This window comes from Octopus bimaculoides, chromosome 4 (assembly GCF_046866305.1).
Source record: "Octopus bimaculoides isolate indiv1 chromosome 4, ASM4686630v1, whole genome shotgun sequence".
In the NCBI taxonomy this organism is placed as follows: Eukaryota; Metazoa; Mollusca; class Cephalopoda; order Octopoda; family Octopodidae; genus Octopus; species Octopus bimaculoides.
The window spans coordinates 4,733,865-4,792,576 of record NC_142931.1 but is presented as its reverse complement, the minus strand read 5'-3'; the positions used below and the strand labels follow the sequence as shown (position 1 = coordinate 4,792,576).

Genomic DNA, 58,712 nt, shown 5'->3' with positions numbered 1-58,712 from the left:
CACGCACAGCACATTTCCAAAGGTCTCAGTCAGTAGTCATCGCCTCGGTGAGGCCCAATGTACGAAGGTCTTGCCTCACCACCTCAGCCCAGGTCTTCCTGGGCCTACCTCTTCCACGGGTTCCCTCAACTGTTAGGGTGTGGCACTTTTTCACGCAGCTATCCTCCTCCATTCTCACCACATGTCCATACCAGCGCAATCGTCTCTCTTGCACGCCACAACTGATGCTTCTAATGTTCAGCTTTACTCTCAAGATACTTACACTCTGACGGGTATTCACATTGACATTACACATCCAACGGAGCATACTGGCTTCATTCCTTGCGAGCTTACGTATGTCCTCAGCAGTTACAGCCCATGTTTCACTGCCATGTAGCATGGTTGTTCGTACGCATGCGTCATACAGTCTGCCTTTTACTCTGAGTGAGAGTCCCTTTGTCGCCAGCAGGGGTAAGAGCTCTCTAAACTTTGCCCAGGCTATTCTTATTCTAGCAGCTACACTTTCAGCGCACCCACCCCCACTACTAACTTGGTCGCCCAGATAGCGGAAGCTATCGACTACCTCTAGTTTTTCACCCTGGAATGAGATAGAAGTTGTTTCCTGTTTGTTTGCAGTCTTTATTGCACCTGAACATCTGCCACAAACAAAAACTAACTTGCTAGTTAACCTGCCTTTGATGTTGCTGCACCTCTTATGTGTCCATAGCTTGCACCGGGTACATCTTATAGAGTTACTACCTACTCCTTTTCTACATACTGAGCAGGGCCATCTACCTGAAGGGGTTTGTGTTTTATCTACCTTCCTACTTATTAGGATTTTGGTTTTTGCTAGGTTGACTCTAAGGCCCTTCAATTCTAGACCTTGCTTCCACACCTGAAACTTCTCCTCTAGTTCTGATAGTGACTCCGCAATTAGGGCAAGGTCATCAGCATAGAGGAGCTCCCAGGGGCAACCTGTCTTGAACTCCTCTGTGATTGCCTGGAGGACTATGGTAAATAAGAGGGGGCTGAGGACGGAACCTTGGTGGACCCCTACCTCTACCCGGAATTCATTGCTGTACTCATTTCCAACCCTCACCTTACTGGCAGCATCTCTGTACATGGCTCGCACAGCTGTCACTAACCATTCTTCTATCCCAAGTTTCCTCATTGACCACCAGATAAGGGATCGGGGGACCCTGTCAAAGGCTTTCTCCATGTCAACGAAAGCCAGGTACAGAGGTTTATCCTTAGCTAGGTATTTCTCCTGCAACTGTCTCACTAGAAATAAGGCATCAGTAGTGCTTTTACCTGGCACGAACCCAAACTGCATCTCATCTAAATTGATTCGCTCCCTAATTAGTTGGGCTATGACCCTCTCTGTAACTTTCATAACCTGATCTAACAGCTTGATGCCTCTGTAATTATTTGTATCTAAAGCGTCACCTTTACCTTTGTAGCAGTTGACTATGATGCTGCTACACCAGTCATTGGGTATGACTCCTTCGTGTATCACCTGGTTCGTAATACGGGTGACTAGGCTATAGCCAACACTGCCAGATATTTTGAGCATCTCTGCAGTGATTCCTGATGGAATAAAAACACACGCACTGTATATTTGGTGTTAATTTGCTTCAGCTTTATATTACATTAATCTTAATCTTATTTCGGCCAGAGTTCTTTCGTCACACTTCTGTGACCTCATCAGTGGTCCTTTGTTTCCTTCTTTCTTATGTGTGTCTCACCTTGCTAACTATCAGCCATTTTGTATTTTGTATTCCTATTGTATGTGTCTACGCATGCGTGTCCTTCAATGTGTCTGTGTTTTTTGTAAGTGCATGTGTGTATGGGGAGTGTCTGTATCACCTATATTCTCTGTTAATACGTGTTCGTTTGTATTTGTTTTTATTTATTTATTTGTTCATGTGTGTGCTTTTGTTTTTGTTTTTTTTCTTGTTTTTTTTTGTGTTTAATTAAATGTTTAAACACATTGATGGCAGACCTCGTCAGAGTAATGCGAAATGTCTCCTGCATGTGCGACCCTACAGAATTAAAGAGACATATACAACATTTCGTCCACCGCATGCAGTTCTCAGGTTACAGCCATAAAGAAAGGATCAGGGTATACAAAGGAGCTATGAAGAAGTTTGAAACAATCAAACGCAACGATAGGAATGGGATTTGCCCACTCTATAGGAGCAAATCATGGAACACCATAGAAAGGACTAAGAAGAAAATAGGGAAGGCAAGCTCATGGTACGATAGCCACAAGTACCAGAGCGTCATGTTCGTCAACACCACCCCTAGAGGCGAACTGGCGTACCGCTTTAGAAGGGCCCTAGACAAACTTAAGCTAAGAATTAAGGTTGTTGAAAGGCCAGGCAACCCTATTAAATCCCTTATCAGTAGAACATACCCTTTCAGTAGAATCCCCTGCACTGATAGGAACTGTATCATATAGTAGATTTAGCCCACAAACGAACTGCAAAACCAGAAATGTGGTCTATAGTATAAGATGTACAGAGGGATGATGCAGAAATAAAACAATGACATATGTAGGCGAAACAGCAAGGAGCATAGGGGAGCGGGCAAACGAACATTGGAGGGAACTTAAGGAAGGGAAGAACTCATCAGTTCTGTACCAGCACGCTGAGCAAGAACATAGAGGCTCAATCAACAACATAGAAATTAAAATCTTATCTACACATAGCAGTGATGCAGCACTTAGACAAATTACTGAAGCTACACACATAATAGAAGAGAAACCTAGCCTGAATAGGAAACTAGAATGGAACACTAACACACACCACTAACAAACCACAAACCACAGCATGTGACAACATGTTACCCATAAACCAATAATAATATGAACAAAGTATAATACAATACATAGATAAACAAATAGAATTAAATACTACATGCGTTAACAAAATTTAATTAAACACAAAAAAAAAGAAAAAAAACACACACATGAACAAATAAATAAATAAAAACAAATACAAACGAACACGTATTAACAGAGAATATAGGTGATACAGACACTCCCCATACACACATGCACTTACAAAAGACACAGACACATTGAAGGACACGCATGCGTAGACACATACAATAGGAATACAAAATACAAAATGGCTGATAGTTAGCAAGGTGAGACACTGATGAGGTCACAGAAGTGTGACGAAAGAACTCTGGCCGAAATAAGATTAAGATTAATGTAATATAAAGCTGAAGCAAATTAACACCAAATATACAGTGCGTGTGTTTTTATTGGCTAAACTGGCAATATGACCATCCCCAAGTACAACAACATCTGTTTCAACACACGATTTCACATCAAAAATCTTGCAAAACAAATATGTATATATATATATATATATATATATATATATATATATATATATATATATAAATTTAAAGAATGGATTAAACGCATATTGAGTTTCTACCTCATAAACAGGAGTTACACCACGGTTATTTTCTGATCTTTGCTACCCCCGGTACCTATTAACCAATTTATTTTATCCGAGTTATTTTTTACTTGGAGAAAATAAATACATATAATTAAATATATATATATATATATATACAGAGAGAGAGAGAGAGAGAGAGATCATCATCATTTAACGTCCGTTTTCTATGCTGGCATGGGTTGGATGGTTTAACGTGAACTAGCAAACCAGAAGATTGTACCAAGCTCTGCAGTCTGCTCTGACATTGTTTCTACAGCTGGATGCCTTTCCTAACACCAACCATTTCATAGGTAGGTGTGTGGAGGGTGTTTTTTAGTGAAGCCTCTGCTGCAGTTTGGTCAGCGTGTGACTTACATATGACCCCTCAACCGAGGAGGAAAGAAGTACTGAGGGACAGAAATGGTGTCTCGCATTAGAAGAGAAACATGGCTACTTCTAGTGGAGCAGAGATAAGAGGAGAGAGAGAGAGAGAAAGAGAGAGATGAGAGAGAAAGAGAGAGAGAGAGAAAGAGAGAGAGAGAGAGAGAAAGAGAGAGAGAGAGAAATAGAGAGAGAGAGAAAGAGAGAGAGAGAGAAAGAGAGAGAGAGAGAAAGAGAGAGAGAGAGAGAAAGAGAGAGAGAGAGAAAGAGAGAGAGAGAGAAGACGTTGAAGGTGTGATGGGAAGGAGAAGGGGGCCATACAACCAATTTACAGGAAGTTGTATATAAGGAAAAGAGAGGGTGAGTGGGAGCTGGCAGAGGGGGATTGAGTGAGTGGGCACAGGTAGAGGGAGGGGATATTAGGAGTATATGTTGTGGGGAAGGGATTCAACAAAAATATGTAGGTAAGTCTGTGAGGGAGTATGGAGGGGGAGGGAATAAAGCAGTGGTGAGCATGGGTGGTGGAAGGGGTAGAGGTATTGAGGAGAGAGATGAGTTTTGATGGTGGGGTGGTGCTGGCCTGGGTATAAAAGACATGCTTTTATATCCTGGATTTTATTTAAATGGATGGGTCTTTTCAAGCCCAGCAAATCACCGAAAGTCATGGACCTTTGTCATCTCCTCTCTGACGCTCAACGTCTGAAGATCATTTCTCAGCACTTTGTCTTACATCTTCCTGGGTCTTTCTCTCCACATTCAGAGATCAGCTCTTCTTTAGGCAGATATCTTCAACCATACATATCACATGACCATACAAGTACAATTGTCATCATCATCATCATCATTTGATGCCCATGTTCCATGCAGCGTGTGGTTCGTTATAGCTCTGCACAGGTGAGGTAATCCTCTGGAGATAACAGGTGAAGTTAGAGTGAGATAAGAATCCTCTGTGAGCTGCCAGTTTCGCAGTGTTTCTCAGCGTAAGCGAGAAGGAAGAAAGAGAAAGAATGTCTTAATTCTCCTGCTTAAAGAGTCGTTGCCGACGAGAGTCTCGCCGTCGTCTTGCATATGGCAAATGGTTGCAGGAGAGATCTCGCTCAGTCTCGGACATGGTAATGGCTACCGGCGTGATCTCATACAAAATGGCACTGGCTTCTTGTGCCTTGCTACATATGCATCCTCCCAAAAAGAAGAACAACTCCACATCATTGGATGCAAACAGAGTCACAGATGTTACATCAGAATTTTCCTTCTAGAGACAGATGTCTACACAAACGCTAGGAGTCTCTGACTCCCAGCTATCAGATGGCCATTGACTCTACTGAGTTCATTCACTCTTTGACAGTCTTTGTTTTTTGTCCTGCAGGATGACCAACAGAAACCCCCTTCTGACCAAGCAAGCGCCATAATATTGCCAGTTTAGTCACGAACAAATTGTACTGGGTTTCATGTTACCAATACACACAAAGTACAATTACATTTCTAGCACACATCCTATTACTAACAACATCCTATTATTATTCATCTATAGACCTTGTTTTATCTTACTTGAACCACTCTATCTTTTCCTCCTCATTAACTCTCTCTCTCTCTCTCTCTGTTTGTATTTCTCTTTTGTCAATTATTCTTTCTTTTCTTCCTCTCTTTCTCTCTCTTTCTATCCTTGAACCCTTCTACAACGACTGAACCAATCCCAACATTCCTTTCTTTCATTCTCTTTTTTTTTTTTATTTATCTTTCAGGTTTGTAAAGTGAGAACAGTCTTGCTTCTGTTCAGGTTTGAACCAGCAATCGGTGAGTTTGTTACTTGTTGGATTCAGTTAAAAGACAATAATATATTCATATATATATATTATTTTATTTGTTTCACTCATTTGACTGTGGCCATGCTGGAACACTGCCTTTAGTAGAGCAAATCAACCCCAGGACTTATTCTTTGTAAGCCTAGTACTTATTCAATTGTTCTCTTTTGCCAAACCACTAAGTTACAGGGACATAAACACACCGACATCATTTGCCAAGCGATGATGGGGGACTAACAGACAGACACACACACACACACACACACACACACACATTCATAAATACATACATATATATAAATATTATAACATTAGGGAATGTCAAAATCCAAACTTACAAGGATATTTAATTTAGTAATACCAAATTGAATTTTATAATAAAAAATATATTAATTATTTAGAGAAGAATCACCAAAATGCAATTCAAAGAATGAAGTTAAATGTTTATTTTATGAATACTGTTAAACGTTCGAATTCATTTATTAATTAATAACATTATCTTTTTATATATATTCCTATCCTTAATCTACAGATAGCATTTCTTTACTAGAGGAATTATGCCTTTAACTTGACAGATAATTATTATTATTAAACCTTGACATTTTATGTATTGTACTAATAAGAGCATTCCTACTTGTACAGATATTTCTACTTTATTTCTATTTCATTTTATTTGTATTATTTAAATAGTAGGATACATTGTTAGAATTTATAAAGACCTGAAGAGTGACTTCATTCCGAGTAGAATTTATCTCGACCGATTTATTGTTTTATTGTGAATTGTACAGATTTTTTCTGCTATTATGTGGCCACGAAACACGCGTAGTCTACAATTCACTTTCTTTTTTATCAACTTACTAAACTGAATTAAATTTTTAGTCTCGTATTTTATAGATTTTTATGGATTATAAACTTTTCTTTTAGGTATAGATTTTTAAATTAGTATTTTGTAGAGTATGTTTTTCTTTATGATGTCTGATCTCCTTCATTGTTTGAATTGTATATCGGTGGTTCTTCTCTAAATTATTTATATATATATATATATATATATATATATATATATATATATTGGCACAATTCCTAATCAAACTTTGCTCCCCAACATCAAAAAAGTCACTGCAACTTAGAATCATGTCAATGATAAAATTCCTGATTTGAACCTTGTAAGTTGGGGGTGCATCTTATAGGCGAGGGCATCTTATAGTCAAGTATATATGTAGTTAGAAGCAGCGGTGGACTGGCCAGGTTACCAGCTTCCCTGATGGCAAGTGGGTCCCTGCACCATTAGAGTCCGTACATGTGGTCCCATGTTAGTATCTAAGGGGTCCATCCCTTCAAGTTTCAGAATTTTTTATTCACTCCTAGAAGAATGCACTAATTATTTCAGCCTGGCTGTGTTTGTAGACAATTGAAAAGAATACTTTTAACCAAAAAAAAAACAACTTAAATGATAGCATTGTAGTTGCGGGTGGGCTCCCTTAGTCTCCTGGCAACCAATATTTCTAGACCCAGTCCACCACTGGTTACAAGACATTTATTTGTCTCATCCATGAGTCAATTAGTGAATGTGTATATTTGTATGTTTACACAGCAAGTCCATTTGTGTGTATACTTGTATTTTCACAGTATCATCTAGACTATCAGATCTTGTTATACATCACTGGTCACAATACACTTTGCATTGGTTTTAGCTTTCAAATGACTCCCCACCCCCCACTGGCAAGATGAGCAGGTCAGCATTCCTCTGATTAGAAAGCTATTCCATCACAGGGTGGACCCATTTACAGTTGAGTGGCCTGGAACAACATGGAATGAAGATGTTTTGCTCAAGAACACAATACACTACCTTGGTCTGGGAATCAAACTCATGATCTTGCAATCAGGAGTGCAACACCCTAACCACCAGGCCATGCACCTTCACTTGTATTTTAGACACATGAACTATTTTTGTTGTGCCTTGGTAGGGCCATCATGCCAATAAGAAACACATACAGGCATTGATTCTGTTTCACTTCTTTTATTGTTGTTAGTCAATTAGTTAACCATTTAACCAGTTAACTAATTGGCTATTTGATTAATCGCTCAGTCAATCATTTAATCAATAAGTGAAGTTCATCAGAGTCCTTTCAGCACCATTCGCAACCTCATAAATGCCATGCTCTCACTTCTCCAGGTCAATCAGAAGTGAAATACAACCAGTGTATGTTTCTTACTGGCGTAGTGACCCTCCCAAGATACAACAAAATCTGCTTCGTGATTTCACATCAAAGATCCCGGAGATACAAAAACGATTTTTATTCATGTCATTTATGGTTGCAAGAAATATCTTTGTCTTTGGTCTTTGTATCAATAGTGAATGGTAATCTGAAGTATTCTATGACTGAATCCAAGTTGAAAAGACAAAAGAATCGACCGTTTTCTAAACATTCAGCATTGGTGGTGGATCAAGTTAGAGCTTGTTGATTCCCAAAGGAGTGTTTCCTCTATGTGTCCCACATTATTCCTACAGGATTTTCATTGTAAAGACCATGGAAAGCACTGTAACAATGATTAGGAACAAAGGGAAAAGACATACTAAACTGTTATTGTATATACATATGACATATGCATATTAGATACATACATATACCCACATATATATATATATATATATATATATATATATATATATATATATATATATATATATATATATATATATATATATATATATATACATACATACATACATACATACATACATACATACATACACACACATATATATGTCAATGTGAATACCCGTCAGAGTGTAAGTATCTTGAGAGAAAAGCTGAACATTAGAAGCATCAGTTGTGGCGTGCAAGAGAGACGATTGCGCTGGTATGGACATGTGGTGAGAATGGAGGAGGATAGCTGCGTGAAAAAGTGCCACACCCTAACAGTTGAGGGAACCCGTGGAAGAGGTAGGCCCAGGAAGACCTGGGCTGAGGTGGTGAGGCAAGACCTTCGTACATTGGGCCTCACCGAGGCGATGACTACGGACCGAGACCTTTGGAAATGGGCTGTGCGTGAGAAGACCCGGCAAGCCAAGTAAGATCGTTGCCAGTGCCCCTGGACTGGTTCTTGTGCGGGTGGCACATGAGATGCACCATTTTGAGCGTGGCCGTTGCCAGTACCGCCTGACTGGCTCCTGTAGGATTTTCGAGCGAGATCGTTGCCAGTGCCCCTGGACTGGCTTGTGCGGGTGGCACATAAAAGACACCATTTCGAGCGTGGCCGTTTTCGTGCGGGTGACACGTAAAAGCACCCACTACACTCTCTGAGTGGTTGGCGTTAGGAAGGGCATCCAGCTGTAGAAACTCTGCCAAATCAGACTGGAGCCTGGTGTTGCCATCCGGTTTCACCAGTCCTCAGTCAAATCGTCCAACCCATGCTAGCATGGAAAGCGGACGTTAAACGATGATGATGATGATGATGATGATGATGATATACATATATATGCCAGTACCGCCAGACTGGCCCCGTGCCGGTGGCACGTAAAAAGCACCCACTACACTCTCGGAGTGGTTGGCGTTAGGAAGGGCATCCAGCTGTAGAAACTCTGCCAGATCAGAGTTGGATGGTTTGGCAGGTTTAACAGGAGCTGACCAGCTCCAGTTGTCTGTTTTGATATGGTTTTTATGACCAGATGCCCTTCCTATTGCCAACCACTTTACAGAGTGTAGTTGGTGCTTTTATGCAGCACTGGCACAAGTGCTTTTTATGTGGTAACAGCACCTATGAGCCCACCAGATAAGGGGTGCTCAGCTGGAGAGGGTTGCAAGGTCATTTGACTGTAGCACGCGGAGCACTGCCTTAAAGTGTTTTTTAGTTGAAGAAATCAACCCCAGGAGTTATTCTTTGTAAGCATAGTACTTATTATATCGGTCACTTTTGCCAAACTGTTAAGTTACGGGGACATAAACATACCACCATCAGTTGTCAAGCAATGGTGGTGGGGACAAACACACACAAAGATATAGACACACACACATAAATACATATATATGTGTGTCTGTGTGAGTGTATGTATGTATATATATATATATATATATATATATATATATGTATACGATGGGCTTCTTTTCAGTTTCCATCTACCAAATCCACTCACAAGGCTTTGGCCAGCTTGAGGCTATAGTAGAAGACACTTGTACAAGGTGCTACGTAGTGAGACTGAACCCAGAACCATGTGGTTGGGAAGCAAACCTCTTACCGCACAGCCACTATGTCCACTTTCCATGCTGGCATGGGTTGGACATAATTTACGTACCTTAATATTTTGATATATAAAATTCTATAGACTTTATTTGATCCTTTTCCAGACTTACTTCAGTTCAACTTGAACCCTCTTCCTACCTTTGTTGTCTCCTTTTTGATATTGGTATTTTGTTTACCTTATACTTTCCTCAAAATTCACCGAATCTTTCTATATTTTATGAAAAATCTCCCAATACATTAATTTTAATAGGGCTATTAAATGAAGCAAAAATTGATTTAGAGGATGTATTTATCTACCAAAAGACATAATTCATAACAGACATCTGATATCACGCATAATCGCTGACAGGCAAGGTTCTGTGGTTTTTGGCTGAGAGAAAATCTCTTACAGATGTGTTGTGTTAAAGACACAGTATGTATGTGTTATACACACTGGAGGCAGATGATGAATGATCCTGGTAGCAATAAACAAGAACATCAGAAGTATTTTGGCTTTCTTGGGCCTTGCCAATGGTGTGAACCCATAGTTACATGTCTGAACAAAAGCTTTTGCCTCCAATATATAGGAAATAGTGAATAATGCTTTCACTGATATTGCAAATAGCCAATGGGCTGAAAAAATATTAATTGTATGCAATTGAAGCAGCATTTAATTAAAACAACCATCTATGTATTATACTTAATATGTTACCATCTCTTAATATAGGAACTTGTTATTTTCAGTCACAACGTGCCCCCCCCCCCCCCCCCCCATGCTCACTAGAGAAAGAATTACAAAATGAAATGGCAAATTGTTAAATGAATTGTCAAAATGTTTCAGATTCAGTGGAGAAATTTTGAAAACTGAATGAATGAATCTCAGTCAAGAGACCTAGAAATGACAATTTGCAAAACTAAGATGCAATTTATATCCTGTTATTCTAAAAGCATCAGGAAAAATGGCTCTGCTTAAGCCATTGCAGAAAGAAGCAGTGAATAAAATCAATAGTTGACATGCAGTGTAATGATGGGGGTAGGTGGAGGAAGAATCTTTGTGCAGAATGAAAGACCATTTTAAGTATATCATTTGAGGAGACAGTGTGTTACAATAGACCAAATATAATGGCTTATTGCTAAGATGGTTTGTTTGATGTAGTAAATACAATCTACTTCCATGGTAACTTAATTAATTATGAAAGATGATACAATAATACAACAGAATCTAGAGCATGGAGTCAGACAAAGAAATTAGAGGAATTATCGTTTTGCTTTTTTGCTTGTTTTTATTTTTGTAACAAAGAGATTAGCTTCCTATACAAAGAACAACAGTGCTGTGCTGCATAAACACATGAAAGTGGTACTGCCATGGTTTTTATTACTAGAGTACTATTCCCTCAATGTCTATAGAAATAATAAAACAGTGACCTAGCAGAATTGCTCACACACCAGACGAAATGCTTAGCAGCATTTCATCCATCTTTACATTCTGAGTTCAAATCCTGCAAAAGTCCACTCTGTCTTTCATCCTTTTGGGGTCAATAAAATAAGTACCAGCTGAACACTGAGATCGATGTAACCAACTTAGCACCTCTGCAAAAAATTGCTGGCCTTGTGCCAAAATTTAAAACCAATTTCTTTGGAAATAATTACATTCTACTTTGATGTTTGTAATATTATACACAGAATCATTTTCCAAGGAAATTCTATGTAATGGCCAATTAAAATACTTTATATAAAATGGTTTGTATCTTGCATTTGGCACCATGTTATGTCTGTGAACAGAACATTTCATTCTTAACCCTTTGCCTGTCCAAAGCATTTTCATAGATTTTTTCCTAAATATGTTAGGACAAAAGTAGAATGAAGGGTGTCTACTTCATTTTGAGAAGTCTCTGTATAAGTGTGAGTGTGCATGTGTATGTGTGTGAGTGTGTGTGAGTGTGTGTGTGTGTGTGTGTGTGTGTGTGTTTATCTCCTCCCCAACACTGTTTGACAACTGGTGTTGATGTGTTTGTGGCTCTGTAACTTAACAGTTTAGCAGAAGAGACTGATAGAATAAGTACCAGGCTTAATAAAGATTTATCCAAGGTGGTGCTCCAGCATGGCTGCAGTCTAAAGTAAAATATCAAAGATAGCATAAATACCAATTCCATCTCTACTGTAGCTGCTTCACTCAAAGGCAATGTTAGTTTTACGAGGTACATGGCAACTTCTCTGGTGCTAGTGCCATGAAAAATACATCCAATCCATGCTGTAAAGTGGCTGGCATTAGGAAGGGCATCCAGTCATTAGAAATTATGCCAAAGTAGGCAGTGGCGCACAATACAGTCCCTGGATTCATTAAGTCTTGTCAAACCATCCAACTCAAGCTAGAATAGAAATATGGATGTGAAATGATGGTAATGATAATGATGATGATGATGATGTCCCTGTACATTTTGATTTTAAACTCTGCTTGTTTTTCAGTTCCCTGTTGTTCAAAAAATGAATACCAGTCGTTTATTCTTTTCTAATCTAGGCACAAGGCCTGAAATTTTGGGGGAGGGGGGCAGTCAATTAGATCGACCCTGAAAGGAAGAAAAGCAAAGTTGACCTCGGTGGAATTTGAACTCAGAACGTAAACACAGATGAAATATCGCTAAGCATTTCGCCCAATGTGCTAATGATTCTTTTCTACTCTAGGCACAAGGTCCGAAATTTGGGGGGAGGGGGCCAGTTGATTTGATCGACCCCAGTATGCAACCGGTACTTAATTTATCGACCCCAAAAAGATGAAAGGCATAGTCAACCTTGGTGGAATTTGAACTCAGGACGTAAAGACAGACGAAATGCCACGAAGCATTTCACCCAGCGTGCTAACAATTCTGCCAGCTCACCGCCTTACCAGTAATTTATTGGAGAAAAAAACTGAAATGACATTGTGCTTTCCCTAAATATTTGTAATATTGTGCAACTGTAAAGAATGAATTTAGAGTTGAAACCTTTCCAAACATGTTAAGTTCCACACTTGTTTTCTCCAGTCCTTCTTGACATGAATTTATTGAAATAATGGCATTTTATCCCCCCACTATTTTAAGCTTCTTTTTAAATGAAAAGAACTGGAGTGTGATTTATGCATGGGGCAAAGCTAAAACTGTGACAGGAAAAAAATTATCTTCCAAGCTTGAACACCAAATTGGAGGTGTGATTTATACACAAGTGCACCTGATAAATGAGTAAATATGGTAATTAAACAATTAGGCTCACAGCATCAAGTTTTTTTTTTTGATTTTAAGAAAATATAGTGTCATAAAGAAATATAGTTACAAAACATAGCATAATTTAAAGGAAATATAGTTACATTCAGGCATACCTACACAACTTTGTTTCCTCATAACTTTCTGAAAAATTGAATTTTTTAAATAAAATTTTTACAATTATGCTTTAGATGGTATAGATTCCGTTTATATCAGAATTTGTTGGAAAAGATTTTTCCAGGAGTGGGAAAAGAAATTTCGGAAAATTCATAGGAGTCGGCTTTGTTTCCTCATAACTTTCAGAAAATTGGGTATTTTTTAAATGAAATTTTCCACAAATGTCTTTCAAGTTGTATAGATTACGATTATACCAGAATTTGATGTGGGAAAAAAAAAAAGAAAAAACGATGGGCATATACTCATAAATACTGACGCATAACAATTTTTTTTCGAAATTTCAAGTTTCATTCATATGTGATGTTTGTCAGTATGAATGTGTGCACGCCCAACAATTATTATTATTATCCTTTTAATATTAACTTCCGATATAATCGTAATCTACACACTCTGAAAGGTAATTGTTGAAAATTTCATAAAGGATACCCAGTTTTCTGAAAGTTATGAGGAAACAAAGGCAACACGTGTAAATTTTTCGAAACTTCTCTTCCAGGCCTCAGAAAACAATTTCCACAACAAATTCCGATATAATCGGAATTTATGCCATCTGAATAGAAAATTTTATATTAAAAATATCCATTTTTTTTTAAAGTTAAGAGGAAACAAAGTCGGCGGAGTGCACACTACATTTAATCATCTTACGTCCTTGCTTTTATCAGCAATTCTGCTTGTTGAATAAATAAGTCAGATAACTACTTTTATCTCAGTGACAACGAAATATCATCTTGTGCATACCACTCCCACTCATTATCGTCAACAATTGGCAGCTTGTCGTCTGTTACTTTTCAATGATGGTACGAGGCAGATATCTTTAAAGAATAACTTCTCTCTCATCAGCAATCTGCATCTTTTAGGTCGATCGTTCCGTGAGATACTATTCTCCCAGGTAATGTCTATACAAAACATTAATTATTTATAAAACCTTTAATAGTATCATTAAATTTATCTCAGTTTGAATATCTGATTTCTAGCAGCTTCTCAACTAATCTTAAGTTATATTATAGTTTCTGTTCATTAGCAATCTAATTTACATTTACACACACGCACACGCACTTATACGCACACACTCGCATGCATTCATTGCATACATACATACACGCGCGGCCGCACGCACACGCACACGCAAAGATAATCCTTTCTACTATAGGCACAAGGCCTGCAATTTTGGGAAGGGGAGTAGTCGATTACATTGACCCCATTACCTAACTGGTACTTGATTTATCGACCCCGAAAGGATGAAAGGTAAAGTCGACTTCGGGTGGAACACACAAAGATAATATTGAAAAATAGAGTAGGCTTTTTTTATTTTCAAATATTTGCGAATTGACACAATTTTCGTATATTTTTTCGTAAATATAAATAAACTATAACAAAAATGAAAATATATTAATGACGTGAATAGTCTTGAAATTTAGTGCCACTTTCTTCATCGGTAACATTTTTCTAGAATATTCAGAAGCTTTTCAAGTTTCACCTCTATCTAACACCTGAATTTAATATCTCTGGTATCAACATCCATTATAGGAGCCAACGAGTCTCTCTATAGAGTCATCATGTTAGAAACAACAGCTAAACCTTCCATAAAGGACATACTACCGTTTTAAAATAACGAAGGACACATTAGGTAATGTAATCTGAGATACACATGAAAAGACGGTATCGTCAGCTCTGACGTATATTTTGATCATGGTATTCTCGATCAGGACGGACCTAGGGTTAAACAATAATTACAATTACTCGTTATATTTGAAAGATAGAGAGATGATATATCATGGGTATGATAAACCGGGTTTTATTTTATAATTAAAAAGAAATTTATTAAAGCAGTCGTCACTAAGGAAAGGGTTATTATATTGCTGTTTAGATGTCTGCATTTACTACTAATTGGATTTAGTTTCGTATTTACTAATTGTCAACAGATGCGTTGTTTAACAACATTGTTGAGATAACAGGGTCGCTGGTATATGACCGGTAAGCAAACTCGAAAACATCTTTTCTTTTAGGTTTTTCAACGATGACGATTATTCTAATAGCACTGACATTATATATATATATATATATATATATATATATATATATATATATAGACACCACACATACTGTCACATTTGATTTATTGTTTTGTTGCATTTACTATTATTATTATTGCAACAATATTTAAATCTATTAAGTGAATTTATTTCATGTATCATTTACATAATAGCAGATCTTGATGTAGTAATTATTTTGTTTGTTGCTTTTATACGATGAATGCAACAATGTTTTTTAAACAAATATTGTCATTTCTTGTTTCGACTACAGATCTTAATATCTTTAAAAATTGACTCATTTAAAAAAATTTCTTACCTTAAAAATCAACCCATTTTTAACTCTGTCCTGAAAATAAAACTCATTTACCGTCTTTCCTTATCTAAAATTATCAGTATTTTTCGGTTCTAAGCCCCAAAATTTACTTCGGAAAACAAAGTCTTGACATTTAAAATTATTTATCCTTATCGAAAACGACTTCCTCCTTATTACGATAAAGGAAAACTCGTTTTAAATAGATAAAAAATAATAGTTTTAAATATTGTTGTGTATGTTCATTTTCTTCTTTTCTGCAAAAATAATTCTGATATTATGAAGCATTAATCCATTCATTGCATAAAAAAAAGATGTTTGTATACTGTTTACACGAATCTTAGTCATTTATAAAATATCAACAGTTTCCTTAATTCTTCTCTAAGAATGTTTTTCTGTTTTGTTTTTAATCCTTGCTAGGAAATATCAAAGTTGTGCATTAAAGATTATATATTTAATAATATATATTCATTTATGGGTAAATTAAAAAGTCCGAAGCTTTTTTTTTCTTAGTGAAACTCGTGCGGGTGTACTTCCCAGAATTTACTCATTTCTGTTTGTATTATTATTATTATTATTATGTAAATACGTATCCGATCAACAGCCGCACTCTGTGTCCATCGGATCTGTAATATCGTTGCCCTGTTAATGTTATTCTGATGTTTCATGCGTTTTGCATGCTTGTACGTAGTCAACAATACTCAAAACAGGGGTTGACAAACTTCTTGTATATCATGAAATCGTCGATAACTTATCGACCACATAGACACCTCCTGGGGTCAATAGTGATCACTTTGCCTACCCCTTAAGGTGATTATCACCAGTTAGATGTTAGTAAAAGTTTCATGATGGCGAATAACGTTGGAAAACCACGATGTTCCTTTATAACAGCCATTTGAAGGTTTGTATTTATTGTTATGAACACAACTGGTGACGACATCTAAAATCGTTAAGAAGTGAAAAACAAATATTTGACTAATAAGGTTTAACTGAAAACTGCTCATAGATAACCCTCGCTCGAAATTCATTGTGTTATGTGGCATTAAGAGAATTATCAAACCGAAAGATGTGTGTTAATTTTCTTTATTTTTTCTTTTCTTTTTTTTTAGAATGTCTATGTCAGGGATTCGATCATGGCTCAAGTCTTGGATGCCTGGGGATTCTACAAGGGGCCCACTTGAAAAAGACTGGCAGTTAGTTGTTACAGATTCCCTAATTTTGGAGTTGGAAACCCAACTAAGGGTGAGTAGGCTCACATTCTGCTCAACTACCTTTATGTTCTTTGATTAAAACTGACCATTTTGAAATGTTCACATCTAAATTAAAACCTTCCATCGCGTAAGAACCTATTAAATTTTATTCCAAGAATAACGAGCAGTAAATTAATATGTTAAATCTCTCCAATTTCTTGATTCATCATTACCATCATCATCATCATCACCATCGTTTAAGGTCCACTTTCCATGCTAGCATGGGTTGGACGATTTGACTGAGGACTGGCAAACCAGATGGCTGCACCAGGCTCCAATCTGATTTGGCAGAGTTTCTACAGCTGGATGCCCTTCCTAACGCCAACCACTCAGAGAGTGTAGTGGGTGCTTTTACATGCCACCGGCACGTAGGCCAGTCTAGCGGTACTGACAACGGCCACGCTCAAATGGTGTTTTTTATGTGCCACCTGTACAGGAGTCAGTCCGGCAGCACTGGCAACGACCTCGCTCGAATGTTTTGTTCACGTGCCAGTAAAGCAATGCTGGTAACGATCACACTCAAATGGTGCTTTTTATGTGCCACCGCCACGGAAGCCAGACAAGTTCATTATTTACACTGGACAGATACGTGTTCTCATCTTGTTTGTTGTTATAAGCCCTAAAATTCACGCTATATTTGCCCACGGGCATATTGCGTAATGATTAAGAGTGTGGGCTACTAATTCCAAGATTCTGAGTTCAATTCCAGGCAGCGTCTTGAATAAATAATAATAATAATAATAATAATAATAATATCAGCAAAAAAATACCTTAGGAATGAAAATCCAGGGTTGGGTTCAAAATTCTACCAGGACACCTGATGAAGGCTGGAGAGTAAATCAGCCAAAATGTTGTGATAACAACAAACTAGATGAGGACACATATCCGTCCAATGTAAATAATGTACAGAATTCTTCATCTCTAAAATATAGAACAATATGTTACAAGTTTATTCTACCATAAGATGTTTATATTCCATGTTAGTCGGAGGATGGATGGTTTGTAAATATCATCATCATCATCATCATCATCATCTGCTTTCCATGGGTTGAACAGTTTAACTGGGGACTGGCGAACCAGATGGCTGCACTAGGCTCCAATCTGATCTGGCAGAGTTTCTACAGCTGGATGCCCTTCCTAACGCCAACCACTCTGAGAGTGTAGTGGATGCTTTTATACATGCCACTGGCACGAGAATCAGTCAGGCGGTACTGGCAACGGCCACACTTAAGTGGTGTTTTTTACATGTCACCTGCATGGGAGCCAGTCCAGCAGCACTGGCAACGACCTCGCTCGATTGTTTTTTCACGTGCCAGTAAGGCAACGCTGGTAACGAACACGTTTGAATGGTGCTTTTTATGTGCCACAGGCACGGAAGCCAGTCAGCTGCTCTGGCAGTGATCCTGGTCGGATGGTGCTGTTAGCGCTCTACTGGCATGGGTGCCAGTCATCAGATTTGTGAATTTGATTTGATTTTGATTTCACTTGCCTTCGATTTCACAGGTCTTCGCAAGCAGAGTTTAGTGTCCAGTGAAGGAAAAGTACGCATAAGTGGGCTGGTTACACCCCTGGCATAGGCCACAGGTAATGGTCTCACTTGGCTTGCCGGATCTTTTCATGCACAGCATATTTCCAAAGGTCTTGGTCACTAGTCAATGCCTTGGTGAGGCCTAATGTTTGAAGGCCATGTTTCACCACCTTATCCCAGATCTTCCTAGGTCTACCTCTTCCACAGGTTCCCTCAACTGCTAGGGAGTAGCACTTTTTCACACAGCTATCCTCATCCATTCTCGCCACATGACCATACCAGCGCAGTCGTCTCTCTTATATATATATATATATATATATATATATATATATATATATATATATATATATATATATTTGTGTGTATTTGTATATGTAATGAATATTTGTGTTTATATTAACAGGATTTGGAACAACATTACTGGGAAATGGAGCAGGAAGAACGCAGACAACAAACAGGAGTTGATTACAGCTGGCTCGTTAGTAATGAAACTCGTACATATCAAATACCTCATGTTGAACGTATGCAACTTGTTAGTTTGTGCCAATTGGTTAAACCTGAAGAATGCAGTTGTATAATAAAGTCATTCCGTAATTGTCTGCTCCAAGAACCTCCACTTACTGAAGTCACAGCCTTATTCAAACTTTGCATTACACAGGTAAGACCCATGTATATGGCTGGGTGGCTAAAAAGCTTGCTTTGTTATCTTATGGTTTTAGGTTCGATCCTACTGTGAATCACCCTTGGGCACAGAAACCATATAAAAACCTACCACATCCCACACAAAGAAGTCAAGGGGATTGCAGTCAGGTGAGTCGGGAGGTCAAAGGGCAGGTGCTGTGTGATCGAAGACCCAGGCCTGGGTCTTCTGGCTGGTGTGACGGGACGCAGAGTCTTGCTTCCACACATACAGCCTCCCTGCAGCTACCTGCTTGATCCAAGGCTCCACCACCTCACTTAGAACATGGAAGTAGCCATTAGTGTTCAACCTGAGGCCCCGAGGGAAGAAGTTGGGTGGCATGACATTTATTCTAATAAATTCTTCATTATTTTCAAAATTAATTGATACATGGACAGTGTATTTCAACAGAACTTTGGTAACAAAAGGGTTAACGAAAGCAAACTCTCCAATTGGCAGATCTGATCTTGAAATTATATGAAAGAAATAATATTTATTATGGAGATGTACTTGCATAGCAAGTGACTCGATCTGAGATTGTGTGCTGAAACAAAAACAATTGCAGTGTGGGAGGTGTTTATAAGCCGTTTATGAACACACAAAAAACTGTTAGATTCACTTCAACATTTAAATTTGCAGCAGAGATGCAGCATGAAGTTTGGTTAGTGAACAGGGAATGGTTTCAAAGTGACGATAATATTTTGACACAAATTAAAAAATTATTTAAACGTTGCAGTGAATTTAACGTTTTCTTTTGTGTGTTCTTAAATGGCTTTTAAACATCTTCCACGCTGCAAATAATATTCATTAACTTATTAATGTTTAAAATAAATACTGTCCAAAGTTTTTAAGAAAAAGAACCTGTTTATAATTTTTATTTATTTCTTTGTTAGATTCTTGAAGAACGCCCCAAAGAAGAAACATTCACAGAATGGGTAAGCACACGGACGGCTAACTTGATAAATAACATGAAACAACTTCGTCCAAGTCCACAAGTCTCACCTATCAATGATGACATAGACATTGAAAAACAACAGGAATCCTACCCTCTCACCTCATTTGATTCCATGCTTTATTATAAAAATGGAGGTCAGAATATTTATGATTTCACCTACAATAAGCAGTCACAGTTTATATGAGTGTACTTTACATATGACCTCATCATTTCTTGTTGTCCTTTAAGTTTGGTGCCATTATCATGTTGAAGCAAGCTGCTATTTTTAAACATTTCCTTGGTGTTGGAACTGCTCTCTTCATGGCAGTACGTTTAAACCTTTAGCATTTGAATTACTCTGTGAAATGTAATGCTTATTTATTCACACTGTTTTGAATTATTTATGCATTATCTCATAGCTTTAAGACGTTGATGATGTGATTGTTTATTTTTAGAATGACATTGTAGGGTAGGTGTGAGAGGCACGATCTGGATAGTTTAAATGCTAAAGGGTTTAACACTGGTTACTCTTATTCCGGACAAATACGGTGTCACTAGATATCTTTTTGTGAGTTAACATGTATTAAAATATATCATATATATATATATATATATATATATGTGTGTGTGTGTGTGTAATAATAATAATGTTAGTCAGAAGAAATGAAGGGACTGTTCCTCAGCTTATTTATATGCAGGCACAGTAAGTCTTCATATTTTCCAAGAAATGAAATAAAACAGAATATTTATGTTATTAAATTTAAGAATTTTTCATCTAGTGCTTGAGAATGTTTGTGCAATAGAGACACAATTCCTTCATTTCTTCTGACTAACCTTTATTATTATTACCAATATATTATTCTGTATAATACCAAAAATGTTTTATTCTTTCCTCCTGTACATATATATACATATATATTATGTAGATGGGGTTCAAATCTCAGCCATGTCCTCTTGAAGCACATTTGCTTATTTCAGTATTCCAAATCCTTATTTAGATGTTATATTTGTGTGAAGTATGCACTAGAGTTGAAAGGACTGGAAAATATTTTCTGCCAAGTAATGATATCAAAACAGGAGTTTGGAAAATTTGAACGTGTTTCATTTTCAAATTAATTGGAGTTACAAAATTGTACATGAAGGAGAAACATGTTAGTTATTTCCCCTATTAAAAATTCTTCAGGCAGAGAATCAAATAATACCAATATTATTTGGTTCTCTGTCTGAAGAATTTTTAATAGAGAATTTCCATGTTTCTCCTACATGTACAATTTTGTAACTTCAATTACCATATTTAATGGCTTATAAGATGTACCCTTTTTTTTTTACCCAAAAATGGCTTAAATATCCCTCCTGTGTCCAATGCACTCAATGTAGGCTCAAAACTAACCCAAAACAGTATGTATGTTTACAAAACATGTGCTGCCATCTATTGCTGAACCATCACCTACAGTATGTTTATATCGAATGTGGATGCAATGAATTGCTTATAATTACTGGTAATAACTTAAAGTTATACAGGTAAGTGGAGGAACTAAAACATTATTTTAGTGGTAATTTATTTTACAAAAATATAACCAAGGCTAGGCTGCATCCTATGCCCTCCTGCGTCTTATTGGCCATGAAATTCTGTAATTTGAAAATGAAGCATATTTAATGGTGAACAAATAATAGCAAAAACTTCCTTCTATCTTTTCTTCTGTTGAAATGTAAACATCAGTGGTTTTGTTATCATTAATTTAACCATCTCTTTTTTGTTTTTTGTCAGTTTACTATTGTTTAATACAAACTGAATCAGTTGAGCACGGAATAAAAGGCATTGTGGTATCTGGGGTGCTGAACTATTTCTGAGGTTGACTTTGGTTTTAGCCTTTTCCAGGTGGGAGTGATAAAATATGTACCAGTAAAATACTGGGGTTGATTTAATCAGGTGTGCTCTCTCACACAATTTTTGACCTTGTGGCAAAGTTGGGAATCAATATTGCAACTTCAAACAAGATTGTAAATGGCAGAAATATTAGAATCACAGACAAAATACTTTGTAATATTTTGATCTACGTCGCCACATTGCGATTTCAAATTTAATCAAGGTCAAATTTGTCCTTTGACTATCCAAGGTCAATAAATAGAATGTCTGTCAGATTCAGTTGACCATTTCCCTACCAGTGTCTGGCCTTGTGGCAATGGAAGAAACCGATATTTATGATATCCAATTCTAAGAAATGAAGAATTTAAGTCATTTTATATTGAGGACACTGGAATAGAGAATCTGAAACATAATAAGATCTTTAACTCTTTCACTCCTACCCACCTGAGACAGTACCTGGTTATATGACACAAACTTCTTGTTTTAAAAGTGATCTCAACTAAAAAATCTTCCTCTAAACCTCATATCAGTTCATGTTCTAAACATCAGCTTTAGTTATTTTATCAAGTTCTTTGTTATATTCAAAATTGCTGTAAACAAAGACAGCAACAAAAGGATGAAATGTCTGTTTATGGTGTAAAAATCAGTTTGAAATGAGGTGGAAAATGTGAAGGCGATAGGAACTTTATGATTCAAGAGTTTTGCTTTCTCTTTCTCTCTTTATATATATGTGTGTGTGTGTGTATATATATGCATACATATATACATACATCATCATCATCATCATTTAACATCTGTGTTCCATGCTAGCATGGGTGGGATGGTACCACAAAATCTGGCCAGGCCAAAGCCTGCACTAGACTTCTGTGACTGTTTTGGCAGGATTTTTACAGCTGGATGCTCTTCCTAACACCAACCACTCATACACACACACACACACACACATATGTATGTGTGTGTGTGTAATCAAGATGGTGTGGTTGGCCAGATCTGGATTATATCAGTGTTAATAAGGTACCTGCCTGGATTCCAAATCCCTATTCCTTTACTATTTATACTTGGAAACAGGTGGTGGTTGGTGATGAGAAAAGCATCCAACCATAGAAAATCTGCTTTGGTGAATTTCACCCGACCCATGCTAGCATGGAAAAATGGACATTAAAACATGATGATGATATATTAGCCATTTGCTGTTGTACAACACATTGGTCCATTTATGTTCACCATTTGTGATTTCTTTGGCCAGTTTTTAATAGCATGCGACATGAGAAGGGGCAACAGCTAGCAACCTACTTAACATTCTCTCCCCACATATATATATACATACAAACATGCATATATATGAATATGTGTGTATATATACACACACACACAAACACACATGCTCATAGATGAAAGGATGGCTGTGTGGTAAAGATGTTTGGCTTGCAACATGTGGCTTTGAGAAATCTGGTAATGAAAGGGTTGCAAATCGTATCTTCTTTACTTGATTAATTCCTTGGACTGTGACTGTGCTCGGCACCACCTTCACAGCTTTGGTCAAACAAATGAATCCCAGTAATTATTCTTAAGTCTGCTACTTTTCCTATTAATTTCTTTTGATGAGCTGCAAATACAAAGACACACACACACGTATATATGTATATATATATATATATATATATATATATATATATATATAAATATATATACACACACACACACATTTATATATATATATATATATATATGACAGGCTTCCACACAGTTTCTATCAACCAAATTCACTACCAAGGGCTATAGTAGACGGCACCAACCCAAGGTGCCTCTTGGTTTCAAAACAGGCTTCTTTTAACCCCACAGCCGTGCCAGCACCTGGGAAAATTACTTTGAGCTATACTTTGTAAACGGTGATTTAAAAGTTATATTTTTATTTCACATATCCATAATATCACTAGAATATAGCAAGAGGCAAGACAGGAATTTATAACATGACTGACCAACTTCACACGGATTCTAACAACAAAAGTGAAATGGTTTTGAGAATAGGCAGCAGATTTGGCTTCTTGAGAAATGGCCACCATTCTATGGCATCCATTCCACATATCACAAAATATGCTTTCATGAAGAAAAATATGTATGTATGTGTATATATATATCTATATCTATCTATATATATATATTGAGAGAGAGAGAACGAAAAAAGATTAGTTACCAGAATCACTAGAATCTAGATACATCAACACATAGGACACCAGAAATGACCAGGTACAATAACATAGGTGTCACACATTGAGGTAAAACAATCATGAAGGTTTTAAGTGTTGGTAGGGCACTGTAGATATGTAAGTACCAAATCCAATTTAAACCATAGATCCAACTCAGGATTGGCTCTAGGTGTGGCATAAGTATAAACAAGGACAGAAATGGGGTTTAAGTTTATGATAGCTGTTTTGGTAGAATTGATGTGTTCATTGATTACATCATAATCCACTGTCTTCAGGTAGATTTTTAAACAAGCATAAACAGGTAAGGTAATACCTTGACCATGATGAATCCAAACAATGTTGGTTGGAATATACACACACGCACACACGAGTATATATAATGTAACATGGCTGTGAAGTTATGGCAATAGGCATCACTCCATATGGGTTAATGAGTTGTGCTCTAATCTCTCTGCCTCACTTTTAGTAGTTATAAGGAACAACCAAAATACCTTATAAATCTATTGGCACTAACAATATTGAAATGTCCAACTGTCCAAATTTTGAAAACCACAAATAAACAAAAATAAAAATTAATTAATTAACAAAGAAGAAAATCAAAAACAAACCCCCTTTGCAGTATTGCAAGTGTAAGAAAATGGATGCAAAACTAAAAGACTTATCCCCTTACACACAAACTCACATTTTCTATTTACAAAACATTAAATCTTACGTCTGCAAGTCAGCCTTCATGTCTGTGAAGATCCAAAGTGATTTAACTATTGTCTATTGTTATTTTTGATATCCAGTTATATCTTGTGCAATATTTTTTATCAACTTGTAATAAAGTATTGTGTGTGTATGTGTGTAAATGTGTGTGTGTGTGTGAGTATGCTGTATCTTTTACTTTCTGTATTAAATAATCAGATTAACATGGATTGTTTGTTATTGCTTTACTTCTGCTTGGTTTGTGCCTTTATTTAATTCATTCCAGCTTGACAAAGCTTTGTACACACCAGTAGATTTATTAATTGCTGTTGTAATATAAGAATGGCAGTTCTTAGTGGGCTGTGAAAGACAGAATCAGTATCTATGGTTGATAAAGCATAATGACACAGAAACACACACTACAGTTTGTTAACATCATTCATAGTCCAGCATATACCCTCCAATTAATTAGTGAAGCTAATTAAACATCCTAGATTAGCAAATCCACAAGATTCTACTAGGTTTTGTAAATTTTATTGACAAAGTAAAAAGCACATGACCAAGAGTGCAAAAATGTAAAGTAATAAAAACAACAACCAAAGAAGTACACAATGAATGCCAATATTGGGAGGAGATGTGCTGAACTCTGAAGTAGACTATTATCACAGTGAAGATCTCTCCATGATTGACCATACATGAATGTATAAATATAATGTATACAGTTTTCTTCATAATATTTTAGAGCTTAATTCAATGAAGTTGGTTCATTTTGGTAATCAACTAATATGCAGATTGGCTGAACAGAAATTTGCATCATTAACTATTTTCTGAAAAGGCATCTAGTCTTTGCTAAGTTTGCCTTGAGGGTTCTGAATTCTAGGTTTAGCTTCTATACCTGGAATTTCTTCTCTACATGGACCCCCATGGGTCATATGGACACTGGTTGAAAACCATTGGTCTACAGCAGGGGTCACCAAACTTTTTCAACTATCGACCCCCTTTAGCTACTTCTCCTTCCACATCAAACACCCTCCTCATTTAGAATATCTTAATACTCTACCCTCCCGTACCATATCTTAAATGTGTGTCGGGTACTGATGCTGGCAATTAAAATGTTAGCTAAAATACACATGTTCGACAAATTAAGAAATTCTATTGAAGATGACACACTTTTTACATTTAAAATTATGTGTACGAGCATATAGTATTAAACTTTCAATTTTTATGAAATTGTTTTCCCGGTTAGAAAATGTGAAAAACACATCATATTGCTGGAATATCTTTTATTGGAATTGACAACAGTGTAAGGGATGAGCATGGTGCTGACTAAATATTCCAAGCAGTCCATCTGGGTGAGCTGGTCTTTTGCACGCCAATAAATAACATTTGATATTAAGTAGACAATTTTTATTTTGATAATTAAAACATTAAATAATAAATTAAATTAAATGGTTACAAAAATATCAAAATCTTTTCAGAAATTATAAAATAATTCTCAGAAATAATTTCAACGGGATGTATATTTTATTGTCTTTCAGGGAGCAGGGTATAAACAAAAGGTACAAATAATATCGGGGGGGGGGGGGATAAAATTTGCTAAGATATTCAGCATGAATAATTGTCTCTAAACTCTTAGAGAGGACGAGGTTTGGGGGTGTAGTGCAACAAAAAAGTGAAAAATGGAGGGAGAAAATGTCAGGTACATGATTGAAAATCATAAAACACAGCCAATGATATAATCAGGTCCATTAATTAAAAGATTTAGTTCATCGATTATAATTGATGAAAATAGTCAAAAAGTCATTTTATCAAAATTTTAAATTCATTTGTGTAATTTATATATTGCGTTTTAATAATGAACAAATGTTTAAAAAACCAAACTTGGAAGAAGATTCATGCCCCATGGTGTGGCATTTCATTGTGGACACTGTCTCCTGAAGTTGTAGGGCTGGGTTTCATATGTCATTAAGAAATCTTAATCATGATTATTTTAATTAATGTAATCATTTCCACTGGTTTCGCAAAATAAAATAAAAACTTATTATTCAGCTTTCTTTTTGGCATCTTTGTTCTGTCTGAGAACTATGTTTAGCACAAACAGATTGACGTAGTGAATTTGAAGAATATCACAGATCTTGGACAAGAAATGGCCAGAGAGATATTTGAAAGCTAAATGTAAATTCCCCAAATGGAGGTCAAGCAATTTCAAAAATATAAATCCTAAACAAGAAATGAAAGCTTTTATGAAGAAATTCTTTGATTTTTCATTTGGAAATTTGTTGTACAAAAGTCTGGCAACATGAAGTGCAGCGGCAATGTGCAAAATAAGAGAGATCTCAAATCCAGGAATTGGTAGAAGAACTAAGAAGTAACTCAAAATGGAAAGTGTACAAAGACAGAGAGCCTTTGACCAATTCCAGCCATATAGAATGGTAATTCCTTCAACAACAACCCACATGAAGAATGGAAGGGTCACCCACTGATCCAAAACAGCAAAAGCATGTATCTGAGTGAGAATTCTTAGTAACTGTATGGGAGAATAAAACAGTGCCATCCAGTTAAATATATAGAAAAGAAATGACTGCGTTTCGGTAAAGACGTTGCAATCAATGTAATTTGATGTTATTGCCAGCCACATGGCGCCAACAATGGCATAACCAAAGTTAACCAAGGTGTTAAATGGCATTGTCATCCAGTTAGGGACAAAGATTAACATACTTGGAATTTCAGCATAATATTTATTTCCAAGCTCCATTGGAACATTGTCAAAGAATCCAATGTGAACAATGGTACACATTAGCAGCAATGGAAGCAGAGTCAGTAGAAATGTCTTGAACATTACCATGGTTGCTCAGGAAAGTCTGAAAGAAAAAAATAACAATGGAAATGGTAAACAAAACATCAAAGCTCCAATTCAATATTTATAAAACTTAAGCAATCTTTGGTTTCGGTCTGGGAAAACTGTAGCAGACAATCTTTGTTTTTCCTGGATTCTTTGGGTTTTATTGTCAGTCCCACAGAAGCATGTACCTGAATATCAAAGATCAGCCAAACTTAACTTCCTCTTAACACACACACATTAACAATATCTGCAATTAAGGCGGTGGGCTGGTAGAATCGTTAGCACGCTGGGCGAAATGCTTAGCGGTATTTCGTCTGCCGTTATGTTCTGAGTTCAAATTCCGCTGAGGTCGACTTTGCCTTTCATCCTTTTGGGGTCGATAAATTACGTACTAGTTACGCACAGGGGTCAATGTAATCGACTTAATCCCCTTGTTTGTCCCCTCTATGTTTAGCCCCTTGTGGGCAATAAAAAAATAAATATTTGTGTACCATTCAAGGTGGCATGCTGGCAGAGTCATTAGCAAGTCAACCAAAATGCTTAGCGGCATTTCGTCCGTCTTTACTCCCTGAGTTCAAATTCCACCAATGTCATCCTTGCCTTTCATCCTTTTGGGGTTGATTAAATAAGTACTAGTTAAGCACTGGGGTCGATGCAATCAACTTAATCCCTTTGTTTGTCCTTGTTTGTCCCCTCTGTATTTAGCCCCTTGTGAGCAATAAAGAAATAAATATCTGCAATTTGTTGTAAGATACAGTGGAAATTCCACAGCCCAGTGTCAGCCATAAATGTCCCCTACATGGTAATAATATCCTATCACTTCTTTCTTAATCCTTTGATTAATATTTAGGAGATCTAGTTCCTTTTCTTTGGTCATCTTTCCTATTCTTGCCTGCTTTCTCATCCTGGCTTCTGCAAAATATTTTTGCCTATCATCATCATCATCATTCATATTTTGCTTTCTTTCTTGATTAATAAATCTCATTTTTTCCCCCCAAATTAACTTCAACTCTGTCTTCATCATATGACACTTTCTGGCCCTATTTCCTGCACTAATGTCATTCCCTTCATCCTGAGTTATCACTTGCCAGCCTTCCTGATTCCCCTCCCCTTATCCCTAATTCTTATTTCTTCTCTTTACCCTTTCTCTTATATTTCCCTTTATCTTCTCTGCTTCTCTTGACGCAATTCTTGCTGTCATGCTCTCTGATCATTGTCTGCTGTAACACATCAAACTCTATTTCGCTAATAAAATAATTCAAGAACTACTTGATATCGTATAGTTGATAACAACTGTATCCAGCAAATACTATTTTTTTTTTTTTTTTTTTCAAAGTTTCAGCTCAGAGCTGCGGCCATGCTGATGCACCACCGTATTATACATATTTTATGAAGAAATTTTGGAATAAATTTATGAACATAAAAGAAAGTTGGAAAATCTTTGTATTTATTTGCATAGATACACAATATACTCACACAAATATAAACACTAATGGCAGGTGCACATATACACACACCCTTCCTCTACTTTCTCTCTCTTACACACACAGCTAGTTGCCATCTGCGTATGAGTGTGTGCACATTGAATTTTTCTCTCTCTCTATTGTAAACACATATTTTGTAATTCTCTTTCCACAGCATCACAGATATTTTACACCACAGGAATCTATCATTCACAATGTAATAGATTTCAATCACATTAAATAACCAGAAGCAAAAATAAAAACGTAAATGGTGATGTTCATGCCATTCCAAACTACATTAATGCAGGAAAGAAAATTAATTGCAATATTTGTTTTTTCCCCTTTTTGTTATCAGTCAGCTCAAGAACAACCATCAATTTAAAGACTGGATAAAAACCCAGGGAATAAAGTATCTAAGAAAGTGCTGTTTTCCATTCTATAGAATTTTTCATCAAATCATTGAAAACTGACCATTATATGTCATTAAATTTCAAAATATATCAGAGTTGTATTTGTTTAGCAAGTGACTTGATATGAGAGAAAATGGAAAAATTGAAACAATTATATTCTGAAGGAGTTTTTTTTTAGCAATTTAAAAAGACATACACACACATATATTGTTACAATTACTTTTGTCTATTTCTTGACATTATTGTCTGCTATGAAGTGTGGAAAAATTCTCAATTCATTAATGGATACTGGTTAGAGACTGTCAAAGAATATAGGGCGAGAAATTTCAAAATGTAAAAATATCACATACACAGAGAATCTTTAACCTATTCCAGCCATACAGAATGGTAATTCCTTCAGCAGCAACCCACATGAAGAATGGAAGGGTCACGCACTGATTCAAAACAGCAAAACTATGAAGGAAAAAAGATTTGCACCATGATTTAATGTCAAACTAGGGATGCAGCTTATACTTGAGTGTGACTTATACATTAGTAAATTATGGTAACTTGTTTGCTTGTGAGAAGGAACAGAGCTTTGCCACCAAGGGGAGACAACTATGGATACGTTTTAGTCTGTTAGACTTCATCAGTAAAGTAGAATCTACTCAAGACTGTTTGATTAGCTGACATAAATTTTTACAAAATTCTGAGATGATCAAAAGTTACTCAGATCAATCTTTCCTTTCATTCTTCCGGGATTAATAAAATAAATGTATCAGTCGAGTACAGGCGTCGATCTAATATTTCTTTAATGCATGGAATCATAACGGTTTACTTTATACATGGTTTAAAAATAAAATGAAGCAAAGGAAGTAATTCAAATGCGTCAATGTCATGAATTTTGATTAACTAAGAGATGATGCAGTGAAACGCAATAACCAAATAAACATAATTAACTGAAGGGAAAAGAAAAACCTAGTGGCAATAGTCAACAGAAGAAGAAGGGAAAAGTAAAACCTAGTGGCAATGGTCAACAGACCAGGTGAGATAATTTCAAGGAATTAGAAGTTCTAAATTTATCCAGATTTATAGTTTGGAAGGTCTTATAGAATTATTTCCTTTGGCTCATTTTGGCACTTCTCCGAAATGGTCACTGGTACAATGCCACTTCGACTTAAGGTATGGACGTGTTGAAATGATGAACGCTGAACTAGTTTTTACACCCGCTTCTAACTGGGGGAGGGAACTTTAGCGAGATCATTCGACTTGCTAAAAACTAGACAAATTTCTATCAAATCACACTGTAAATTTATTTATAACAAAGGAAAAAATAAATAACTGCACAATGGATAATGTGGCGTTATGTTTTCTATTAAGACGAGATGGTCGTGGCTAGAATGGTATGCTCAATGTAAGCTGATAACCACGTTTTAAATGTGATTTTACCATACCTAGGAGGAATTAATATCTTTACTTGTGTCACATCACACTCTCGATGATGTGTGTACAAAAACAAACCATTACCGGCAGAAAGAGAACAAACAAAAGGAATGAATAAGAGTGAATCGACATGGTTGTTGGACCTGTTAAAAATAGGAACCAAATCTTCCTCAAATCACCGAGATACGATCTTAGAAAATGGCTAGATGGGTTGTGACGATAGGACTGCACGATCAAGGACGACCTGTGATCAAACAACAACCGTAGAGAGACGACAACACTGCCGGGTTGTAAGGAATATAAAAGGAAACAGACCAAATGATGAAGGGAGTGTGTGGTTCGGGCAGAAGGAGATTCCAATTAAGAAGAAAATACAATGGATGATTAATAGACACGTGCGCGTATATACGTATATATATATATATGTATGTATATATGTACACACACGCACACACACACATAGATATATATATATATATATATATATACACGCGCGCGCGTGTATACGCTCACATCTACACACACGCAAAAGAGAAATGTGATTATTTTCACTTTCAATTTGTAAAATGCAACCAAACAGGAAAATAGCGAAAACCAATTAATATTTATAAGCAATTATATACAGATACTTTTTTTTAAATTGTAAAGTGAAATAAAAATATTTAGCGAGTAAAATAATAAAGAAAAATGAGAAAGAGACGAAGATAAAACGAAAAGTTGGAAACGAAAACAAGAAGAAATGAAAGAACAACCTCACCGTCGTCATAAAGTTATGTAAAGTCAGGGGTTTTGTTCCTAGTTTCGTATCTCGCAATATTTCCCAAAGGATGAAAATGTTTCTAACGATAAATTTAGATTATGTATTATAAAATTATATGGTTTTTTTTTCTGTATCATGTGCTCGTCAGTTTTATCGAACTATTAATCTTTCTCCAATCATCTCTTATCTCATCGACTGTTTTGACCTCCTCTTACTTCCAAAGTCGCGTGTTCGTCAGGAAAGAGACATCTGATAATGTAATACTATAAACACCCGCTACACTATCAAGACAAATATGATGTGGTCATGGCAGGGACGACTTTAATGACTGGCTTGCTCAGTTACAGCCCTGACCTGAAGCTGAACAATGACGTCCAAATACTTAGAAAATAGTCGAAGAAGTGTTTTTATCCGAAGCGTCGTAACTCAACTCTTTTCACAGCACAGAGACTCATTTTATTTTACAAAAGTAATCAATTGTTAACTGATAACTTATTACGAGGGGGGTGTCTATGAATTGTCACATGTCTTCTATGGATTAAAAACGAATCTTGTGGTGTCAGCTCTGTCTGAGCAGAATTATGACCAAAGACATTCTGACCATGACCATCCTTTATAAGGTGGTAGGCTTATGTAGTTATTTGACAAATATTTGCATGTCCTTTCTGGTATAGTGACTGATCACAGAGAGATTCCTTGAAAGACTTTAATGAATCTGGTTTCACAGATGTGATATTAATCAAAAGTTATGCTCAACTAGTAACCATCATTGAAATAAGGAGTAAATATCCTAAATTTTAAATCTCATGATAGCAATATGTGTCTTAACAGACACTCAGGTGTCACGGAATTATATTTAAGCCAAACTGACCCCGGATATTTCACTGTGGTTCCAATGTACTCGACATGGAAATTAAGTGAACAAGTCTGTCTGTGCCTATCTATCTGACTCTCTCTCTCTCTCTCTACTCCCCCCTCTCATAGGTATATTTATCAGTGCCATATAGAAGACACCCGGTACACTCATGAATTGGTCACCATTAAAAAGAGTATCCAGCAGTAGACCCCAACCATGTCAAAGCAAACATTTGAGCTTGGCTCAGTCGTCTGTCTTGCTGGCTCCTGTCAAACTATCCAACCCATGCCAGGATGGTAAATGATGCTGATGATGATGATGATGACGATGATTGTGACAATGATGATGAACAATCACAAGAATCTGCCGAACACTCTTCAACAGGTGCCTAAATGGAGGCTGTAGAGTTTGGTCCTTCATGTTTCTATGATAAAATCTCACCATGGCCCTTCACTGTTTCTTCCTCTTCTCTTTTGTAGTTTTCATGCTGGAAAGACGTGATTTGTCCTGATGCTGTGCAGAAGGCTGCTTATTTTCATAAACAACTAAAATGAGCTGAGCCAACAAGAGGCTCTATATGGCCACTCGACCTGCTAGAAATCACAGTTAAATCTCTTTCAGATCACACCCAAAAGACATACAGAATGATGTAGTCCTGGGTTTGTTGTACATAGGAAAAAGATGGGATGGTCATGGCTAGAATACCTTTGGGTATAGTTCTGCTCAATCAGGACTAACCTTGTGTTAAACAACAACAGCAGCAACAATGACTAAAATAAGGTCAATGACTAAAACGAAGAAGTTTCTATGTAATTGCTCAACCTGCAATGAATTTGTTGTGATGTCAGAATGTGACAACCAACAATTTTACAACTGCATGCGAGAAAGAAGGGTCACCATCTTGAATGTAAAATGTCAAGAAAAATAAGAACTTGTGAGATGTTCATAATAAGTCATAACATATTTATTACTGGATGTAATGAGTTAACATATGAGAATGGTTTGAAAGAAAAGGCTTGTAACATATTACATGAACATACTTTGCAATCACATGTCTCAAAGCAAATGAGGAGGATAGGCGCTCATGCGGTGGTGTGGCTCCATGCATACGCCTAGGAACTGACAGGCAAAAGGCGTGAAATTAGAAACGTGTCTGCTTTATATAAGGGATGAACTGGAAGTCTCTGACTTCCATGTCATCCGGAAGTTAATTGAAAGCTTCTAGAATATTCGAGAGTTTTCGAGAAGGTAGAGGGAGATTACTCTCGTTAGATCCCTTTTTCATTTTGCTTTCCTGCTTGACCGTCATGGGTCACTACAAATTGCTGCCAAATCTTGCTCAAATACAACCTCATAATTTTTAAAATGGTTAAATAAACAGTGTAGCAGTGATTCAAAACTAAACTATTAGGTAACTGGTCATACATCACGACTGAACCACAATGGTTTCACATGATCGGTCTGTTATGTACCTAATCAGTGTGAAGCAGTTGCATGATTCAAGTGACTGAAACAGGAGGAAAAGGCAAAGAGAAAATGAAGAACAGCAGAACAAGAAAATGGAAAGAAATGGCCAATTCATGCAACAAACTGAGAATGTTGGAAGTGAAGAATGTTGGCTTTGGTTGACAGACAGGAACTTGAAATGAGTGACCAAAATGCTAATATTAATCAAAATATGGATCCATAATGCATTAAAGAAAAGATGACCATGGTACAACTAACATTAACAAATCTTTTAATATTTTAGATTTTCAGTCTAAATTTATTTCCATTTTACATTATCTTAAAATGTAAATGTTGAAAGAGTTTGTTGTTTAAAAACGGTAAACATCATCATCATCATTTAACGTCTGCTTTCCATGCTAGCATGGGTTGGACGATTTGACTGGGGACTGGCGAACCAGATGGCTACACCAGGCTGATTTGGCAGAGTTTCTACAGCTGGATGCCCTTCCTAAACCATTCTAAATATTTTAAATGCGAGTCATTCTGAATAATATCATGATCCTTAGTTTGGATCCATTCAGGTACAATATACAGAGGCTGAAGAAAGACATCTGATGATTGTCAGGGACCAAACTGGTCAAATTGTTGTTGTTATTGTTGTTGTCACTGTTGCAATTGTTATCATTGTTGTTGTCGACGCTGTCACCATTGCTGCTCCATTGTCATTTAATGTCCATTTTCCATGCTGGCCTGGGTTGGATGGTTCAACAGGAGCAGGCAAACTGGAGAGCTGCGTCAGGCACCAATTGTCTGTTCTGGTAGGGTTCCTATGGTTGGATGCCCCCCGTCCCCCCTTCCTAATGCTAACAGCTTTGTAGAGTGTGTACTGGGTGCTTTTTATGTGGCACCAGCATGGATGCTTCTTATGTGGAGATATGAATACTTTAAAAATGGAGCATTTAATCGATAAAATAATAATAATGATAATCGTATTGAAAGTTTCTTTATTACTCATCATCATCATCATCGTTTAACGTCTGTTTTCCATGCTGGCATGGGTTGGACGGTTTGACTGAGGTCTGGAGAGCCAGTGGCTGCACCAAGCTCCAATCTGATCTGGCCATATTTCTACAGCTGGATGCCCTTTCTAATGCCAACCACTCCAAGAGTGTAATGGGTGCTTTTTATGTACCACTGGCACAGGCGCAAATCAAGCAGGCCTGGCATCAATCACATTCAGATAGTGCTTTTTATGTGCCACTGGCACAAGTGCCAGTCGGAGGTACTCCCATTCCTTACCAAAACTTAGAAAGTAAGGAGTCAGTGAAACAAAGCCATAGTTATTTTTTCAACATGACTAACCATAACAGAGACATTCTCTCAGCTCCCTAACCCTAACCCTAGTCACTGACCCAGTGGACCATCCAGGATGTGATTGCTGGAGGGAGAAATACTTGCACCAGTACTCTATAGGTATTCATTTTCAACTGAGGTGAAATGAAGTGCCTTGCTCAAGGACACAATGTAGTGCCTGATCCTGGAATTGAATCCATGACCTTATGTTAGTTAGATCAATTCCCTAACCAGTAGGCCACATTTCTCAGCATACAGGAGTTCTCATGAACTGCCAATTTTAAGCACTTCTGTTGTGGCCCATTGGACAATGACAAGCAGAAGAGAACCAACAACTGAGGGATGAATTTGTACTTGACTGTGTGGTCAGAAGTTTGCTTCCCAACCACATGAGGTTTGGGGTTCAGTCCTACTGCACTTTGGGCAAGTGTCCTTTACTATAGAGCCCCAGACCAACCAAAACCTTGTAGATGAATTTGGTAGACAGAACCTGAAAGAAGCCTGTTGTATGTGTGCATGTGTGTGTGTGTGTGTGTGTGTGTGTGTGTGTGTGTGTGTGTGTGTGTGTGTGTGTGTGTCTGTGTGTGTGTATCTCCTTGCCTTGACATTGCTTGATGGTTGTAAGCAAGTGCCACCAACATACAAGCAGTTGTCCTCTGTTTTCAATCTCCAGTGAAAGCATGTCTGACCATGACAAAAAACTACTTTACTTGGAAACAGATGAGAGTTAGTAACAGGAAGAGCATCAGGCTGTACAAAATCCACCTCAAAATATTCTCTCTGTCCCAAACAAAACAAAGCAAACACTGATTTCTTGCTGACTGCTCTTCTGTACATGACTTTTCTTGTCCTCATAAGCTGTTCAATTTAGTGATGACTAGATTATAGAGCAGGACAGCTACTCTGTCAAATACCTTTTCTAGACCAACAAATGCTAAGTTTCATGGCTTACTCTAAGCTATGTACTTCTTTTGTAGGTATCTCAGTTAGAAGATGACATCAGTGATACCTCTTCCAGGTACAAAGCCAAACTGCATCTCATCTACACTAATTCTGTTCTATGAATCTTTCTATAAACTTCATAACTTGGTTCAGCAATCTGATGCCTCTGTAAAAACTAACACTTCCTTTTTCTGAGCTGAGATTTGAAACCAAATCTAAGGATTCTCGCTTGTCTGATCCACCGTGATGGATGGAATTCCTTTCGACCTGAGATGTGTCATTTAAGGTTCAAGTGGACAGGAGGCAACTCTTCATTTATTGTCCTTTATGAACCAGAAACTTTCCCCTACCTTCATATATTTATCAACTTGGGAAGTCTGGTCACTCTTTGGGTCCACATAGGGTAGGGCCCAGATGTTCTTATTTCTGCTTTATCCTATTTTGTTCACCCAACCCCACAAGGATATGAGAAGAGGTTGTGAGCCCTGATGACATGACCAAAATATCGCAGTTTTTGTCATCTGACCATTGTTAGATCCATTCCCATTTCCTCTAGGAGTAAATCATTCGTTCTATGGGTCCTTCAATTGGTCTGCAGTGCTCACCTGAAGCATGTCATCTCAAATACTGGCAAAAACGAGCTGTATCCGTATTTCCAAAGGTCAACCTTGTCACATTATCTGTCACTCTAAATCTCCCTCAGAACACACGTCTGTGGAGTGCTCAGCCACTTGCATGTTAATTTGACAAGCAAGCTGTTCTACTGATTGGATCCGTTGGAACCCTCATTATTGGAACTGATGGAGAACCAGTTAATTAGTCTAAGCTTAATCGTCCTGTCATATATATACTCTCTCACTTACTATATCCATTTCTCAGTATGTATTTGTCTGTTGGTCCCATGAGAAATGTTTCTATATTGTGAGAGGCAAGATTCTCCGTTAATCCTTTCATAACGCTGAGGGTCAAATGATAACTGACACAGCATACAATGACATAACGCTACACCGAAAAACATTGATTTATGCTATTCCATTAAAAAAGTTAAAAACCTTCGTTTCTGTTACGTAACTGGCGTCATTTTATATCAATTTATCATAAACTCAACATTATTTAAAAGTGAATTCATTTCTCGGTTAGTCAGGCTAGAGTTACGTCCCATTACCTGGAGAGGGGAGAGAAGAAATAACAAGAATCGCTTCAGTTGTCTCCTTTCCTTTACAGGTAACTGTAGGAACTATTAGCTGTGGCATAACTACAGAGTTGTACCAACCCCCGACTTTGGAAGGTCATAACTTTCAGAAAAATGAATATTTCTTAATGAAATTTTCTACGCATATATTATTTATTATGTAGATTCCGAAAATACAAAATTTTCGGTGAAAGTGTTTTGGAATGGGGGTGGGGGACAATTTTTGGAAATTCCAACAGAGTCCACTTAAATTCCTCTTAACTTTCAGGAAAATGAATATTTTTTCGTGAAATTTTCTACAAATATACCTTGATGTATGTACATTTCGAGCATGTAGGAATTTTGAAGGAAACAACTGCAGGTTATTTTTGAGAAGTGTTCCCCACTCGGTGGTGTTTCGGGGCAAGTCGTCCATAATTGTTTCATTTTTCTCTATTATGTGCGTATGTGCATCCGTAGATTTCTAATGAAGTAATACGAAGAAAAGAGAAGCCATCCTTCAGCCAGCCAATTCATTCATCCGATCATCCATCCATCCATACAGGAACTTTCTGATATGCTGTTTTTCTTTTTCATCTTTTTCTCTTTGGTCTGTCGTGTCCAGAACAAGTTTTTAACAATATACAGGCGATGAATCAAAACTGATCGCCCACTCTTTTCATTCATCTTATTGTTAAATGTAAAAGTCTTATAAAAACAAATAAAGTTATTACAACTGCCTCGCATTGATGTTTTAATCATTTCTAATTAATAAAAATAATGTAAGCAATTGTAGCGAGGTCTTGATGCAAATTTGTGTAGGTTTAGCAACTAGGGTCAGGCTACACCAGATGAGATGACTGCCGTAAATACCGACCAATCATCTTGCTGCAATATGACCCCATATTATCGAAAGTTCCAGTTGTTTGTGCATAAATAGGGATTATAAAAGCAAAAGCGAGACAGAATCAGCGCAGAGGTTAGAGAAGGTTCCAGAGGAGAAAGACGAACAGAGGATAAGTGGCAAGACAGTTCTTCACCAGAGGCGCACGTAGCTGACACAGAACAACAGGTCCGTAAGAAGACTGGTTCCTTGGCTACCATTCGGTATCGAGTTAAAGGAATTGTCGACTATGAAGAACAAAGTATTTTTCCACCGTTTATACGAAGCCATTCTTATCTGTTATTAATTCAATCATGAACTCCATTTACAACTAGCAGACTACAGCCCTGGCAAGCATGTGTAGAATTGTGTAAATATTATGATGGACACATATATGAATGTGTCCATCAAGCACAATTCAGAATTGGCTTTAAAATGGGACAGCACGTAACTAAATTCCATGCTAATTAATCTAGATCAGTGGTTCCCAATCTTTTTCGGACTGCCGCCCCCTTGGCACCCAAATCACACTCCTAGCTCTCCCATCCCAAATATCGACCTCTTTCTACTGCAAATTCAAAGCAATTGTATATCACAAATAAAACTTAACCTAGTCAACCCATTGTTTTGTTGTTTTTACAACATGAAAGTCCAAATTTACATCCCACTTGTAACTACGTTGTTTTCGCCATCAGCTTCTTGACATCAAGTTGAAACCAAACGTTAACCTTCGACGAAGCAAACATAAGCAAGAACCATACTTTTATTGCTTGGCGAGGGGGACCAATCTAACTGTAAACTAAGTTTGATTGTCCTAAGTATATAATATATATATATTGTTGTTGGCACTCCGTCGCTTACGACGTCGAGGGTTCCAGTTGATTCGATCAACAGAACAGCTTGCTCGTGAAATTAACGGGCAAGTGGCAAGTGAAATTAACAGACACATGTACCCTTATTCAGCGTGACACAGAATTGACAAGGCTGGCCCTTTGAATTACAGGGGCAACAGAAATAGGAAGTAAGAGTGAGAGAAAGTTGTGGTGAAAGAGTACAGCCGGGTTCGCCACCATCCCCTACCGGAGCCTCGTGGAGCTTTAGGTGTTTTCGCTCAATAAACACTCACAACGCCCGGTCTGGGAATCGAAACCGCGATCCTATGACCGCGAATCCGCTTCCCTAACCACTGGCGCCTCCACAATCTATCTATCTATCTATCTATCTATATCTTATATATATATATATGTGTGTGTGTGTGTGTGTGTGTGTGTGTGTTAGACGTTATATATATATATATATATATATATATATATATATATATATATATATATATATGTTAGACGTTATTCGACCATCTAAGGGATAAATGTATCCGTAGGCACTCTTGGTGTATTACCTCATTATGTATAGTCCTAGCTATAAGGTGTACAGTAGTTGACAATTAAAGGTAAAACCGTGGTTTAATATATATAGAAAAGAAAAGAAATGGAGCAATAGTTAACAATGAGAAGTTGATCATTGGTATTAAAAATGTCATAGTTTAATTGTAGTTCAGAACTGTATGTATGTATGTACGAGTGTGTGTGTAGCGGAAATATTTAGCTATCAGATCACTGTATCCGATGTCACGAATATTATCTACGTCATCGAAAATATTCAAGCAAATCAAGACTTTGCGTGGAACTGGTTCCAATAACAATTTCTTCTTTTGGCGCGCTTCTTTCTGAGCCTGACCATCACTATATATTCAGCGCACCTTAGCTACAACAACAGCTGACCGAAGCTAACAACACAGAAGCAATAAACGGACGACAAACGAGATATTAGAAGACAGTAATACAACCAGCAGCTAACCACATTTTTCACTGTTGCTACAATCACACTTGTAGTGACGTCATATTGGCGCCAAAAGGCAGGCGCCATTACTGAATCCTTAACCACGCATGCGTGGGTTTCAACATCGAAGCGTTCTCGCTATTAGACTGTCTCTTACCAAGCTAGACAGCGACCAAGCAAGACGTCTAAGCAAGCTCTCCCATTTGAGTGTGGTTGAACCAAGTTGTCTCTATAACGACACCAGCACGAAGAACCGTACATCTACATTTCAGGCTACTCTAAAACCGAACAATTAGAAGCTGTTTCCCTTTTCCACCGAACAATAAATATTTGTTGTTGTTGATCAGTTTGAAGTTTCTGCGTTCAGTTCTCTTCCAATTTAATGTAGGAGAGTTAGGTGTATATCTAAAGATATATAACCCACTCTCCTAAACACTAATGCAAGAACTATCTTCAAACTCTATCGATATTTTGTCGTTCGTAGTTACATTTTTTTTTTTGTTTACGAAAATAAATATTTATATATTTTGTTCATCAACCATCTTAACAGTTACCAGTCTTCTTTAATCGTAACACGTGCACGCGCGAACACACGTTCGTTCTTCTCATTTTGCTGCTCTTGATCTTGTCGTTATGGTTGTTCTTTGTTTTACCCTTCTTGCGAATTCTCTCGGGAATATGACCAGCTTCATCAGTAAACTTTTGGATCTTTAAATTTAATTTTCGCTCTCTGTTCTTGTTTGAAGTTAGTTTCTTAAAACAAGGTTTTTCAGATCTATTTTTAAACACTATTTTATATAGTTGAGTGTACCATTGAAAAATAGAGAGGGGCATTGTCATCCATCGTCTCCTGTTTGGCCACTCTATCATTTCCCCATTTTTGCTTCAATCCTCCCCAACCACAGAACTTTCTCCCATCCACTCTGGTAACCGCTGATCTAGACCCATCCGGCCAGACCAACACACTATGTCTTTTAGTTACGATCTCAAAATGAAAGTGGGGGAAACTGTCAAACGCAATCAGCATTGAAAACTGACATTCTGAAAAAGTTTTTTTCTTTTCTTTTCTAGATTTGTAACCTCTGTATTTAATTAAACATCGCACAAGAGAACAATTGTTGCGCTTCTTTGAATATATTTAAGACAACCCAAAACGTTCGCAGTCTTACTGCAGTTGATGGCATGTGAGAGGCGTAGTAACAGCCAAGTATCCTGATAATGAATTTCATATAGTAAAACGGGACACTGAATGCCAGCAGTGAAGCTATCCTTCAATGTCACTAGTTGAAAAATTTATTTCTCCTTTCCCGACAAATAATTCAATAATTAACAAATAACAATTTAAATATTTTCACAACATACTTTCACCCTTAACTTAGTAATGCCACAAGTATTAACAACATTGTGAGAGAGATACTTTTTATGTTAACGAAATAAAGATGACCGTGCTAATGATAATGATGATATTGAATATAAGAGTAGAAGTGATGATAATGATGTTGATGAGAATAGTTTACGTAGAGAATGATCAAATATACATCTTTTCTAATACAACATTATAAAACATAAATCTTTTAGAATATGAAATATATAAAGTCCCACGGAATATTTTTAAGAAGTTAAAAACTCCATGATTACCTCCCCTGTTATCTGGTTCTTTTTATGTCTTGGAGATGGAATGAAACTGGCATTAATGGTAATTAAAAACATCAAGAAGAAAGAGGTACGGCATTCTGTATTTTATTAACATGAAAATATAAATCAAGGTTTGTGGTAAACTCTAAAAGTCCCCATGTAGCTTCGAAATGGTCTGTTTTGACTACTTTATTATATTTTGGGACGGTGTTGTGTTACGTGTCATTTTTACTTGGGTTTCTTTTGAGATTAAGGAAAGAATCTGTAGAAAACAAATGATGTCTTTTATACTTTCATTGTTTAGTGTTGTTTTAGATACTTCGATCTCTGTTATTCGCTACATCTTTAATACCAACAGAAAGACAATGGCAATGTTTGTACTTCTTAAACCTAATTTGCCGTTTACGCACTCTACTTCTCCATGTAAACTCGACAACTTTCTCAACTTGTATTTTCTGGCATCTTCATTGCTTATTCATGCTGTAGTAAATGTGTGTTACATGTCCTGTAAGTACGGGGCATAGCACTTGCATATAATGTACGTGTGCGAGTGATTCATTTTGGTATTTTTTATGCTTGCCTAGAATAAGACAGCTCTGTGGATATTTGAATTGGCGTATGTCTATTCCATATGTACATATGATCATGCCTCTGTGTGTGTGGTGTTTGAGTACACACGCACACATATATACTCACATGTATATACACATATATATCTGGTTATGGCTGGTCAGAAAGTCACCTTTGGATTTACGTCTATTATTGTTTTGGTAAACACAGGCAACTCCTTAGACGTATAGGCGCAAGCATGGCCGTGTGGTTCGCTTCCCAACCTCATTGTTTTGAATTCAGTTCTATTGCTCCGCACTGTGGGTCAGTGTCTTCAACTACTGCCCCGTACCGACAAGACCAAAACTTAAGTTGGTTTGATAGACAGAAACTGAAAAATGTGTGTTTGTGGATATGATATGATACGATACGATATGTAATGGAGATGTACTTGCATAGCAAGTGTTTTCAGTTGAAATCGTGTGCTGAAAGTAAAGCAATTGTTCCGCGGAAGACGTAGCCATTCAGAAACGCTCGAAGACGGTCAACTTCACGTTTATTTTTTTGTGATATGGTGTCATAATTTTCGTCGTTTGAAATTGCTACCTGACAAAAAACTTTGCCGCGTCTCAGAGATGCAACAAAATTATTTGGATCATGTTTTGAAACATAACTGTTAGAATAAGAATTGGACGGAGAAAGTTCAGTGCTGTTACCACTGCATGTAACAAATGGTCCCTTTCTCAGAGTGAACAGGAAATTGCACAAATGTGTTTGTGTACAAACAGTGATGCTACATGGTTGTGAAATGCAAGCCATGAATGTAGGGGATATTCAAGGGAATGAAGCTTACATGTTCCACTGGATGTGCAATGTCAGTGTGCATGTATGGCAAAGTGTGAATGTGTTGTGAGGCATCAGGTGTAGTGTGCAAGAAAGAACACTACACTGGGATGGTCATGTCATGCATATGGATGACGACAGGGGACATGTGGAAAAGACCCAGAAAGGCACGGGGACAAAGTAGTGAAGACCTACCTCAAGACATTGTGCTTCTTAGAGATGACAAAGGACCGGAATAACTAGTGATTTGCTGTGCTCAGTAAGATGAACCCACCTCGACAAAAGTGAGGTCCTAAAAGCAGATCATTTCTGTCCATGGCCCTGCATTCAAGCTGTTCCCCCCACCCATCTTTCCATAACACTTTTAACTACAGCATTATCTCAACTGTTGTGTTGATATTTATATAAGAGCAGAGCTGCACATATTTCATCCCCAACACTTTCGTGCTCCCAGTTTCCTCTCTCCCTGGAGCCACCTCCCCATATCACCCACTTCACATTCTCAATATCATCCCATATCACTGTTGAACACCATCTCATATCAACCAGCCTTCATCCACCCTTGTCTCTATTCACTCCTACGTACCTCTGACCTCTGCCCTTGTCATTGAGCACCTCTTCCTCTTTCCCACACTTCACATCATTTCCCTTTCTCTCGTCTATACTCCATGAAGTATTGAAGGCTGATCTCAAGATGCTGAACCTTATAAAGGAGATGTACTTAAGGAGCTGTGAAGAGGGAGAGATAGGGATACATAAGAGTCTACAGTAGGTGGGTTATGAGGGTGGATGTGTGAGGGTACTGAGAGCAGGTAATAGTAGTGTTTAGGATGGAGTGTAGCAAAGGGGGAAAAAAGCAGTGACTTAAGCTACAGAAAGGGGGTGATGGTTTAAATGGGGTGGGTAGGGATGAGAAGGAATGGAAGTAATTTGGTGGGGATGGGGTACTGGTTGGGAGGGTTTGGGATATATGTGCGACATTGCTTACAGGCGAGTACAGCAGTTGCATAGTACCAAAGATGAAAACCATTTCTGGAAAGAGAAGAGTGTTATTGCCCACTATTCTATAATTATGTGTGTGTATGAAAATATGTTACACAATCTGAAGATGTAATTTGTGCATAAGGAGGCTTCACACAGAGTTTGTCTGATGTAATTTTGTTTCAGGTGAAAGTTAATATTTATCAATAGAGAAATGTAGTAAAATTGTCTTTGTTGACTCTCTACGTTTCCAATGTCCTCTCAACCATCTTTTTATATCATTTCAGAATATCAGACAATGTTGGCAGTAAAGACTGAAGATGTTCTACAGAAGAGATATAATCCTGTTTATATAAATCCATAAAAGAATTATTGTGTTACATTTCCTGTGAATTGAGATTAACAGAATAATTTCTCAACTCCACTCTCTGGGGTGTTTACAAGATGACTTTGCATTCCAGTTAAGCTTGGACACATTTACAATGGTTTGCAGCATCTTTAGATTAAAAAAAAAGCCAAAGTTGATGGAACTTCAGCAGTAGAAATATTTACTTGGAATAAAATAGAAAGCCAAAAACAAGAAAGGTTTAATTGTATAATGGTGAGAGAAGAAAAATTATGGAAAATGAATTTTGTGAAAACCAAGTTAAATGGAAAAACACAGTCTCAAATGATTGGTTTTTCTAATGAGATGCAGAAAGAGAAAAGGAAAACCTTGTATCACTGTGATATCTGTAAGGAATCATTCTCTGAAAAAGGTAACTTAATTACTCACAAACGTATTCATATAAGAGAGAAGGCCTATCACTGTGATATCTGTGGTAAATCAATCTCAAGGAATGGTAACTTAACTCTACATAAACGTATTCACACAGGAGAAAAACCATATCACTGTGATATCTGTGGTAAATATTTCTCTGAAGGAAGGTTCTTAACTTCACACAAACGCATTCACACAGGAGAGAAGCCATACCACTGCGATATCTGTGGTAAATCATTCTCGCAATTAAGTGTACTAACAACTCACAAACGTATTCACACAGGGGAGAAACCATATCACTGTGATATCTGTGGGAAATCATTTTCTTCAAGAAGTAACCTAGCTACTCACAAAGGCATTCATACAGGAGAGATGCCCCATCATTGTGCTATCTGTGGAAAATCTTTTGCTACAAGGGGTCAATTAACGACTCACAAATATATTCATACAGGGGAGAAGCCCTACTCGTGTGATATCTGTGGTAAATCATTTTCTCAAAGTGGTAATCTAACTAACCATAGACATATTCATACAAGAGAAAAACCATATCACTGTGATATCTGTGGTAAATCATTCACTGTAGGAAGTACCTTAACTACTCATAAATATATTCATACAGGAGAGAAACCATATCACTGTGATATCTGTGGCAAATCATTCTCTCAGAGTTGTAACCTAACTTCTCACCGACATATTCATACAGGAGTGAAACCGTATAATTGTGACATTTGTGGTAAATCATTCTCTCAAAGTTGTAACTTAACCACTCACAAACATATTCACACCGGAGAGAAGCCATATCACTGTGATGTCTGTGGTAAATCATTTTCTCGAAATGATTACCTAACTGCTCATAACTACATTCATACAGGAGAGAAACCATATCACTGTGATATCTGCGGTAAATCGTTTTCTGCAAAGAGTAATTTAACTACTCACAAGCGTATTCATACAGGTGACAAACCATATCACTGTGATATCTGTGGTAATTCGTTCTCTCATGGAAATACCTTAAACACCCACAAACGTATTCATGCACGTGACAGACTATTCAACTGATATCTTTGCTAAATCACTCTCTCAGAAACATCGTTAAAACTCCATATGTGTGTATCTACACAAAAGCATAACTGTAAAAGAAAATATTTTATATCACCATAAATATATTCACAGAGGAAAGAAAATATAGAAGTCTGATAAGCACCTGACGAGCTGTATTCTTTATAGTGATAACTATGTCTACATTTGTGAGATTATCTTTTACTGTGATATTTTTAATAAATGCATTTTTCTCTGAATTCTCTTAGTCCATCTTACATGTTTCCAGAAGACAGAAAAGATACTCTCCATCTATTTGACATTGTGGGTAAATAGCAATAAAATGTATTCTCATAAATCAGAAATAACATGAGTGTACAGTTATTATGATTCAATTAAATGCAAAACCCTGAAAAGAAATCATTTCATCATATCATATAATAGGTTATGTGTATGCTATATCATATATATACATATATATATAGTTTACAGTTCTGTTAAGGTAAGATCAACATGAAAAAGTGCTCCATCCATTGAGAGATAAATAGGTAAATATCGTTTAATGTACACAGTATAAAGATATGAGCTACTAATTGGAGACAAGAGTCTTGGCAGGTTTTTGTAACACGCCTTGTGTCTCTAAGCAATCTTCGGGCTCTGAGCACAGGGTCTGTTCAATTTACAAATCAGGATGCTGTTACAAAAGAAATAATGAGAAAAAAAACGAGAAATTAGATGCAAAAAGTTTAAAAGTGAACAAAAATGGAAAAAAAAAATGAAAATTAGAGTTACGTCCCCTTTGAAAAGCCATAATTAAGCTATTTTTAGAATAACTCAACAGAGAGGGGTCCAAAGTCTGAGACAGCTGCTTAATTTGTAGGGGGTGGTGTTCTCCAGTTCACCTAAAGAGAAGTTTGTCTATATGTTTGCATTTGCTAAAAATTTCAGATCTTAGATCTAAAAGGAATAAATGATCTTTCAGCTATGCATAAGTTGCATTTCTAAGATCCATTAACATATGGCATGGATTTCTCTACGATTCTGTGTGGTGTGCAGATGGTCTTCAAACCTCATACATGGCTGGCACATTGACAAAAATAAAGCTGCTAAGTTGGTTTTTCTTTTGTTAATGTCTTTATTAGCATCAGATAACCTTCACAAGATTTTTAGCAAGTGCATTTTTGAAGTTCTCAAATATCATTGTCTAAACATTTATCAAAGCAAATTTGATATTTTTCTTATGCAAAATCATAAATGGTTTGAACATTTCAGAATATTTGGGCAAATATCAGCCGTAAAAGTTTACCAATCCTAAAAAATGATACCATTTCTATTCTATTTGAGGGAGGAAAGTCATTTAATGTGATTTTCTGGACCGTTTTTTGATTTGAATGCTTTCCTTTGAAATGGAAAGTTCATCATCATTGTTTAGCATCTGCTTTCCATGCTGGCATGGGTTGGATGGTCTGACTGAGGTGCTGGCGAGCCAGATGACTGCACCAGGCTCCAATCCAATTTGGCAAAGCTTCTACAGCTGGATGCCCTTCCTATCACCAACCACTTCAAGAATGTAGTGGGTGCTCTTTACGTGCAACGACCATGCTCGAATGGTGCTTTTTATGTGCCACTGGTACGGGACTAGTCAGCCGGCACTGGCACCAACCACACTTGAATGGTGCTTTTTATGTGCTGCCAAAGTATTTTGTTGCAGGTAAAAATTCCTTTGTCTGAATTGTTACACCTCAGTAAAAACAGGTGTTATTCCTGTAGTACTTTGGTATGTTTGGTATGAGGCAACAATAAAGTTGTGCTATTAGTATTTAAAACATTGGTTCCAGAAAGACTGAATTTTATCACAATTCTTCAGCACCACTATCTCTACCAGTGTAATTTTCTACTGAGTGCCTGTTTTTATAATGTCTTAAATAAAACCCAAATCTGGAACCATTAACCTTTCAAAATGGCAAGGGTACAAACAACTTTTGAGAAATTTAGCTTGACCAATAATTTTTGAGAATTTCCTTGAAATTTAGATAACCTCAGTCAGTATCCAACTACATATCCAAACTGACATTCGACTTAAACTTGAAATGCTTCTGTTTTCTTTTTTTATCTCTTGACCTCTGGTGTAAACACTTTTGTTTCAGTGTCCGAGTTTATGCCATCATCCATTTGTTCAACATATTTTAAACTCTTCTTTTCAAAGATATAAACCTATTTAAAATGGTTTGGACACAATTTGTATATCTTTACAAATGTAGGCCATTTCCCTTAAACACAAATTCAAAACCCACAAAGTTTGCACTTAGAAATTTTCTTTGTTTTGCCCAGGTGATACCAACTCTAGTAAAACATCATTTTCTACTGTATGAAGTTGATATATACATCACATGATACGCTTCCTAAATAAAGTCGTTCCAACATTCTTAACCATGATTTGAGAAAATCAGGATCTTATTATCCATCTTATTTTTGACCCTTAATCAGAACATTGGTGAATGGTGGGGATAGTTCTGTGTATAAAAGGATCAGACAAAAAAACTATCATCATCTTTGGAATTATGTCTTGTACCTCTACCTTCATCCATTGCATCCATCTGGTGTGACATATTGACTGGACATGAAATACAATTTGTCTTGCCTCAGCATCGACATTCTGTTTTTTTTTTTTCAACATTCTTTATTACATTCTGGAATATGCACTTCACGGAAGTTGTCTGGAATGATATCAACAAAAATGTCTGTAATTGGGTCAGGAGCCCAATTTTGTTTTGCTAAATGAGTAGACAAGTCAAGTTAGTGTGTGTGTGTGTGTCACGCAACTAGTGGCTGACTTGCTTATTGTTGGTCCCCAGCGTGAGTGCATGGTGTCAAGTGAGTGGTGGTGGTGGTGGTGGGAAACCTTCACGTGAGTATGTTGACGATAAGTTAAGTGCCTCAGCAGGAACTTCTGGTGTCTGTGGTGCACTTTAGATAAGCAGAGCTATCTATATTTATGAATATATTTATTTGTTATGCATGTTGGCTAGTATGAGTGTATATGTGTGCATGTTTATAGAGACTCTTCATTTCGTTTTCTATTTCAATGTACTTTGGAAATGGCCAGCTTCTTAAAACCTTTGCTTGACTTTCTATTTTGGTGTTGCATTCTATTAGTTCAAAGGTTGACTCTCGGCAATCACATTGTGGCTCATCCAGGCCGCGGTTGTCTCATGTCTTGTCTCTGTACGTGCCACCACCCACAGACACTGGAAGTTATCACTTTGTACTTTTGCTAATCCTGGTGCATATTTCTACAGTTTATACACAACATTGTGGGACCTCTGCTTTCACAACAGTTTATAAACGTTGCTGACCTTAACAAGTGGAGAAGGAGCAAGTAAGTTTGATAATGTTCTATGGCAAAAGGATAAGAAGCATAAAATGTCCTTGGAACTGAATGGAACATTGTAGTTAAGAAGTGTTCATGGGTGGATAATGGCACACTTGCACTTAGTGATTTAGGAAAGAGAGGGGCAAGAAAGTGCTACTATGAAAGGCTCTTAAATGTGGAGAATGAATGGGAGAAAGTGAGTCTTTCAGCCGAGAACCAACGGAGGGGTAGCCATTGCAGTTCACAGCAGAATGATAGATGAGGCAATTAAGTGTATGGGACTTACACCCGGAGATATGTATAGAAAGGTGTCACACCCAGTGACTGGTGAAGCAGCTGTTGCAGGAGTGAAGGAGATGCCTTAGAGACAGGTAATGACAGGGGTCATGGAGGTTACAAATACAAGCTCAAAGGGAGAGAGGCCAGATGATTTGGCCAGAATGGATTTGTGCCTAAAAATATTACAAATGCCATCTTCATAGTGAGACAATTTCAGAAGTACTTAGCTGTACCTGGCATTTGTTGATCTGGAGAAAGCCTTCAACAGGGTCCTTTCTTCTGTGCTGGTTTCTGAGGAAGGTAAGAGTAGACAAATGGCTTATGAGAGCCATACTAACCAGCAAGGTGAGAATTAGCAATGAGTACAGCAATAAATTTAGATTGGAGGTAGAAATTCATGAGTGATCAGTACTCAGTCCCTGTCTGCTTATCATAGTCCAAAAGACCATAACTTGCTCCCTGTATGTTCTTCACAAAATATTTGCATAAATATTACTTGTTAGCAAAAATAAATAAAAGGGAAATTTCTGAGATGAGACCATGTGCAAAAGTATAAAATACAAAAAGTATTCCTGTCTAAGAGTGTCTGCAGGAATTGATGGATTCATACAGTGTAGGATCTCAATAAATGACTGGACCTTAATTTTGGTATTTTAGGTGGGGAAAAAAAGGACCGCCCCAGAGTCATCACCTGAAAAGCAAATCTACAAAATGTAAAGAATTAAATTAAAAGAGTCACAGGACCAACTTTTTTTTTTGTTCTTTAGCTAAATTCTTGAAACTGTGTCACATGAGAAGAATAAAGAACAAAACAGACAAAAAACATCGAAGCTAAGAACAATGGCTTCTTCGATGCTTCCAAGATTAGATGGAACCATTCATACAATATTGGTTTCAAATATTGGCACAAGGCCAGCAATTTCTGAGGGGGGGGGGGCAATTCAATTCCATCTCCCCCAGCACACAACTGGTACTTATTTTATTGACCCTGAAAGGATGAATGGCAAAGTTGACTTTGGCAGAATTTGAACTCAGAATGTAAAGACGGACGAAATGGCTCAAAGCATTCTGTCTGGTGTGCTAATGATTCTGCCACCCGACCACCACCACCACCCTATATTGATACATCATTGGGAAAAAGAAAGAAATGCTAGGTTCCATAGAATATAGAGAAATTGATCTTTTTCTGTACGGAATAACTGAAGTTGATAGTGAACAACTCCTCTGTCTTGGGACATATGTGGTGGCTAGAATTTTAGTCAGAGACAGGCTCCTTGTTTTATTGAGTGACCAGTTGATACAGTTGTCTTGTCAATATTTATTCAAAACAATAAATAGGGCAGCGAGCTGGCAGAATCGTTAGCACACTGGGTGAGATGCTTAGCGGTATTTCGTCTGCTGTTATGTTCTGAGTTCAAATTCCGCAGAGGTTGACTTTGCCTTTCATCCTTTTGGGGGTCTATAAATTAAGTATTAGTTGCATACTGGGATTGATCTCATCAACTGGTCCCCTCCTGCAAAATTCCGGGCCTTGTAATGGGTATTCATAGCAAGAGAGAAGACTGCACTGGTATGGCCATGTAATGCATATGAATGAAGACAGTTGCATCAAGATACAATCGATCTTTAACTGTGGGAGGAACATGTGGAAAGGGTAGACCCAGGAAGACATGGGACAAAGTGGTGAGAAAGGATCAACAGATGTTGGGACTCAATGAGGGGATGACAGGGGACAGAGACTCCTGGCGGTTTGCTGGGTTTGAAAAGACATGTCAAGCTAAGTAAAAGCATGGTTGCCCTTGCATACAGGCTTGACCCTTGCAACCCTTTCCAGCTGAGCATCCCTAATCTTGGGGGCTTCGAAGTGCTGGTGCCATGTGAAAAGCACCTGTACTGGTGCCACATGAAAAGCATCCTGTGCCACTCTGTAAAGTGGTTGGCACTTGGAAGGGCATCCAGCTGTAGAAACCATGCCAAAACAGACAGGTGGGGCCTGAACAACCCTTCAGTTGGTCAGCTCCTGTCAAACTGTCCAGCCCATGCCATCATGAAAAATGGACGTTAAAAGATGATGATGAGGATAATTATCATCATCATCGTTTAATGTCCACTATCCATGCTGGCAAGGGTCGGATGGTTTGATGGAAAACTGGTAAGACAAGGGCTGCATCAGGTTCCAGTCTGATTTGGCAAGGTTTCTATGGCTGGATGCTGTTCCTAACGCCAACCACTCTGAGAGTGTAGTTGGTGCTTTTTATGTGCCACCAGCACAGGTGCCATTGATCTGACATTGGCATTGGCCACAACTACAAAATGTCTACAAAATATCATTAATGAATAATAATTACAAGATTTTATGTTAGAATTTATAACATTTTAATTTACAAAAATACATTTTATCACAAATTGTGGTGATATGATTTTACATAAATTTCTCAATAATTTCTTTTATTCATAAGAAATGTTTTAAACTCATCCTCTTGTTGTTTTCCTTCTGTCATGAGCTGACAGAACCATTAGTGTACCAGGCAGAATTCTTAGCGGTATTTTGTCTGTCGTTACGTTCTGAGTTCAAATTCTGCTGAGGTTGACTTTACCTTTCATCCTTTCGAGGTCAATAAAACAAGTGCCAGTTACGCACTGGGGTCGATGTAATCAAATTATCCCTTCCCCCAAACTTCCTGGCCTTGTGCCAAAATTTGAAACCAATATTTTCCTTCTGCATATTCAGGGTGCAGTGAATAAATTGTCATCTAAATTATGCAAAAATGAAAATAACACTGACATTTCATTTTAACAGATATATTTACCAAAATTACATAAAAATATCTTGAAATATTAAAGAGTAAATTTATTCAATAAAATCGCCATTGGCTTCAACCACGGCCTCCAGACGACTTCAGAATCTCCCACTACTCTTCTGGACGGTCTCCTTGTTTAAGCTGGTGAATGCTGCCATAATCCTTGCCTTCAGTTCATCTTTGGAGTTACAAGGAGTTTTGTTGGTCCCTTGCTCAACTGTACCCCATACATGATAATGAAGGGGGTTGCAGTCTGGGGAGTTAGGTGGCCAGATTTTAGGGGTAATTTTGTCGCAGAAATTGTCTGACAGCCATGATTGGGTTCTCCTACTTGTGTGGCATGGTGCAGAGTCCTGTTGCCAGACATAAGGTCTTCCAGCAGCCACCCTCTTGACCCAGGGTAGCACTACCTCCTCCAGGCACTTGATGTAGGCCTACGTGTTGAGTCTGAGGCTGTGTGGGTAGACAGTAAGTTTTGTTTTGCAAGATTCTTTTCCTTTTCCCCAGTTAAAAGGATGTCCCTTCGCTATGTATTTGTTTGTGCAGTTTAAAATGACTGTTATAGACAAACGACTTTCCACATATCTCACAATGGTATGGTTTCTCTCCAGTGTGGATTCTTTTGTGAACTATAAGATTAGAATTGTCAGAGAACGATTTGCCACAAATCTCACAATGATACGGCTTCTCTCCAGTGTGGATTCTTCTATGTTTTGTTAAGAGACTGTTGGTAATAAAGGATTTCGCACACATTTCACAGTGGAATGGTTTCTCTCCAGTATGTATACTTTTGTGAACTACAAGACTAGAATTATCAGAGAACGATTTGCCACAAATTCCACAATGGTAAGGTTTCTCTCCGGTGTGACTCCGTTTGTGGACTTTTAGCTTGGAATTTTCAATGAAACATTTTCCACATATTTCACAGTGATACGGCTTTTCTCCAGTGTGGCTACGTTTGTGGACAGTCAACTTGGAATTTTCCACAAAAGATTTGCCACAAATTTCACAATGATACGGCTTCTCTCCAGTATGAATTCTTTTATGAACGACAAGATGAGAATTGTTAATGAACGATTTGCCACACACCTCACAGTGATACTGTTTCTCCCCCGTGTGTATGACTGTGTGTTTCGTTAAGAGACTATTAGAGACGAAAAGCTTGCCACATATTTCACAATGGAATGGTTTCTCTCCCGTATGTAATCTTTTATGAACTACAAGACTAGCATTGACAGAGAAAGATTTCCCACAAATATCACAAGGGTAAGGTTTTTCTCCTGTATGGCTACGAATGTGGATCACAAGGTTCGAATTCTGAGTGAATGATTTCCTGCACATCTCGCACTGAAACCGTTTCTCTCCAGTGTGGATCTTTTTGTGTTTTGTTAAATTACCATTTGAGACAAAAGACTCTCCACATAATTCGCACTGAAACTGTTTCTCTCCAGTGTGGATCTTTTTGTGTTTTGTTAAATTACCATTTGAGACAAAAGACTCTCCACATAATTCGCAATGGAACGGTTTTCTCCTCTTGTGTATCTCTTTATGTATCGATGCTTCGTCTTCCGAAGAAAATGTTTTCCTACAAATCTCACACTGATATTCATGAAGATTTCCCTGTAATGGTTTTTCTTCAGTGAATGTTCCACTACATAAAAATTGTTTCTCACCACTGTCTGTGTGTCTTATTGAAACTATTTCATTAGTAAAAGTCGTGTCAGAAGAGTCCAAGTAATTAACGTCTTCCATTTTAATTATTGAGGAATTCTTAAAAACTGACAAATGACTGTGATTATGTCAGAGCTCATATCTTTGTCATGGATATCAAGGCAATTCGTTTATAAATGTGCAATATGGATATATATTTTTTCACTTACTACCAGTATGTTTGTTGCTGACAGAGTCTTCTCTGTGGCTCACATATCGTTTGGATAAAAACACTTCTATTTCTACATTAATAATTGTGAGTATGATTACTGTTTGCCGTCCATAAGGTAATTAGTTCTGATGGAATGGGTGTGTTTTGGACAACACGGGGGATAACGGAACACTGAATACAACTGTAAAAGAAGAAAAGATATGAAACTATAAGATCGATATTGATGACGGGTACACGTATATTGAGTATAAGGTGTCGAATAAGTGATATGTGTAGATATACTCATCTATGTACATATATGTGTGTATATATATATATATATATATATATATATTCATGTGTGTACATATGCATGTGTATATATATTCATGTGTGTACATATGCATGTGTATATATATTCATGTGTGTACATATGCATGTGTATATATATTCATGTATGTGTGCATACATCTATTCATGTGTGTACTTGAGCGTGTATATGTTCATGTATATAAGTGGGCATTTGTATATTTTCATATGCGTAAAATATATGTCTGTATATATTCATGTGTGCACATAGATGTGTTGTTTCCGTGTGTGTGTGTGTGTGAGTGACCGTCATCAATCTGGAATGTTAAAAAAAGAGAAAAGTGTATAATGTAACGGATGTATATATATTTCGTGATGTAAATAGTGAAGTCCGTCTGAAAAGTGAAGAATGGTGAGGAAAAGTTATCCACAACACATCTCTTGCCTTCGTTTGTTCTGTAAAAAGAGAAACCATTCAGGATGTTGCATAATTGGAATATTTAACCATCAAATTGATGGGGCACCGACCTTCAACTCATGCAGGTCGCCCCATGTTAGCCACAGACATTAATGTTCACCTTATCCACACGAGATAATTAGATTAATTACAGTTTAATTACTAACAAGACAATGTTGTTGATAATACTGCTCCGCTTGTCAATGACACCGGTGATCTAAGTGAAAAGTTCCTGCTGTATTAAAAGACCGGGGACTAAACGTACCGCCTCTGTTTATATTTCATACAACACCCATCATCGGTAAAAAAAAAAAGAAACGCTAAAAAAAGAAAGAAAGAAATAATTAAACATTTGTAGTAATCTGACCATTATTATATCCACATGAAAGATGTGTATATCTAACAGGAAAAATGTATTCTTTGTTTTCCATCTTATACTGAGTGTCAAGGATGTGTATATCCTTTTGACATTTTTCTTATTTTTGTTGTTTTGTTATTTTTGATTTTCGATTTGCCTCTGTGTATGTATGTATTGGGTCATCCCATAACTAATGCGGTTTTTTAAAATACTTCTTTTATTATTCAAAATTAAGATAAACAGAGTTCTTTTTTAATCTAAAATATACTCTCCTTTATTTTCTACAATGCTCTTCCATTTATCTGGTAGATTTGCAAGGCCCTTTTTCTAAAATTCACTTGTCCGTGACGAAAAATACTCGTCCAGTACTGTTATGACCTCATCTACAGAATTCATATTTTTGCTGTCCAAATGATTTTGAAGACTGCGGAAGAAGGGATAATCAGATGGGGCAATGTCCGGCAAATATGGTGGGTGGGGCATCGTTTCCCATTCAAACTGCTCCAACCTTTGGAATGTCATCCTCACTGCATGTGGCCGAGCATTATCCTGATGGAAGAACACCTTTCGTCCTGAAACCAAAGATGGTCGTTTTTCTTCTAATGTTGACTAAAGCCACTCAAGCTGCTCACAGTAGATCTCCTTTGTTATCGTTTGGTTAGGGTTTAAAAGTTGAAAGTGGACTAAACCTTTCATGTCCCACCAAACAGGTAACAACGCCTTACGTGGGTGAAGCCCTTTAGCCTGGGGTGCCAGTGTTTCTCCTCTCCCTGTCTTCGGAGCTTGACATTTTTATAGAATACCCATTTCTTGTCACCAGTCACTATTCGTTCGGTCGAAAATAAAAGGTTTATTCGTGAAACGTGACAGTAAAGAAGAGCACACACTCACTCTCTGCGCGCGATTAAATTACCCTTTGACCCAATTTGCTGACTTTTCCGATGGCACGTAGGTGTCGATGGTGTTGAATGACCGAATCCAAGCTTCTCTGCTAGTTCCTCAACAGTTACAATGAGATTTTTTCTACCAGGGTTTGCAGGACGTTCTGATCGAGCTCTACAAACCTTCCAGGCTGTAGTTTCCGGCTCGGAATTTCTGGAACCAACGTTGACACTGGCTTATGCTTATTGTCCGATCCTCATATACTGCATTAATATTCCTTGCATTTTCTGTTGCGTTGTTGCCTTTATTGAACTCATAAAGTAAAATATGTCGAATATGCTCCTTTGTCACTTTCATTGAAAAAATAACTATTAAAATCGAACTGCACTCTTCAAAACTTGCACGAAGAATAAGGTAAAATTTTAAATCACCCACAAGGGGCCGACATAGAGGGGACAATACAAAAACATGTAGGGACACATAACACGAAAAAATAAAGTTAAAATAAAATTAAAACATGAATGATACATGAAAATGGGCTGCTGCTAGCCCCACTTCTAGCAGCAACACTTACTTCCTTTAGAATCCCGAGTCCTTCAAAACGTCCAATCCGAATTCTTCTCTCAGTTCCACATATCCTACTTTTACCGGTATCCTTTTCAGGTTCGCATCAGTCTTCCAATACTTATAACCTTTTCTTATATTTTGCAATCACTTCCTTCTGGCTCTGAGACACACCAACACACACATGTGCCAACCCACAACATTAGTGTATCCCTCTACATCCACAAATTTTGCTGTCTTCCATCTTGTTAGCTCATTTATTAGTTCCTCGTCTACATCCTCTGTTAACATACATACATAACTATTTTCACGGAGGGTGGGAATCTCTGTAAAGGCACAAAACCGTTTTAATGGTTACGTACTTTGTATCGTTGTTATTGGATTAGCGAAACAGTTATGAGAACGGAACCAAGGGATAAGCCCCGCTTTCCCGGGAATTACGGGGTACGTCAGCTAGTATATATATATATATATATACATATATATATATATATACGAGGTCTGATCAATAAGTATCCAGACTGTTGCTATGGTAACAAAGCTGAAGCCGCTTGGCACAGATTGACCTTAACCTCTGCTGTGCATGCAACTAAGTTTAACGTTCTAGTTCATTTCCCCTGTTTACAGCAATGCTTGGAAGTAACATGTGTAACGTGTGATCGTCGCATTGACCATGACAGAGAAAGTTGTCATGGCTACGCAAAGTTGCCGAAAGTGTATGGAGAGGAGTGTATGAGCTGCTCACAAATATTCAGACATTTCCAAAATGGCCGAAAAAATGTCGATACTGACGAACGTTCTGAGAGACCCGCAACCAACAGAACTGAGAAAAACATCGTAGATGTACGTGTAACTGAAAAGGGAAATCGTCGAATTACTATCTGTGATTTATCAGAGGATGTGCAGATTAGTTACGGTTCAGTTCAGTCCATTATCACTGAAGATCTGGGTGTAAGACGCGTGTATGTCAAGTTTGTGCCAAAACTGCTTTCAGCTGACCAAAAAGACACTCGGGTTTTCAGTTGGACAAGATCTTGATTGTGTTGAGAACGATGAAAACTTTTTGAAAACGTTGCGTAGGCCACTGAGCAGGTATCGCTCAGAGCTTTTGACAAAATTTGATGCAGATTCTCTGCTCAACTTTCTCTGTCATGGTCAATGCGACGATCACACGCTACATACCTTCCGTCCAAGCACTGCTGTAAACAGCGGAAGTGAGCTAGAACGTTAAAACTTAGTGCGCATGCACACCAGAGTTTAAGGTCAATCTGTGTCAAGCGGCTTTACACTGCGTGCTTTAGCTTCGTTACTATGGCAACAGTCCGGATACTTATTGATCACACCAGTATATATATATAAATATGTGTATACATACATACATACATACATACATATATACTCACAAGCATGCATACACACACACATAATACATACACATACATACGTACGCACACATGTATGTGTGTGTGTGTATATATATGTATGTGTGTATATGTATGTATGTATGTATGTATGTATGTATGTATGTATGTATGTATGTGTGTATGTATGTATGTATATATATATATATATATATATATATATATATATATATATATATGTGTGTGTGTGTGTGTGTGTGTTTATAGCGAGCAGCAAAAAACGCCTAGAAAAGGGTCAGAAGCTGGCAGCTGACTTCCCACTAGCCAACCTCAGATCCGCCCTTGAATTCTGCACTCTCAACACTTATTTCAGATAAAAAGGAAAAAAAAAAAAAAATTACGTACCGAGAGCGCAATCGCCTCCCATTGAGATCTAGACTTAGCGGGATTCTGGCCACTCTTACTTTGGACGACCTAGAACGCAAGACCCTCCACGAAGAACTACACATCATGCTGTATCGAAAATGCATTGAT

At 37.3% G+C, this 58,712-nt stretch overlaps 4 protein-coding genes and 1 long non-coding RNA gene across 10 annotated transcripts; 2 read left to right on the top strand and 3 right to left on the bottom strand.

Moving 5' to 3' along the window:
* The first annotated feature begins 5,585 nt into the window (after positions 1-5,585).
* On the top strand, positions 5,586-24,970 carry LOC106867333 (protein RD3). 3 transcript variants are annotated; one of them, XM_052966872.2, is made up of 4 exons: positions 5,586-5,606; positions 16,698-16,830; positions 18,770-19,024; positions 19,939-24,970. In XM_052966872.2, the coding sequence occupies exons 2-4, from the start codon at positions 16,699-16,701 to the stop codon at positions 20,182-20,184; spliced, it is 633 nt and encodes a 210-aa protein (XP_052822832.1). In that variant the 5' UTR covers positions 5,586-5,606; position 16,698; the 3' UTR covers positions 20,185-24,970. The 3 variants fall into 3 exon arrangements, with proteins under 3 accessions (XP_052822832.1, XP_014767663.1, XP_014767662.1); XM_014912177.3 differs by lacking the exon at positions 5,586-5,606 and adding an exon at positions 13,992-14,134; XM_014912176.3 differs by lacking the exon at positions 5,586-5,606 and adding an exon at positions 15,065-15,219.
* A 1,162-nt stretch (positions 24,971-26,132) lies between these two features.
* On the bottom strand, positions 26,133-31,765 carry LOC106867334 (transmembrane protein 187). Of its 4 annotated transcripts, none has more exons than XM_014912178.3 (2): positions 31,635-31,765; positions 26,133-27,601 (listed from the first exon to the last, which is right to left on the bottom strand). In XM_014912178.3, the coding sequence occupies exon 2, from the start codon at positions 27,583-27,585 to the stop codon at positions 26,782-26,784; it is 804 nt and encodes a 267-aa protein (XP_014767664.1). In that variant the 5' UTR covers positions 27,586-27,601; positions 31,635-31,765; the 3' UTR covers positions 26,133-26,781. The 4 variants fall into 4 exon arrangements, with proteins under 4 accessions (XP_014767664.1, XP_014767665.1, XP_014767666.1 ...); XM_014912179.3 differs by having other exon boundaries at positions 31,630-31,675; XM_014912180.3 differs by lacking the exon at positions 31,635-31,765 and adding an exon at positions 29,806-31,345.
* Positions 31,766-41,710: 9,945 nt separating this feature from the next.
* On the top strand, positions 41,711-46,193 carry LOC106867331 (uncharacterized). Its single transcript, XM_052966871.2, has 2 exons — positions 41,711-41,850; positions 44,423-46,193. Exon 2 carries the CDS (start codon positions 44,734-44,736, stop codon positions 45,952-45,954), a length of 1,221 nt encoding a protein of 406 aa, XP_052822831.1. The 5' UTR covers positions 41,711-41,850; positions 44,423-44,733; the 3' UTR covers positions 45,955-46,193.
* A 5,744-nt stretch (positions 46,194-51,937) lies between these two features.
* Positions 51,938-55,085, bottom strand: LOC106867332 (uncharacterized). Its single transcript, XM_089350206.1, has one exon. It carries the CDS (start codon positions 54,136-54,138, stop codon positions 52,894-52,896), a length of 1,245 nt encoding a protein of 414 aa, XP_089206332.1. The 5' UTR covers positions 54,139-55,085; the 3' UTR covers positions 51,938-52,893.
* On the bottom strand, positions 51,938-55,383 carry LOC149135886 (uncharacterized). The gene is made up of 2 exons (XR_016241354.1): positions 55,085-55,383; positions 51,938-52,338 (listed from the first exon to the last, which is right to left on the bottom strand). It is a non-coding gene; the product is annotated as an uncharacterized LOC149135886 (long non-coding RNA).
* Between the last annotated feature and the right edge of the window lie 3,329 nt (positions 55,384-58,712).

Excerpts from the sequence above, each read along its gene's own strand:
- LOC106867333 (XM_052966872.2), top strand. The coding sequence starts at position 16,699 with ATGTCTATGTCAGGGATTCGATCATGGCTCAAGTCTTGGATGCCTGGG. Across the intron at positions 16,831-18,769 it reads AGTTGGAAACCCAACTAAGG|GATTTGGAACAACATTACTG; the intron begins GTGAGTAGGCTC and ends TTATATTAACAG. Across the intron at positions 19,025-19,938 it reads TCAAACTTTGCATTACACAG|ATTCTTGAAGAACGCCCCAA; the intron begins GTAAGACCCATG and ends TTTCTTTGTTAG.
- LOC106867334 (XM_014912178.3), bottom strand. The coding sequence starts at position 27,585 with ATGGTAATGTTCAAGACATTTCTACTGACTCTGCTTCCATTGCTGCTA.
- LOC106867331 (XM_052966871.2), top strand. The coding sequence starts at position 44,734 with ATGGTGAGAGAAGAAAAATTATGGAAAATGAATTTTGTGAAAACCAAG.
- LOC106867332 (XM_089350206.1), bottom strand. The coding sequence starts at position 54,138 with ATGGAAGACGTTAATTACTTGGACTCTTCTGACACGACTTTTACTAAT.